Source organism: Ziziphus jujuba, chromosome 2, assembly GCF_031755915.1.
Source record: "Ziziphus jujuba cultivar Dongzao chromosome 2, ASM3175591v1".
NCBI classification, from domain to species: domain Eukaryota; kingdom Viridiplantae; phylum Streptophyta; class Magnoliopsida; order Rosales; family Rhamnaceae; genus Ziziphus; species Ziziphus jujuba.
The window spans coordinates 3,903,368-3,975,456 of record NC_083380.1 but is presented as its reverse complement, the minus strand read 5'-3'; the positions used below and the strand labels follow the sequence as shown (position 1 = coordinate 3,975,456).

The 72,089-nt window shown below is 33.1% G+C and overlaps 5 protein-coding genes and 1 long non-coding RNA gene across 10 annotated transcripts; all 6 read left to right on the top strand.

Annotated features, from left to right (window-relative positions):
* Positions 1–2,436: 2,436 nt before the first annotated feature.
* Positions 2,437–7,079, top strand: LOC132800595 (O-fucosyltransferase 1-like). Its single transcript, XM_060814666.1, has 9 exons — positions 2,437–2,655; positions 2,790–2,997; positions 3,563–3,641; positions 3,729–3,799; positions 3,899–3,987; positions 4,698–4,821; positions 4,905–5,188; positions 6,011–6,140; positions 6,355–7,079. Exons 1-9 carry the CDS (start codon positions 2,648–2,650, stop codon positions 6,931–6,933), a joined length of 1,572 nt encoding a protein of 523 aa, XP_060670649.1. The 5' UTR covers positions 2,437–2,647; the 3' UTR covers positions 6,934–7,079.
* Positions 7,080–20,401: 13,322 nt separating this feature from the next.
* LOC132799176 (aspartyl protease family protein At5g10770-like) lies at positions 20,402–21,571 on the top strand. The gene is made up of 2 exons (XM_016026587.3): positions 20,402–20,627; positions 20,724–21,571. The coding sequence occupies exons 1-2, from the start codon at positions 20,402–20,404 to the stop codon at positions 21,569–21,571; spliced, it is 1,074 nt and encodes a 357-aa protein (XP_015882073.3).
* Positions 21,572–25,366: 3,795 nt separating this feature from the next.
* On the top strand, positions 25,367–34,247 carry LOC132799215 (uncharacterized). Of its 2 annotated transcripts, XM_060814704.1 has the most exons (4): positions 25,367–25,398; positions 26,068–26,184; positions 33,119–33,473; positions 33,571–34,247. In XM_060814704.1, the coding sequence occupies exons 3-4, from the start codon at positions 33,276–33,278 to the stop codon at positions 33,883–33,885; spliced, it is 513 nt and encodes a 170-aa protein (XP_060670687.1). In that variant the 5' UTR covers positions 25,367–25,398; positions 26,068–26,184; positions 33,119–33,275; the 3' UTR covers positions 33,886–34,247. The 2 variants fall into 2 exon arrangements, with proteins under 2 accessions (XP_060670687.1, XP_060670686.1); XM_060814703.1 differs by lacking the exon at positions 25,367–25,398 and having other exon boundaries at positions 25,961–26,184.
* A 13,309-nt stretch (positions 34,248–47,556) lies between these two features.
* On the top strand, positions 47,557–50,966 carry LOC132800659 (disease resistance protein RGA2-like). The gene is made up of 2 exons (XM_060814866.1): positions 47,557–50,813; positions 50,912–50,966. Exons 1-2 carry the CDS (start codon positions 47,557–47,559, stop codon positions 50,964–50,966), a joined length of 3,312 nt encoding a protein of 1,103 aa, XP_060670849.1.
* LOC132800454 (disease resistance protein TAO1-like) lies at positions 50,872–51,952 on the top strand. The gene is made up of 2 exons (XM_060814128.1): positions 50,872–51,773; positions 51,908–51,952. Exons 1-2 carry the CDS (start codon positions 50,989–50,991, stop codon positions 51,936–51,938), a joined length of 816 nt encoding a protein of 271 aa, XP_060670111.1. The 5' UTR covers positions 50,872–50,988; the 3' UTR covers positions 51,939–51,952.
* Positions 51,953–52,614: 662 nt separating this feature from the next.
* On the top strand, positions 52,615–55,368 carry LOC132800829 (uncharacterized). Of its 4 annotated transcripts, none has more exons than XR_009635935.1 (5): positions 52,615–52,804; positions 52,901–53,100; positions 53,208–53,467; positions 54,036–54,590; positions 54,855–55,368. It is a non-coding gene; the product is annotated as an uncharacterized LOC132800829 (long non-coding RNA). The 4 variants fall into 4 exon arrangements; XR_009635934.1 differs by having other exon boundaries at positions 52,616–52,804; positions 53,246–53,467; positions 54,024–54,590; XR_009635933.1 differs by having other exon boundaries at positions 52,616–52,804; positions 54,024–54,594.
* The last annotated feature ends 16,721 nt before the right edge of the window (positions 55,369–72,089 follow it).

Below are 72,089 nucleotides of genomic sequence, written 5' to 3'. Positions count from 1 at the left end.
TGAAGAACAATAGAACGTTCTGCTACTTTATATCATTGCAATATTACTTTTAACTTTCACATCCATCGCTGTCGCCGCTTATCCCATAGGCTACATAGCTTGTATAAATAAATGGTTTATGTCATTGTCAAGATAGAAATCACTGTCTTAAGAGGATAAAGCGTTATTCTTTTTCTTTGATTTGATGTTTTGTCTGAAATTTAGTTGTCAAGGAAGAGTCAACTTAAATGTTTTTCTAATGTATCATAAGGTGAAATTCTTATCAAATTGTTAAAAAGCTTGTTACCGATAATGTTTAAGTTTGAGGATTTACAGTCCTTTATGATTTTTATAAGAAAATTCATAACAATTTCAAGCTGGAAAATCGATAGCATGTATGCAGCATGCATGAATCACAAAAGCAAGCCAATTTAGAAGACGATATTAACACACAATTACATGCCTACGTTTAAAAATCGACAAGAAGTTCAACTATAGTGAAATTACAAAATGTTAACCATGTTTAAACATCAGAATCTCTACTGTTCAACTGTCAGAAAATGGCTATGACTAAACGAATGAAATCAGAAGCATGGGCATGGCGTAGAATGCTCAAATTCGTATATTTATAACTCTAATCCAAAATAGAGATTCTGAAAAATTGGGAATAAAAAATTAATTATCTTATTGCTCGATTTCATCCAAGGTATTAAAAGAGACTATATGTTGTAGTCTATGTAGATTTGATTTGAAGTAATTAATAATAAAATAGATACAAATTATTAATGTAACTGGTAAAAATATATTTTAGGGTAGATGTACATAGATTATAGCACAGTTAATACATTGTAAAGCGTGGATAATATTGCCCCTTTATCAATGTTCATGCTTGGATATTTAAATTGACAATGGTTCAATACTTTGTGCTTCAAGACCAAATTTTTTTGCTTTGATGGCTACAATACAATAGCGTTAAATATTAAAAAGAGAAATTGATAGATATACTGCATCTATTATTTCACTTCTCTCTCTATTTTTCTCCCCCATGGATTTCTCTTCTAATATTCTCTCCCCTCTATCCTTCTCTCCTCTAACACCTCTATCGTGTCCGCTCCTCTCTCTCTACTCTCTCTTTTCTCTTCATCACCTTTCTATAACTCTTTTTTACGATCTCTCTCCACCCTCTTTTCTCTCGCTATTGTAACTCTCTGTCATCGTTATCGCCACTGTAACTCTCTCCTCTCTTTCTTTTCTCTTTTTCTTCTCTCTCATCCATAACTCTCTCTCCTTCTCTCCCTCTCTCTCTCTCTCTCTCTTATATATATTTATATATATATATATATATATATATATCCATATAAGACTATATGTATACGCATGAATAAAATATCTTAAATAATCTTAAATATTAAAAAAATTAATGGATGCACTACATGACCTATTATCTCGCTTCTCTCTCTACCTTTCTCCCCATGATTCTCTCTTCCTATGTTCTCTCCCCTCTTTCGCTCTCTCCTTTGTCCTCTCTATTGTGTCTCTCTCTACTCTCTTTCTCTTTCTCGCCTCTCTACAACTCTTTTTAACGATCTTTCTTCTCTTTCTCTTCCATAACTCTCTCTCATTTCTATCTCTCCAGTCTAAAACTATCTCTTTCTCTCCTCTCTCTCATGTCATCTTCTCTCTCGTATGTCCGTATAAGACTGGGTAGAATTTTTTTTCCTTCTTACAAAGTGCTGACAAACCATAAGAAAAAGTCTAATTTTTTTATTTCCATGTTTTTCTCTCCTCATTTTTCTTATAAAATTTTTTTTTTTTTTTTTGGGTCCCAGACAAAGCTTAAAACTATATCTAAATTGAAGGGAGGAACAAAAATTTGTTTAATGAGGAAAGGAAAAAAAGAAAGGAAAATATTTGTTAAGATTTATTGTTTGAATAAGTAATCAACGAAATAAAATGAAAAAATACGAAAGATAATAAATATTCTTATACAATAATAATATAAATAATTTTAAAATAATAAAGAATTTATTAAGAGTATTTTCCATTCTGTTCATTTTAAATAATTTCGGAAGAAAAAGATATATGATTGATATAAAAGAAGCAATTCCTTTTGTTTCCTTTTATTTTCTATCCTTTCCTCACCATAATTTATTTGTTATTATTTCAATCCAAATAAAATGTAAAAATATTTTTAAAAAATCATGAATTACTGTGTATATAAGTTTAATTATAAATTATTAAAGATAAAATAGATAAAGGTAAAAAAAAAAAAAATTAAAATGAGCGTGGAAAATATTGTGCAGCATATATTTGTAACGTGGATAAAATTACATTTTCAAAAAAAATAAAAAAAAAATTGATGAAATTACTAAAAAAATAATAAATCAATAAATATTTACATAAACGAAATATATATTCCGAAACTGTGTTATCAAACCAGCCTAAAACCTTGGGGTTTTACCATGAAAACAGAACCATCTGGTTGTGGCGATTACTAAAAATGTTGCTGAAAAAGCAATTACTGAATTTCGACTAATTTGGCAGAGACACACAGATTGGTAGAGAGAGAAAGAGAGAGCGAGAGAGAGAGAGACAGCTTGTTGCAGTTAAAGAAGACCTCCATAGCTGAAGTTGAAGCCCCATCGCTAACTCTTCATATTCCTAAACAATGGGGAGGTACCCTTTTCCACTCTTATCTGTTATCTTTTTCTCTCTCTGCCCTATTTTCCGTCAATTTATTTTCCTTCTATCCAAACATAATTTTCACTCATTTTTTTAATTGTTTATTGTATATAATTGTTGGTCGGCAGTAAATCGAAGCTCCATCGCCGGCCGCGGCACCACGACCGGCCGGGGCTCCATGACCAGGAGCATAGGAAGGTTGGACCAGCAACAGGAGGAGTGAAGGGATTGATAGGGTGCTTGTCCATCGCTGCTGTTGTCCTTTTGAGCTGCACGGCTACTTTGCTTCTTACGTCCACCAGCAATGGCGGTGCTCGATCTGCCGACCGTACCCTGGTTAGCCGGAAGATTTTTATTTAGATTTTAGAATTTCGATTGTAAAATCGCGGTTCTGTTTTTGGTTTCTGAGGAAATTTTGGAGAAGATGGATGGAATTTTGTTTGCGGTGAATAGAGGTTTCGTGGTTTTGAATCCTGGTACTGTTTTTAGTTTAATCTCTCTATTTGAGTTTTCGTTGTTTTATTAGTTTCCAGAAGTGCTTGCTGAATACATGAATGAATTTCTGAACTGGTAAATATCAAACGCTATTTTTATTTTGAGGCATCAAACTTTGATTCGTTTGTTCACTTTGATTCCCTAATATTCAAGATTTTGGATTTAGTGGCCTATATCGAATATGAAGTTAATAGTTTCAGAAAGCTTAAATGTTATTAACATCTTTATTCGGTGGAAATGACAAAATTGTAACAAAATGTTTACTTAATAAGAAAAAGGGAATGAAATAATATGGTTATGGTTGTTAATCGTCACTGAAAATTATATGCATCCCTTTAGATTCCATATTAAACTTTCCTTCAAAAGCTGTTATTGTTTCATTTATGTAATAACCATATAAAAGCAGCTCAATATAGAAGAATTTTGGAATAGTGCTGATTCTGGTGGTTGGATACCATTATCAGCTCCACGCTCTGAATGGCCTGGTAAGTTCTTATTTTCTCACAATATTATGCTACTACAAATAATGTGTGAAATTATTTATTTATTTATTTATATGTTTCATTGGGCAGCTCCACCTAGTGAGACTAGTGGTTATCTTCAAGTACGCTGTAATGGTGGTTTCAGTCAACAACGCATTGCAGTTTGTATCTTTTATTTTCAGCTATAAATTATAATTACTTTTTCATGCATATTTGTACCTGAAGATATTTTCCTCTAATTACTCTCTTGGAAGTTTTAGATATGTAATGCGGTTTTAGCTGCACGAATCATGAATGCCACCCTTGTGCTGCCAGAGTTGGATGCAAACTCCTTTTGGCATGATAATAGGTATATATTTTCCTACTTTTATTTATTTCATAATAACTTATTCTTTTTAACTTGTTGTGGTCGCTGTTGTAATTGCATAATTAATCTCTTTATTTAGACAAGCTTTTTTTTTCACGTGAAAACTGTCTGAAGTCCAGGAAGGAGTTGTTTAGCAAACTCAAAATATTTGGTTTGGGGTAAGAATTAGTTGCGTGTTTTTGTTAAATATTCAGAATTAGGTTTCAATACTGTGCATCCAAAGGAGACTAGGTGAATAACATTGCAATAAAAGAAAGTAAACTGGATAGATGTGCTCAAATATAATTTGTATGTGGACTGGTTTTGGCACTGGAAAACTTTACATCTCTTTTTTGACTTCTTTCTCAGGAACATAAAGTACTAATCCCTTGTTTGATATTGTTTAAAAAAGTGAACTCTTCTGAGTCATTTTTTAGCTGCATTTTCATGCATTCTTGATGTTGAGCATTTTAGTTCTCTCCCATGGACTGACCAAGTAGTGAGGCAAGGATTATTTTAAGTTTAAAACATAATCTGTCTCCTTGTTACATTTTTGAGCTTCTATCCCTGCACTACAATTACTTTTATTTGCTTGTAGGACTGTTGGTCATAATGATGCGTAATACACTGTTTGTTGGTTAATAAAATCTGGTCTTTATGAGCTCTTCTTTATTATCTGGTGGATTAAGTCATAATATCATTGCTCTGTGCAGTGGTTTCCACGGTATCTATGATGTTGAGCACTTTATCAAAGTGCTGAGGTATGATGTACATATTGTGGAAAGCCTACCAGAATTTCGCAAAAATGGAATGACTAAAAAGATAAAAGCTTTGCAGGTAGAGTGTTAGTTTCTCTTTTCTATTGCAATTATTTGATAATCGTGATTGTTACCTTATCTCCTGTTTTGTTTCCTTACCAGATTAATCCCCCTAGAGATGCTCCTGTTAGTTGGTATACTACTGTTGCTCTAGAGAAAATGATACAGCATGGTGCTATCTACCTCACTCCCTTTTCACATCATTTGTCAGAAGAAGTTGACAACCCTGAGTACCAAAGGCTAAGGTGCAGGGTTAATTATCATGCTTTAAGATTTAAGCCAGAGATTATGAGTTTAAGTCAATCAATAGTTGATAAGCTCCGTACACAAGGCCGCTTCATGTCTATACATCTTCGGTTTGAGATTGATATGCTGGCGTTTGCTGGGTATGTTCTTGTAAATTAATATATGCTTCTTATACAGACTTATGCCTGTATGTGCTTAAGCACAAGATGGTCAGAGAGAAATAATCAATTGGTTTATTTTATGTGATCAAAACTGTGCATGTCTTTCTATTTGCTTATGATACAAAAATATTGGTCGTAGGAGTGGAGTGGGCAGAACCAAGTATAGAAATTATTGATCTTTTTACGAAGATTAAGACTTTTAGATTCCCTTCTTCATTTTGGACCAGTTTTATCACTACTACCAATTGTAACTGCTTCGGGAGAATATATATATATATATATATATATATGTATATTTTTTGGTGAATGTGTTTTCCACAGTCTAATTATTTATTTAAGTTCAGCCAAAACCGTAGTATATTGGCTTTTGATGATGGATACTCTGTTTAGGTTTTGCATGTGAACTAGGGATGATTTTGGGGATTTTGATGAAAAATTAACATGTTGCTAAGTCATTCAATTTAGTTTAGTGCTTTTATTTTTGGTTTTGGAAAGGTGGATAAATCATCATTAGTTGGGATAAGTGTTGTTGATTTGTATGAACGAAGAAATGGGCATGGTATATGGTATTGTTATTATATATATGTGGATTGACATACAAAGTCTTTAAGTAAACCTTTGCATGCCTTGTACGCAGTAGATCACAATTTGGGCTTATTTATACATGGAGGATTCTCCTTTTTGAAGCTTAATCAGATGAGGATATGGTTTTTTTTTTCTATAGTGATTGAATTCACATTTTTACATGTTTGGACAAGATTATAGTTTGTAATAATATCTAATATTGGTTATTATCTGCAGGTGCTTCGACATTTTCACCCCTGCACAGCAAAAGATATTAAAGAAATATCAAGAAGAAAATTTTGAACCAAAAAAGCTAGTTTATAATGACAGGCGGGCCATTGGGAAATGTCCCTTAACTCCTGAAGAGGCAATTTTTTTACTTGCTTGTCAATCTCCTGATGAAACAAAGGATTAGTTTGAGTTGGAAAATTACACTTTTACTTATAATTTAGTATAAATTAAATTACTGTACACTGCCCATAAAGAGGTGAAGAAAATCACTTTATTTGTGTCTTTAGTGACTTTTTGTGTAGCACATGGGACGCTGCAATTAAAAGACTTTTTGACTGTTGTAACTGCAGGTTGGCCTTCTTTTACGTGCAATGGGGTTTGACAGTTCTGCCAGGATATACCTAGCAGCTGGTGAATTATTTGGTGGTGAGAAATTCATGAGACCATTTCGATCTCTGTTCCCATACGTTGAGAACCATAGCTCTGTGGATCCCTTTGAAGACCTTGCAGGAAACATCAGAGGATTGTTAGGACCCGCTGTGGATTACATGGTCTGTCTGCTCTCTGATATTTTTATGCCTACTTATGATGGCCCCAGCAACTTTGCCAATAATCTTCTTGGACACCGCTTGTACCACGGCTTCCTTACTACACTGAGACCTGACAGAAAGGGTCTTGCTCCAATCTTCATTGATCGGGAAAAAGGAAAGACGGCGGGTTTTGAAGAAGCTGTTAGGCAAGTCATGCGCAAAGCAGACTTTGGTGGACCTCACAGACGGATCTCACCTGAGTCATTCTATACAAATTCTTGGCCGGAGTGTTTCTGTCAACTGTCACCACAGAATCCTGCTGATAAATGTCCAGTTAATGTCTTAGAGATTTTGACTGGTGATCTAGATTCCTCAGACCCATCAGAACAGGATCTGTAACAGAAATATGAGAAATTTGGCCTCAGAATTAGGGTTATTGTTTTTACCAACATACTAGTGAACCATTATATGTCAGACTGATCAGACACATACTATGTTCCACATTGCTCTCTCTCTGTCTCTCTATTGGAATCCTGGCTTCTTTCCATTTAAGTCTTATATTATGTGTTTTATATTGTTTTAACCTATGTAGGTTGGGATGCTGGCATGTTTTCGCTATATTAAGTTGCTTCATCTTTCAAATGCATTATTTTGGAGATTATTGTTGCCCAGTAGGCTCACGATACTGTAGGATTTGTATACTACATATGGAGAAAATATCAGTTACTTTACACGGCTCTTCTGATCATGCACATACCAAATTATAAGGGTGTAGAAAAACCAATTAACTGGTCAAAATGACAATAATCCAATCTAATTTATTAGGATCGGTTATTTTATAGTATATGGATTTGATCTATTTAATTTTAAAAATTAATGGGGGTGTATTCAATTTAGAATTTGAAGGATTTTAAAAGTTTTTAAAAATTTAGAGGTATTCGATTTAGATTTTAAAGGAGTTCATATAAGTCTAATGACATTCAATTAAGATTTTGATGGATTTTATAAATGTTCATTAAAATCTAAGTGTATTCAATTAGAACTTTGTAGAATTCTTTTAAAATCTGGTGGTATTAAAAAAGTCATTGATTTTAAAAGACTTTAAAAAATGATGGATTTTAATGGATTTGAAAGGATTTTAACAATGAAATTGTGAAGGAAACTATCAATATGAAATCCAGCCTTAAACGTAGAGATTTCGTTTGATTCTTATAAAATTTTTATGGAATCTGTAGAATTCCATAACAATTCATCAAATTCTTTAAAGTCTATATCTTATTTTAAATCCATCAAACTCTAAATTGAATACATCCCCCTAAATTTTGATAATTGAATTATTTTGGATCAGTTAAAAAATAGAAAATAAAACTAATCCAAACTAAATCAACTATAATAGAAAATAAAACTAATCCAAACTAAATCAACTATAATATAATAATTAAAAAATATATATTCAAGAGAAATTAGTAAAATATTGTGTTTTTTATTTTATTTAATTTTTATATTGGTTTGCATTATTTAATTTTCAATTATAATTGATACATTATTTTAATCAATTTTGTTATTGTTTTATTTTAAAATAAATATTTTCATTTTTCAAAATGTTGAGAGATTTTAATAATTTTAGCTATCTTACACTAGTAAAAAATGATAAAATCCAAAGTTTTAACTTTTTAGTGACTAAAATTCTAAAATTCAAAATTTACAGATCTAAGTTTAAAATCTAATTTAAAACTAATCATCCAATTGAATCCAAACTTATTATTATTAAAATCGATTTAGATTGGATTGAAAATTACTAAACAAATTAGTAATTAGATTGGATTAATTATTGTGAAAATAGGTCAATCTCAAATAGAAGAAGACTATAAACCTATTTACTATATCTTTTTGAGTTCTGTGGCTTGACCAATGCATGTTGCAATATATTTATTTAAAATTGTATTAAAAAAAAATTTATTTGTGTCACACTTTCTTCTTGCATTTAATTTTCATATTATTTTAAATTCACCTTTTAAGCCTTTTTTTTTTTTTTGATATTGTCTTTATGTAATTGGAAAATTTTCAGCAGGTCTCTAAGTTATTTAAAATAGTTTATAATTAAAAGTTAAAAGTCTAAATAAAAATAATTAAAATGTACTAAAATTGAAAATTAATAAAATTTAAATAATAAAATTAAAATATATAAATAATTAAAATGATGTGAAATACCAAATAAACAGTTATATAATTATGCCAACAAAACAAAATTATGTAAAATAAATAAATAAATAAATAATTTAGTACACGACAGCTAGACATTGTCAGCTAATCGTCGTGTTTCCATTATAAATTCTAATAGTAAAAATCTTATACACACACACATTAAAATCATATAATTACTGTTTGTTTTGAAATTTATAAAAACAGAGAATAAATTATTTGAAATATAATAAAGTTAAAAAATTTAAATAAGAAATAATCAAAATATACGAATAACTAAAATTATATGAAATACCAAACAAACATTAATATAATTATGCCAACCAAAAAAATTTTATGAAATTTTTTTTTTTTTTTTGTAATTTTGGCTGTCGTGTTTGATGCTCGTATATCATGCCAAAGCCTTCACGTACCTAGCTGTTGCGTGCATTGGAGCATAATCAGCCACAGCTAGAATTCTACGCGACGAGTAGCTGCCGTGTAATATCTTTGCACTAAGCAGATTTCCTACTGGCTTTCATACATTGCAATTTTACTTGTTATTTTATTATTATTATTATTATTATTATTTTCCTAAGAGATCCTAGTTAGACCTAGCTAGACTTGCATTTTGGAAGTCACTCAAATTTGGGTGCCTAGTTCAATTTTGTATTTTGTATTTTTTTTTTCCTTATATTAATCCATATCATTAAAAAAAAAAAATCATAAATATTATATAGAAACTCTCAATTATGTCTTATTTCCTTCAATCATTCGAAGCATTAATTATGATTATGATTTGTTTTAGGCAAGCTAACCAATAATATAGGAAAATGAAAACGGGCCGCTGTACCTTCCTTTGCAAGCATCAGACAACATATTCAGGTGATTAATTTATTGCAGCATTTAATCAAGCCTGTGTTTTGCTTGTATTGTTAAGAAAATTCCCGCAAACTTAAGTTTTTAGATTCCCAATTTTGTGAACTTCAAAAATCTTCAAAAACTAATACAATTACAATTGTTTCCAAAAATATCAACCACCATGCGTGATGAGGTCACTTATTTTGCGATTTTTGATGAGGTCACTTATTTCCAATTTTCAAAGTTCAATTGTTTTCAAAAATATCAACCACACTTAGTCGAGTCAGATCTCTCTCCATTATATACAGAGTATGCGGATCCAAGAACAAGGAGCAACTTATAATATATTTAATATTAATTAGTGAGATTTTATAATAAAATTATCAAAAATTAATTGTCATGGCCCACCTCCCCTCTCATCAGCTATCAGCTTTGGGTTTAATAAAATCACCACGTGATAACATCTCGTATTAAGGGTAAAACAAATTATATTCGTAAATTTAATTAAAAATATTCATAAAAAAAATAACTAACCAAAATTTCCTAAAAGTAGTTTGTTGCCTTTCTTATTTGTCTCTCTCTTTTTTCTAGAAAAAAAAAAAGTTACAATAAGCGTATTTAGATTTTTCTTTTGATAACCAATATAAGATGATTTTATTTTTATATTAATATTGGTGATCCTCATGAATCAATCTCAATTTTTAATAAACACATCTTCTCTAATAGTTACGGGCATTTTATATCAAACGATGCATGTCAGAACCCGTCCAGAATACTTCCCCGGAACCCTAGACAAGCCCTGATCTCAGGGAAATACCACCGAACCTTCCAACGGAAAATCCGGCAGCACCTCCCCTAAGGATAGGACTAACCAAAAATTACCTGCACTGAAAACACACTTCTATAAACATCCCCTTATTCCTCCCACAATACTACAAATTGATTCCACAAATTTACAGCTCTTTAATGTGGAATTTATACAATGACAGATAAGAAGTAATACAGGATGGAGAGGAAAAAGGGAAGAAATACTTCTTGAACTTTCGGCAATGAGCTGAGATGTCGGGCTCGCCCCGGACGATCAACGTCTCCCAACCTGAACCTAGGGGAATGGAATTTAAGAGTGTGAGATGCTAATCATCTCAGTGAGTGACCCTATCTACTGTACACCTTTAATATTAATAGTATACCAAATAAAGGGATTTAATAAATCAATACCGAACAATTAAATAAATAAATAAATAAATAATTGAGATAACAATTTCTCTCAAAACCCTCACTATTCACTCCGTTGGAAATGTTCCCCTTTTAAAACATTTTCACAAAACTCGATATTCGTACTTCCCGAAAACCAAGGGACCAAATAATTTGTACTCTTTGGGGTTTGAAATTTCTATCCGAAAAAAATTTGTACTTGACGCACCACACCATATACCAGTGATGCCCTCCGATACCCAACGTCCTGAGCACCGACTGGCGGGGAGATTAAAGAGAGAAACTTGCAAACGGCACTTCGGCGTTCCAACAGTACCGCTGCTGAAACCATCATCCCGGCCAAGGAGGGGGGCGGCTGTGTGCACTATATAAGACTTGCCTGCCCACGGTCCAATGGCAACTACGGGAGAAATAATACTTGTGCGCTGAACCACATATACATATACCAGAACACCAATATTGTGTGAATGGGTCTAAAATAATTATTAAACCAACCGTACCGTTTTCCAAAATTACCGTGAGAAATATACCAAAATTTCTCACTTACCATCCCACATATTTTTATTTAACAAATCGGTACGAAAACGTCGATAACAAACAAACCATACCTTTTCTCGAAATACGAGATTCAACAATTGAAATACCGCGGACATAATTTATAAAATTAAACCACCAACTTAAACAAATATTTTCATAAAATATTTAACCCAATTATGCCTGAAAAATAACACTTAAAACCACGTACGATTATTACTGAAATATACTTTGCTCATGCACAATAAATAAATTAAACCACAATAAAATAATACTCGGGAAATTCTTAGTAACCCAAAATTCCGTTTAGTATCAATGGGTAAAATATATATAAAATAATATTTTTTCTCGACTATATTTAAATTCCACCACATGAGCATAATTTCAGATACCAATTTAACAGCAATTAAATATAATTAATTATCCCAAAATATTTATTAAAGGTGGGTCACTCACCTGGAGCACGCAATTAAACCATGATTCACCATGGGATCAATTCTACTACTCACCGGTGCTCCTAGAACAAAATCCACAGACAGTCAAATAAATTAATATTTTATTCTGGTAGATAATACCCGGTACCCAGGGGGTCAAACACAAACGTTATCCAAAATTGACAAATAATATACCGAATCGAAGCTTGAGCAACGAAGATTACAAATCCAGTCTCCATCATATCTCGCAAACCGGAGGTGGCCGGAATTTGGCCGGAAAGCTTCGGCCGGTTTTCAATTCATCGTATCTCGCAAACCGCTTTGAAGTTTTGAGATTGGAGGCCATATTTGAACTCAGAAGGGTCGAAAATGGTGGAATAGAGGTATAGGTCGGGCTGGGTTGGTCGGAAACGGCGAGAATCGCCGGAAAATTTCAAGTCGCCGCCGCGGACTTCACCGGCCCGATCTGGGCACGTCCGGCGGCGACTGGCCGGAAATTTGGAGGCTGAGGTCGCGGAGAGCTGGGCTTCACCGGTGGCCGGCGCATGTGGCTTTCTGGCGACTGAAATCCGGCCAAACGGTCGGTCAAACAGGGAGAGGGAGAGAGTCAAAGGAGAGAGAGAGAGAAAAATTTCTACGTTTTGTTTTGTCTCTGTCGGGCTCAGGGAAGAAGAAGGCAAGAAAAGGAAAGGAAAGGAGAAGGTGTTTTCCCACGTGGGGAAAAGAAAAGAAAAGGAAAAAAGAAAAGAAAAAGAAATAATTTAAAATTAATTAAATAATATTAATAATAATATTATTATTTAAAATAATAATAAAATAATATGATATTACACGTGGTTGACATGTGGCTTCTCAACATGGTGACATATGGTCACCTTCATTTAGTCATACGTGGCACATCATTACGCGTTTAAAAATAATATTAAAATAATACGGTGTTTGAAAAACTTTACAGGTCCATAACTTCCAAACCACATGTTTAAATCGGACGTGTCGCTAGTCTATGGACTCATATCGATGAGCACTTCACAACCATGCATGAGTCAAAGCTCAACCTTACATGAATAAAAAGTCAACTTCGGCACCCCTTGGACAGTTTGGACATCAACTTGTTTTGCTTATAACTTTCAAACCGTTGCTTCGTTTTCAACGTCCTACTAGTCTACGAACTCGTGCCAACGTGTACTTCGTAACGGTACCTCAGTCAACCTAGAATTCCAATCGGGTCAAAAAGTCAACTTTTGACCTCTTCGGTCAACGATCAACAGTCAACCTCGGTCAACGTGCAAAAATTCCGACATGGTTCGGGACGGGGTGTTACAATGCATTAATGAGTAAAACCATATAATTAAAAGGATCTCATAATTCTTGGCTGAGTTTAATGGACAATTTTGAATTTTTAATGCAATATATAGTCGATTACGGCTTGTTTGGTAAAAAAAAAGAGTAACCAAAGATAACTGATTTTTAGAATTTAGTTTCTTGAGAATTTATTTATTTATTTATTTTTTTGGTAAGTAAAAGGAAAATTGGAACATATAAGTAATTAAATTTAATATTATATAATAAATTAAAGATTAATATATATTTTAAAAAAAATTTAAAACTATTTTTTTTAGAATTTTCAAAATGATATTTATATAGATGAGAATAACTTTCTCACATATTTTTTTATATTGGTGGAAATCTAATTTCTTGGATCCGTATTTTTTCATTTCAAAATAAATATCCAAACAAAAAATAAAATCATCACTTTTCCGAAAAAATTAATGGATAAAATTAATTTTCCACTAATTTTCCCTTTACTTAAACATGCCGTTAAAGTTAATTTGTCTTTTTATTTTATTATATATTTTTTTTTACTATTTTTCTACCAAGGTGATCCTAATATGCTACTAGCATACTTGGGGAATTAACAGCAATTTTATATACATATACATATACATACATATATATATATATATATTTCCGGCCAAAAAATAAATAAATATATATATATATATTTTTTGAAAGGAGAAATATTTTTAATGTAAATCCTATTTTCAATTTATTATAACTTCATCATGAAGAAGTTATTTATTTATTTATATAATTTTCAAATTCACTTTCACCTTCCATATATCGTTACAATGCCGTCGTCTTTCATTTAGTTTATTTTCCTTTTGTCAACATTGATCTTTATAATGTAACAAAAGACTTTAAAGCCAAATAGTCCTTGAAATTTAAAAGGCACATTAAAAAGAAATACTCCAAAAAAAAAAAAACTAATAAATAATTTCAAAAAAAAAAAAAAAAAAGAGAAGAAGAAGAAGAAAACATAGGCATTGACAAGTTCGTTGGGGCCCTCACGAGAGGCTGACCGACCGTCAAATCCAATATCTGTGGAGATCAAGAAGAAAGTCAACGTGGATAATTGACTAGAAAATCCTGAAGCCGTACACCAAACACTATGTATAACAAACTAAGCCTTCACTCTGCCAACACGTCTACATTACTTTTACGAGTACTTCTCTGTTCTCTCTCTTTCTCTCTCTCTCCCTCTCGCCCTCTCGCAAGAAACACCAAAAACATCTGTCATCTTCTCCAAGAAACACACAGAACTCTTCAATGGTGAAATCTAGTTGCTTTTATCTACAGCAGTATGTGTTTTTCATCTTCTTGGGTGCCATCGTTTCTTATGCCAGACCACAAGTACCTCCTCGTCAAGGTAATAACTGTTTTATCTTCTCCATTCAACCTCAATTTTCTTCGTTGTTTTTCTCTGTTCTTTGATATGGCGATGAAAATTTCGCTCCAAATCTTCCCTGCATTGGAAAAATTCGGCTTAAATATATAAAATCCACATACAATTTCCATTTCTTTCTTTTCCATCTCAGAATAAAGTTTCAATAAAACAAATTAAAAAGCTTGTTCTTTTCTGTTCCAAACGAGCCCCACTGAACAAATTCTCGCACAGAGTTGAGTCATGTTAATTGTTTTCATTCAGTCACTTTCTTGGCAACCATTTGAATCTCTGTACAAAGCCAAGCAATCTGACAGCATTATACCCAGACTGGAATTTTTGTTTTTTTGTTTTTCTGTCTTTTTTTTGTATCATCGTAATCCAACAAAGAAAAAGCTTTTTCTGTTTTGTCTTAGACAAATTTCCAAGGAAACGATTTATTGGATTTAGTTGGCTTTTTTTTTTTTTTTCCCTCCCACCATTTTCATTGTTTTCCTTCGGGTTTTTTTCTTGCTAACCAAACAAGAAGAAAAGAAAAATCTAACATTCTCTAACATATTTATAATGCAGAGCCGAGCTACCTGAGGTTCGCGTTCAACGCCACGGACTTACCCTTGGAGGACTACTACGACTACATGGTCATCGAAGACGGCACCGCCAGTTGCCCATTGGCGGCCAGTCTCTCCCACACATTCCAAGTACTCTTGCATGAACGTGGTGGAATCGCACGCGGCAAGCCCAACCTCATGATCCAAGTGAGAAAGTTATTGTTGACTGATAAAGGAAAGTTGTTTTTTATTGAATAAGAAACTAATATTTATATACATGTACAGTTGGTGTAGATGACTACAAATGAGTAATGATAAAAACTATTTACAACAGATAAGGGAATCTTGAAGATAGACTCACATGAACTACTAATCTCTATCATGCCCCCTCAAGCTAAGTGTGGAAAGAACACTTAGCTTGGGTCGAAGAAACTGTAACCTTTGTTTGGACAGTGGCTTGGTGAGAGCATCAGCAATTTGCTCTTTGCTGGAAATGTGACACACAAGCAGATCACCTTGAGACACCTTTTCACGGACAAAGTGGAAGTCAACCTTGATATGTTTCATCTTAGAGTGAAGAATAGGGTTGGTACAAATGTACGTAGCACTCACATTATCACAATAGATGACTGGAACTTGAGGTATAGCTAATTTTAACTCAGATAACAAAGATCGAAGCCAGCATAATTCAGATGTAGTCGTAGCAACCGAGCGGTACTCTGCTTCAGTAGAGGAACGAGAGACCGTACGTTGCTTCTTGGACATCCAAGAAATTGGGTTGGAACCAAGATACATGACATATGCAGAGGTTGAAGTACTGTCATCCTTATTACCAGCCCAATCAGCATCGCAAAACGCATGAAGAGAGGTGTAAGAAATAAACCAAAGGAACTTGTACCTTTAAGATACCGAAGAAGTCTTTTGACAGCAGCCCAGTGAGTTTCAGTAGGCTTATGCATAAATTGAGACAATTTATTGACAGCAAACGAAATATCAGGACGAGTCAGAGATAGGTATTGAAGACTTCTAACAACCTGGCGATACTGAGTGGCATCGGTCAGATTAGTTCCATCCATGAGAGTTAGAGTAGCAGAGGTTGACATTGGCGTGGAAACTTCTTTTGCATCTAGATATGTGTCTTAGCCAAGAGATCATGAATGTATTTTCTTTGTGTCAGAAGTAGGCCATCTGTACGTGAAGTTACCTCAACTCCAAGAAAAAAATTCAAACCACCAAGATCTTTAAGAGAGAAGACATTCGAAAGAGCTTTAACAAAGGTAGAGAGGGCAGAAGAATTATTTCCAGTCAAAAGAATATCATCCACATATACCAGCAGATAAAGAATGATGTCTGAATGGTGAAAAATAAATAGAGAAGCATCAGATATAGAATTGACAAACCCATATGAGAGAAGGAAGGTCTTCAATTCTGTATACCATGCTCGGGGGGCTTGCTTTAACCCGTATATTGCTTTCTTGAGCTTGCAGACATGGGTCGGCCGAGTGGAATCAATGAACCCTTGAGGTTGCTTCATGTACACCTCTTTATTTAGATGGCCATGGAGAAAAGCATTGTTAATGTCAAGTTGCCTCAATGGCCAATTTTTAGTTAAAGCAATTGACAAAACAATTCGGATGGTTGCTGGCTTTATGACTGGACTAAATGTTTCTGAATAATCAATGCCTGGTCGCTGATGAAACCCCTTGGCAACTAAGCGAGCCTTATACCTGTTTATGGTACCATCTGAATTTCTCTTAATTCTGAACACCCACTTACTACCCACCAGATTATATTTGGAACTAGGAGGAACCAATTCCCACGTACCATTTTGAACTAATGCATTAAACTCATCAGACATTGCAACACGCCAATTTTCATCTTTGAGCACCTGGGAGACAGTTTGGGGCTCAATCTCTGAAAGCTGTGAGTGAGAGGTTGCCATATAGAAATCAGAGAAAAGCTTGGGCTTAAAAATATTATTAAGAAACCTGGTTCGCATGGCATGCGTGCGATCAGTGAATTTTTTTCTTTGTGAGCTCGGTGGGTTCAGAGGAAGATGTGATGACATGTGAGGAGATATACCATGAGAAAGACCTGCTGCTTCCTGTGGACCAAACAACGGAGGCACTGTTTGAGTGGCATGCTGTGACAGAGTAGGTGGAGATGGAGAAGGTGACTTAGAAGAAGGAATATCACGTGGGGATAGCTTTTGATAAGAACTAGTGGGAGTAGGTGAAGAAAGAGTATTTGATGTAGAAAAGGAAGCATCACGTGGGATTAGGTGGAGAAAGAGAAGTTGATTTAGAAAAGGAGTCATCATGTGGGGTTAGGTGGGGAGAAGAATTCCTAGTGGGAGTAGGTGGAGAAAGAGAGGTTGACTTAGAAAAGGAAGGTTCACATGGGAGTCGGTTGTGAGAAGATATAGAAGAGATAAAGGGAACTGTTGTGTGCGGGCCACACATATAAGGAATAGATAAATCCCAAGTATTAATATTTTTGGAATTATGGGGATAGACCGATTAAGAGTTATATGGGAATATGGATTCTACAAAGGTAACATGCCTAGAAATATAATATTTTTTTAGAGATAAATCATAGCATTTATAGGCACTTTGATTAGGTTGATATCCTAAGAACACACAGGGTGTGGATGTGGCTTCTAATTTGTGTCTGTTATATGGTTTGATCCAAGGATAATAAAGACAACCAAAAACCTTTAGATGATGATAATTGGGTGGTTTTTGAAAAAGAATTTCAAATGGGGATTTTAGATGAAGAGTAGGAGTAGATAACCTATTAATTAAATAGACTGCAGTTTGAAAACTATGAGACCAAAATTTTAATGGTAATCCAGCATGAGATAATATTGCTAAACCAGTTTCCCGAACATGTCTATGACATCTTTCTGCATAACCATTATGCTCTGGTGTATGGGGTGGGGATAAAAAATGAGTTATACCAGTTTGTTCAAAAAAAGATTTTAATTTGATGAATTCACCACCATTATCTGAGTAAAAAGATATAATATTCGTGTCAAAAAATTTTTCCACATTAGTTTTGAATTTTGCAAAAACAGAATAAACCTCAGACTTTTGTTTTAATGGATAAAACCAGATATACTTAGTGAAATGGTCAACAAAAATGACATAATATTTAAATCCATCAATTGAGGTTATAGATGCAGGACCCCATACATCAGAGTATAATAATTGTAAAGGTTTAGAACTGGTCATAGAAGAAATATGAAAAGGAAGCTTATGAGCTTTATTACATTTGCATGGATTACAAATAAATTTTTTAAGGATGAGACAAGCAAAGAAAATGAAGAAATTAAATGATTTAAAATTTTATTGGAGGGATGGCCCAAACGAAGATGCCAATCCTTGTAGGAAGTCTTGACACTAGAAAAAGAGATAAACGGTGGAGGAACAGTAGAATGGGGAGGAGAAGGCCACTCATAGATACCTCCTTTATTTGGTCCTTGAAGTAGAGTCATTCCCGTTGGTATATCCTTCACAATAAAACCAGTGGGTGAGAATTCAATTGTGGCATTGTTATTATGGCAAAATTTAGAAACAGACACCAGATTGCGAGTCATTTTTGGCACACAAAGAACATTTGACAGTAGAAAAGATATATTATGAGCAGGAATATGAGCTGTACCAATATGAGTAATATTTAAAGCATTACCATTGCGAACCATAATTGCATTTGTTCCATCATAGTCAGAATGGGCATTCAGATTGTGGAGATCATTAGTGACATGGTGAGAGGCACCTAAGTCAAGAAGCCAAGATGTTTGGGGTAGGTTCTGGATAGGAATTGAGTGATCCTGCTGACTGGAGTAATAGGCTTGCGGCATTTTGTGAATTCGAGGGGTGGGTAGAAAACCAGGCTGGGGATTATAAGTCCACTGTTGTTTCAATTGTGGACAAAATATGGCGGAATGACCCTGTTGACCACACAACTGACAGCGCCCTCGATAGCCTCCAAAGGTAGAAGAACGGGAAAAAGTACGAGTAGAATGAGATCTGGTACCAAACTTCTTTTGCGGATTGCGAGGGAAGGTGTTAGGACCATTATTTTTATTAGCAACATGAGCAATCATGGGAGAGTCTTCAGGAGTGGAAATATTGGACTTTTGAATGTAGGCTTCATATTATAGCAAACGTTTATGGAGATCTTCAAATGAGATCTCTGTATCCCTTGATCTCAAGGCAGCAGAGATTTCTTTTAGATCATGATTTAAGCCATTGAGTACATAAATTGTTATCTCTTCATCTTTGAGTGGTTCATTAAATAAGGCTAATTCATCTGCTGCGGCTTTGATTTCAAACATATAAGTTGTGATACTGCGTAATCCTTGTGGTCGAACAAGCTTTTCCCGAAGTCGAATGATGCGTGATCGAGATGGCTTGGCATAAGTGAGACATAGCTTGCTCCATAACTCACGGGATGTTTTAGATGAAGCCACCATTGATGCAAGGTCAGCAGACAGAGAGGCAAGGAGAGATCCAAAAAGAAGCTGATCTTGCTGAGTCCAAAATAAATATGGCTGGTTGGAGGATTGGGAAGGACAAGGTAGAGAGCCATCAACATAACCGGTAAGTGCTTAACCATAAAGGAGAGCATCCCACTTTGCTTTCCAAGTGAAGAAGTTAATTGGGGTGAGCCGAATTGGTGCTTGTGTAGCAACGTTAATGAAGACTAGCTTGGCAAAGTCATAGGTAGGAGTATCAGTTAGAGAAGAGTAAGAAGCAGAAGAGATGGGTGTGTGGTCAGCCATAACAAAGAAAAAAAAAAAAAAGGAAGGAAGAAAAAAAATGAAAAATTCGGCACAGATTGGATCGGAAAAAGAAACTCTGTTAGAGCTTTTAATGATCTGATACCATGAGAAAGTTATTGTTGACTGATAAAGGAAAGTTGTTTTTTATTGAATAAGAAACTAATATTTATATACATGTACAGTTGGTGTAGATGACTACAAATGAGTAATGATAAAAACTATTTACAACAGATAAGGGAATCTTGAAGATAGACTCATGTGAACTACTAATCTCTATCACCAAGATGATTTCTCATCCACCCTCGTGGAAGTCAACACCTTTGACTTTCCGGCCCATGCATTCACCTCCGAAGACGGCGTTTTGAATGCCAGCAGTCGCGTTATCAGTAGCAGCAGCGCCATTAACACCAGTTTCTACAGCCAAGCCAACATGGCCTTTTATAAGAATTTGGGGCTTAACTGGGATGTCAATATGGTCAACGAATCCTACTGGATCAAGTCCACCGTTACCGGAACACACGCCACCACCGCAGTCAGCAACGGTCAAACCAATTACTCTGATAGACATGCCACCACAGTGCCGTTGATGTCGGGTCTCAATATCGGCACATATAATTACATTGTCACCATCGGTCTTGGCACACCAAGCTTAAATTTTTCTTTGGAAATAGACACAGGCAGCGACATTACCTGGACACAGTGTCATCCCTGCGTCAATTGCTATGAACACCAGGAGCTTCTATTTGACCCTTCACGGTCAACATCACACTCCTACATCTCCTGTGGCTCCCACCAATGCTCTCTCCTGTCAGGTAAGATACAGATGTTATTTTCAGTAGCAAAATTACACAATATAATTATTACCATATATTTATTTAAAATTAATTAAATATTAATCAATGATTCAGATCACCAAAGGCAAAGTTGTAACGTTACATGCCAATACAAGGAGACATATGCTGATGGATCCCGAACAGCTGGATTTTTAAGCAAAGATAGGATAACGTTGCCGCCATCCCAAGATGCATTTGAGGGATTGATCTTCTGCTGTGGCATGGACAACCAAGGTCGTACACTAAATGGTTCTGTGGGCTTGCTGGGTTTGGGCCGGGGCATCCTATCATTTGTTGAACAAACGGCACACAAGTATAATTGTACGTTTTCGTACTGTTTGCCATCTACCTCCACCTCGTCTGGATTTTTAACATTTGGCAGAGACGAAGCTAGTGCTTCCGTCGGTGTGAGCTACACTCCATTGATAACAGTTCCCTACAGTGAATCATTGTACGGCGTATGGTTGGAGGATATTGCCATTAATGGCATTCCATTAGGAATACCATCCATTATTTTTTTATCCCCTGGCACCGTGATAGATTCTGGAACCCCTATAACTCTCTTGCCTCAAACAACATTCAATGAGCTACGTTACGAGTTTCGAAAGCAAATGATGTTCTATGGTCATAAACTTTTGCCATCAAACATTAGCAAAGGGGACACCTGTTATGACTTGACGGGTAAGAAACAAGTTTACATCCCCAAGGTAAGCCTTGTCTTCGTCGAAGGAATCACCATTGAATTGGACCCAACTGGAATTCTATATGTGTTTGAAGGTGAAGCACAGGGTTGCTTGGCGTTCAATGGTGTCCCTGACTATACCGCGCCTACAATACTGGGCAGTGTCCAGCAAAGAAAAATAGAGGTGATACACGATGTCGGGGGAGGCAGAATTGGCTTTAGGCCTTCTGCGTGTGTCTAGATATTTGGTAGCATACCATTGTTATTGTACCATGTTCCATATTGCTCCCTCTCTCTATTGGAATTTGGCTTCCATTGAAGTCTTATATAGTGTGTTTTAGGTTGGGATGCTCGCGTGTTTTTGTATTAAGAAAGAAAAATATATCAAATTTTATTTTTGTTATACTTTCTTGTTGCATTTAATTATCATATTTATTTTAAATTCACCTTTTATTTTTTTGGGTACAATGTGAAGCTTTTTTTATATTGTCTGTATGTAATTGGCAACATTTCAGCATGTCTATAAATTATTTAAAATAGTTTACAATTAAAAGTTAAATATTTAAAAAAATTCAAAATATACTTAAATTTAAAATTGAATAAAAATAACAAATTTTAAATAAAACAATAATCAAAATATAAATATAGAATTTCTCAACTATATCTCTTATTTCATAAAATCATCCAAATCATTATGACCTACATTAGGCATGTATGGAAGGAAAAAAAAAAGAAAAAAAAAGACATAATATATACGAAGAGGAAAACAAGAATCACGTAACGGTCCAAGTGATTAACGTATCGCAATATTAATCCTCAAACACCGTGTTTTTTGTTTCCCAAGTTTTTAAACTTCAAAAATCTTCAAAAACTATACAGCTACAACTGTGTCTCAATAAGATATTTTGGTGATGAGGTGACTTAGTCACCAGATCTCTCTCTATTATGCACAGCGTATGCACAGTCAAACATTATGCAGAGAGTATGCAAAGTTCAAGTATGCATAGAGTATGCATGTCAAAACATAATTGTCACAAATACCTAATGTAACAAAATGTCGTCACTGAAATGTTTAGTGACTCATTTAGTGTTTGACACTAGATGGTTATGTGACAAATGTTCTTTTTCACTTAAACATTCAGTGGCATGGTTGCAATTGGTAACTTAGTAGTAACTGCATCTGTCACTGTAACCAGCAGTGAGAACACTTTATGACTTCAAAATAATTGCGCTGACACACTTTACACGTCACTTAAAGCTTCGACGATGTATGTTGTCACAAAGCGCAACAGTAACAATCTATGAAGTTCGAAAATTCTATACATGACAATTAACATTTGTCACAATGGCCCTTTTTTTTTTTTTTTTTTTTGTGTAACCTCATATTACATTGCACTAGGGAGAATTTTATATACCTAGCAAAATTGAAATACCTGTTAGAACATTGATAAATATACAACTATGTCATCATCCTCTTTTAGGACAACTAATTAATTTATAGTAAATATGGAACTAAAGGCTAAAACAAACAAACTACATGCCATAGCGTCACACATCCTTTAGACCTATCTAAACCACAAGAATAAATAAGTTTAGAAAATATAGAGGAATGCATGTGCTCATGGGAATACAAAGGAGCAGGGGAAAGATTCTTCAATCTAATTGAGAAGATTCTAAATCATGAATCATGATTCACACCAAAGAATATACATATGCATCCAAGTAACGATATGCAGATCCTTAAAAAAAGAATACAACCTAGCTACTAAATATCTTTAAGTGATGGCGACTCTTTAAGGGGTGGTGATGTCAAAACAAGCACTTGGACTTGTCTCAACTTGCCAGTCTCTAAGTTTACCAAATACAAAACCCCCTAAACTTGCCAGTCTCCTAAAGTTTACCAAATACAGAACCTGTCCATGCCACAGATCAACATAAACTAGGGGATAATAAATTTTATAAACTCATAAGCCACATATTTCAAAAATCAAAAGTTCTATATGGAATTAGAAGCTACTTGAAAACAAAGTGATTATCCACATCAGACTTTTCGACATCTTAATCCATGACAACTCTATAAGAGGTAATGATATCAAATCAAGCACTTGGGCAGGCATAAATTCACTAGTCTCCAAATTTACACACAAATTATCATAAACTAGGAATATTACATTCTTGCAGCAAGATACATAAAAATAAATAAATAAGTGTGTTTTATTTGCCTAATAATCTAATAAAGTTTCATGAGATAAATAAACCACATAAGCCACGAATTTCAAAAATAAAAATTTCTATAAAAAATTAGACGCCACTGGAAAATCAGCAGTAATTATCAATATTAGAATTTTCCACATTATCTCTCATTTTTGCATAAATTACACAAGATTATCCGATTTAAGTGAAAATATTTGGATTGCAACCATCATTCAGCATCATGTAAAAAACCAGACAACAACAACAACAACAAATCTAGCAATTACTACTTCATAGGAAAAAATTAATTAAAAAAAAAATCTAAAAATCATCAAGATACATTAAACTCCAATGGCAGATTAAACCCATCATTCAACATCATCCAAAAAGCCAAAGAACAAGATGAAATCTAGTAACTACTGCACCTTAGAAAAAAAAAATGCAAGTTTAATGAAGCAACCTTTTTTTTTAATCTCAATTAGCAACAACATCAAAGGAACTCAAAAATGTTTTCTATTTTCGTGGAAGCTGTCCAATTAACTAACCGATGACTCCAGCTTCACATAATCAAAAATAATGTGAAATGACAGAAGTAAGTTGGAATTCCAGTTTCATTTATGGACTCCAACAGAGAAAATGTCCTCAAAAAAATTAAAAAAAAAAAATAACAGTCACATTGGCAACAAATCAAAGCTTACCATAAACATCAACATCACGTTCTTAAAAAGCACCAATCCATACAATATGCTCTAAATTCCAAATCAAACATTTAAAAAGAAAAAATCAAAATCAAAATCAAAATGAGAAATAAAAGGCATACCTTAGAGACCACGAGAAACGTATCGAGCAAAAGCTTCAAGCCTCTTTGGCAGAGGCAGCCTCCGATCTTTGTTTCAAAACGCTTTTCAAAGCCACAAGCGTGCCATCGAGCCCCTGAACTGCTCGATCTTCTCCATGAGTCCAAGCAATGGCGCGCGCATTGGCTCTGGAGATCGGATCGAAGAGTATCGAAGGGAATGAAGTTCGAAACTCGGAAGGATTCAAAATCGAAGCGGGGCCAGTGTTCTTGAACCAAAGCGAGTGGGCATCTAGCAGGTCAGAAAAGAGGTTCGTGGCCGATCCATTGGTAGCTTTCAAGTTTGCAGTGGCGGTCATCTTCTAGGAGTCGAAATCTTAGACTCCATTGGAATAGGAAGCGAAGGTCACAACACCAGAAATGGCATCCGAATCCGAATCGGAATTGTCCAGAGAAATCACAAGGGCGGCCGTCGTCGTGTTGATCATATATTGAAAGATTGAGTAAAACCCCTTTCACTTGTGGGATTCACCTCTAGGCTTTGGGAAGGAAATGAAGAGAGAGCTTCATACTTGAACAATCTCCCTCTGGTTTTGTAGCTCAGAGATCGATCGTGAGGGACAGGAAGAGGGAGATTTTGAATTTTTGGATATTTTATGGCATTTCTTTATCAGATTTTTTAGTTAATTTCAGTGGAGTGGATGAGTATGGTGGATAATTTTCGGCATTAAGGGGGTATTTTTTACATGGGACTGGCCAAGACCGGATAGGTTATAGTCCCAATCTGGTGTTTGGGAAGAAAAATGGAGGACGGGACACACTTATCCCGTTAACCAATTTATCTGCTTCGAAGGGGACAAAGCTGACCCACCAAAACACCTGGGTCACTTTTGTCCTGCCCTCTCTCGAAGCTTTCGTGAATAACCTTTCATCCTCTCACACGAAGTTGCTTCTGCCGGACCGTTCGCCGACTCTGTTCGAGATCTCGCCGGATCGTTGGCCGCTTCTTTTCGGTTTGAAACCCTTGGTGAGTTTGCTTCTTTGCTCTGTTTGTTTTCATGTTCTTCATATTTGATCTGGTCAGTTTACTTCTTCTTCTTCTTCGTCGATAATCTCTGCTTCTTCTTCTTCTTCTTCGTTTTCCTCTGCTTCTTTTTCTCCGTTTGATTTGTTTAGGGATTTGTTTAGGGCTTCCATTCTGCACCAATTAGGCCAACGATTTGCAAAATTAGGGCTTGGATTTGTGAAGAAAAGGCTTAAAATTGGGTGGCTACCTTATACGTTTACAAAGCAGAAGAACTTCTGGCTCTTAGGTTAGTTCTTCTTATATATATATATATATATTTATACCTTGTATCATCTCCTCTAATGGTATGACATATATATATAATCCTATTAGTTTAGCTTCTAATCTTACCTTTGTAACGTACTAACTAGATCTCTCTTGTATCCCATCTAATCAAATAAAATATGTGTCTGAATAATCAATTTTAGTAGTCTTGGAATGATTTTATTTTATTTTTTCCAAATTTATCCAAAACTTCATTAAGACCAGCAACATTTCTGGACCAAGAACGGGGCTTATCTAAGCTTTTTCTGAATTTCGATTCCGTTTAGATAAAATAAACGATGCCGTTTCTATTCAATTAAGAACATAGCGCGCCATCAACGGATTGAAAAACAGCAATAAAGTGTGTTAAAACACTGAAACTTTGATTTCTAAAAACGCTTTTGTAAAATTGATATAGGGAAAGAAGAAATTGTGGAATTCCTTGGAGTTGGAGGCTTTGAGTTGAGGAAGATTATATACTACTCCAGTCTCCAGTAGTAACTCTATCTCCATTGTTGAAGAAGCCCTAGTCAAGGTACTTTTTGTGTGTGTGTGTGTGTGTGTGTGATGGTATTCTTCTCATCAGATTCATGTATACCTTCTTTACCATGCCAATGGATATCTCTTATGTCGGTTATGTCAAAAGCCACCTTGCTATACACAACCCCTTTCAGTTAAATTCCATTACTTGTAGTTGCTGTGTACATTTAAAAAAAATAAAAAATATTTGTTAAGTTGGATTGGATTTCTTAAGTTCAAAGAAAAAATCGTCTCAGGAGATACGTGTTTATATATATATATATATTGCATTTGATTTTCTGTTACCTTTTTTATTTTTTATTTTCTATTTGACTTTCAATTTAAAACACCTTGAGCTATCTAATTTTTAAATCCATTTGAAAATTCCACATGCCTATCTTGTACCACCAGGACTGAATTCATATCAGTGTGCTAAGAAAAAAGCAAAAGGCTAAATGCAAGCTCAAAGCATCCATTTTTTTTTTCCCGGTAGATCAGTTCAAAGCATCCTAGTTGTAGAAAGATTAGACATTGTACAGAGATAAGAAAGGTCCTTGACCAATAAACTATTATCGTAATTATTAAGAACTTAATGTTGGTTAATATGCCCAACTGAATTTTGGTGATGAAGATCACAGAGGAAAGTATTTGTAGGAAAATAGAAGAATATATTGAAATCAGTTTTGAATAATGTGTAATACAAGCAATTAGGTTTGCCCCAACACTATTATAATGCTTAGCAGCATTTTATTATCTCAGTCAGATATTAATATGAAAATCCATATGCGTATTTTATTACAAATTTATATATATTTAAGAACACCACAATATGTATTATATTTATATTTCACATAACTGAATGAGAAACTATTATATTAGACGATAATAGCACTAATTAGCTTTTACCTTGAGTCGGTCAAACACAACCAAACATTTATCTTCATGGCCAATCATGGTGTAGCCATCCATCATGGTGTGATAAATGTCAATAGGTGCATCTATCCCTGCTTCTTCCATCTCCCTCACCAGTGCTTTAGCTCGATCCATATTGCATGCTTGGCTGCAATTTAAAGAAACGATAAACAAATGTGATACAGGAAAGAAACTCACCAGGCTTAAATAAGACATAAATACAACAAGAACAGATCGTGATAGAATATAGAAATGAAATAACTGATGGAAAACAGGGATATAGATTTAATAACTATTTTACTTTCAACTTTTAGCAAATACATCCAATAACCACAAAAAATTTATACATTATACATGCACACACACACATTTTGCACACACACACATATATATATATATATAGAGAGAGAGAGAGACCAATGAGAATATAGTGAAAGTGAATGGGTACAGGACCTAATAAACTTTGAATACTCACCAGTGAGCATATATTATACTTCCATAAGTGATTGCATTTAAAGTATCATGTCTCTCCTTAGCCTCCTTGAACCAGTGATCTGTAGCTCTTCCAAAGAAACATTAATAGATATCAGATTAAGGAGACACAACACTGCCTCTTGGGTAATTGACAGAATCAATTAAAGATCTCAACATAAACTCAAGACCCTGGCTTTCAATTATTAAATTTGCACCTAATTTGAGAGAGAAAGAAGGCACCGGCAAGGTGCAAATATTTGTTTTGCTTCATCCAATATGTAACAACAATTAAGGCATGAGTATTGGTGATAAAGCCACAATATATATGATTTCTTTGTTCAATTAGAAGATTATTGACATCCGAGAAAATGATTTTTTTTTATTTAGTTTTGATTTTTTTTTTTTTTTTTTTGGTTAATGATGATTATGAAAATGTTGACATCTTTCCTTTGATGTTTGAGATGAGTCCAGTAAGATTTTGAAGAGACCAAATGTTGAGGGTGAATAATGCATCAACTACAAATTATGTTACTTAACAATTTATTGATTTATTTTTGTTTATGTTATGGGATGATTTGAACTCAAAAGACTCAAAAAAATAACTATGCTTTTTAAACATATCATTACCTAAATTAGATTATTATGTAATTCTGGTACCAGATGCAAATATTTTGGGGTAATAAATGTTTCACAATACCGTTTCACACTTTGAAGTAAATGCACGTTTCTGAAGACGGGAGAAAGAATAGAGAAACACAAATACATTGATTTATGATATAATGATTTGTAATATAAAAATATTCTTTACATGAGACCAAAAAATATTCATGAAAAAATTAATCATATGTGTCGGTTTTAAATCTATGACCATCCTTCAACCATAACTAATATATTTTAAGGATACAATTATTCATTTGGCTCCATCATTAATAATAATAAAAAAAAATTGATGATATATATATATTGAGTTTGAAGAGTTTAAAAAAACTTAAATCCACTTTTTATTTTGACCTTCCAAATATATATAATGTTTATTGTGAATGCTAATATATAAATATATTATTTATGGAAGATTTTTGTTTGCTGTATATATTCAATTGTATTGGAAATAGCAGCTCAATTTATTGTATTTCTTATAATTTTTTTATTTGTTTTTTTTTTCTTTTTGTAGAGATGGATGGAAGAAAATTAGTTGTAATTCAATCTTTTTGTTGGCCTTTATGTTTATCTTCTTTATGTACATGTATGTAGCGTGGCAAAGGAGAAATGAGAGAGGTGTTAGGAATAGAATAACTAGGAATACCGAATTGCGTACATCTTTTATAAATAGTTTGTTGGACAATGATGTCACTTGTATTAGTCAATTGAGGATGGATAGGTGAACATTTGTTATTTTATGTCGGTTATTACGCCAGGTGGATATGTGAAAAGAGATGGTACTATTACATTGGAAAAGCAAGTGTGCATATTTTTGCACATAATTGCTCATCATACAAAAAACCGTACAATTATCAGTCGATTATATAGATCAGGGGAGATAATTAGTAGATATTTCAATTCAGTATTGAATGGGTTGTTGCGCTTACATTTCATTTTGTTGAGGCATCCTGAACCTGTGTCGGATAATTGCTCGAATGATAGATGGAAAATGTTTAAGGTACGTATGTGGACTAGTTTGGTTATTAATTTTATAGTTAGATGACTTGTAGCATTATCTGACGTTAGTAAAATTGTTTGTGTCGTAGAATTGTTTGGGAGCATTAGATGGAACTTACATTAAGGTGAAAGTACCTGAAATCGATAAGTCAAGATATCGAACAAGAAAGGATGAGATAGCAACAAATGCCTTAGGTGTATGTAACCCGAATATGGAATTTATATTTGTATTACCGGGTTGGGAAGGCTCTGCTTCAGATTCCAGAGTACTTTAAGATGCAATAAGTAGGCCAAATGGATTAAAAATACCAACCGGTAAGACCAATCCTTAAATATTTCATCGACTGGATTAACATTGCATAAACTAATAGGAGATATTTTTCTGTGTTAGGTTGTTATTACTTAGTGGATGCTGGTTACATATATGGTGAAGGATTTCTTGCACCATATAAGGGAACAAGATATCACCTTTCGGAATGGAGAGATATTTGTGCACCCATAAATCATCAAGAGTATCTCAACATGAAGCATGCATCAGCTAGGAATATCATAGAAAGATGCTTTGGGGTTCTTAAAATGCGATGGGCAATTTTAAGAAGTTCATCTTTCTACCCAATTGGAACACAAATCAAAACCATTACTGCATGTTGTCTGATACATAATCTTGTAACACCCCGTCCCAAATCACACCGGAATCCGTGCACATTGACCGTTGACCGAGTGGGTCAAAAGGTGACTTTTTGTCCCAGTTGGAATTTCTAGTTGACCAGGGTACCGTGGCGAAGTGCATGATGCCCTGAGTTCGTAGACTAGTAGCACGTCAAAAACGGAGCTACGGTTTCAAAGTTATGGGCAAAACAAGTCGAGGTGCAAACAGTCCAAAAGGTGCCCGGAGTTGACTTTTTCTTGTTGTGTAATTTTGCTTTGACTCCTATATGATTGTAAGTACTCGTCGATACGAGTTCATAGACTAGCGGCACGCTTAAATTGGACATCTGGTTAAAAAGTTATGGATGTTTGAAGTTCGCCGGATACCGTAATATTTTATTATATCTGGCTTAAGTGCACAGTAACGCCACATGTCATCACCTGATTAGTCCACGTGGATGAACAGTATCATCCATGGTGGCTTTTATTTGGCAAAAACGCCAGGGAGGAGAGAGAAAGAGATAAAGGAGAGAAAGAGAAAGATAGAGAAAGCCGACCGGCCGCCGGAATCGTCTAATTTTCCGGCCGACTCTTGCTACACGCGCCGGCCAGAAGGGAGCGTCTTCCCATTTTTGGCTAAACCCTAAAATTTCACGACCGACAGTCGCCGGACGCGCCCGGATCGAGGCGGCGAAGCCCAGCTGTGATTTTTCCCTCCACCGCCGGCCACCGCTCACCACCTAGTTTTCGGCCATTTTCAGGCCACACGTGCCAGCCACCCCTCACCACCTCCTCAATTTTGGCCTACCCACCAAATTTCACGGACATCGGACCTCCGACGCACCGGTATCGGAGTGTTTTTCGGCCAGGCGCCGAAAATCTTCAAACCCCGATTTCTCCTCCATTCGGCCTCCGTTTGCCTCACCGCCGATCCCGTTGGAATCCTCTCCCCTCGATCTACAAAATGCCAAAAATCTCAGCCAACGGGCACCTCATGCGCCGCCGCTGGTGACGGTTGCCGGTGACCGCGGCGGCTCGCCCGAAGTCACTGTTCCGGCGAGTACCCAGTTGCACCGCCGGTCCCTGTCCACTGATTCCAACCTCCCGAATCCAAATCCGGCATCCTTTTCCGCCAATTCGCGACGGTTCGGGAGAATTGAGGAGTCGAACCCCGAAAGCTTTTCGGTGAGATTCTGGCCACCTCGGGTCCGATCTCCGGGAAGTAAGACCGAATCCGTGATCCTCATCACTCAAGCTTCGATTCGGTATATCACTCGTAACTTTTAGTTGTCGTTTATGTTCGCTCCCTGGGTACCCATTTGGGAGTTACCCGATTAAAATATTAATATATTTGGTTGGTGTACTGTGAATGTTTTAGGTGCGCGTAGGAGTAGTGGAGTTGATCCTGCGGAGGATCTTAGCTGATATATGCACTTAAGGTGAGTGACCCACCTTTAAAAAATATTTTGGGGCAATTAGTTATGTTTAATTGGTGTTTAATTGGTATTTGAATTATGCTCATGTGGTATAATTTAGTTATTATTTGTGATTTAATTTTAATTATTATGCATGAGTAAGGTATTTTCAGTAATAAATTGTGCGTGGTTTTAAATATTATATTTTGGGCATAATTGGTTTAAATATTTTATAAAAATATTTGTTTAAAGTGGTGGTTTAACTTTTATAATTATGCCCACGATATTTTAATTGTTGAACCACGTATTACAAAAACAATTATGGTTTTATTGGTTATCGATGTTTTCGTACCGGATTTGTTAAATGGAAATATGTGGGATGGTAAATTTGAGAATTTGTATATTTTCCACGGTAATTTTGGAAAACGGTACGGTTAATTAAATAATTATTTTAGACGCATTCATATAGCATTGGTGTTCTGGTGTATGTATATGTGGTTTAGCGCGCAAGTATTATGTCTCCCGTGAGTTGCCATTGGACCGTGGGTAGGCAAGTTTGATATTGGCCACAGCCGCCCCCCTCCTTGGCCGGGATGACGGTTTCAGCAGCGGTACTGTCGGGACGCCGAAGTGCCGTTTGCAAGTTTCTCTCTTTAATCTCCTCGCCAGTCGGTGCTTAGGACGTTGGGTATCGGAGGGCATCACCGGTATATGGTGTGGTGCGTCAAGTGTAAATTTTCAAACAAAATTTCAAACCCCAAAAATGTTCAAAAATTATTTATTATTGTTTATTAAGTTGTTTGATCCCTTGGTTTTCAGAAAATATGAATATCGGATTTTGTGAAAATGTTTTAAAAAGGGAACATTTCCAACGAAGTGATTAGTGAGAGTTTTGAGGGAAATTATTATTTCCAACTGCTATTATTATTTACCTATTAATTGTTTGTATTAATTCAATTCCCTTATTTATTCTATTATTAGTATTACTATTGAAAGTGTTCAGTAGCTAGGGTCACTCATTGAGATGATTAGCATCTCACGTTTTTAAGTTCCGTTCCCTTAGGTGCAAGGGGTGGTAGACGTCCTTCCGGGGCAAACCAATTCTCTGCCGCTATCGTGTTTCGAGAAGTACTTTTGTACTCGTTCATTTCAATTGTATTATTCATTTCATCTTTGTTGTATTTTCTGTTGATTAACACTTCATGAAGCTCTGTATACTATTTGGACACTTATGTTTTATTTATGCACTGGGCTGCTGTTATTGTTGTGAAGTGCTGTAAATTTGTGGAAATCAATTTGTCGTTTTGCGGAAGGAATAAAGGGATGAATATAGAAGTGTGTTTTCAGTGCAGGTAATTTTTGGTAAGTCCTACCCTTAGGGGAGGTGCTGCTGGATTTTCCGTTGGAAGGTTCGGTGGTATTTCCCTGGGATCAAGGCTTGTCTAGGGTTCCGGGGAGGATTTCTGGGCGGGTCCTGACAATCTGATTAGAAGAGAAATGACACTCGATCCTGGAAAAGTTGAATATGATAGGATGGAAAATGTGGACATTAATGAAGAGGAGGACATTATAGGATCAATTGCTTCCTCGGATCGATGGATGGATTAGAGAGATGAGTTAGCTAAACAAATGTTTGGTGAGTGGAGAGGTCATCATGATTACTAGTTGATGGTTATATAAAAAATTATGCTCTAACTGCTTATTTAATATTGTTTGTTAAATCTTTTGGATAATATGTATGAAGACAAACTTATATTATATTAAGTGCATCATTTGAGATTTATTGTTATTTTGTTTGCATCTTATTTTGATAATGTTGGAATCATGAAATATTTACTTGAATAGCAATGGAAGCTGGAGGTAGCAGTAACGATAATAGGGGGGTGAATCTAGGCGTACATGGAGTAGAGGTGAGGAAGAAGCTTTGCTGGTTCTTTTAGATGAAGCTGTAGCTAGTGGGCAACGTTGTGACACGGGAGCATTTAAACCTGGTACACTTAATATGATTGAGCGGCAACTGGCTGAAATGTGTCCTAACTCGGGATTGCAAGCAACTTCACATATTGAATCGAAGCTAAAAAAGTGGAAGAAGCAATATGGTATCATATACGACATGCTGAACAAAAGTGGATTTGGATGGAATGACACTCTTAAATGTGTGGAGGTTGACAGTGACGATGCTTGGAAAGCATATGTGCAGGTTTTGAATTTGTTAGGAAAAATACCTTTATTGAATTTTGTGTTTCTTATCTTAAATCTATAATGTTTTTACTAAATGATGGCTTTTTTTATTTTAGAGTAATCCAAGTGCAAAAAGTTGGAGAGGTAAACCTTTTCCGATATATGAGAGGCTTGCTAATATTTTTGGGAAGGATCGGGCAACAGGACATGGAGCACAAACTCCAATTGATTTAGTTAATGATATAAATATGGAGCCTGACAATGACCAATTTGATGATGTGGGTTCTCCAATGTATATGAATCAAACACATAGTCAACTGCCCAAACAATCCCAATTAAGAGGTAAGAGGAAAGCTAAATCGAAGGATTTTGACATCGTTAGCGGGTTAAACAATGTAGCAGATAAGTTTATTGATAAATTGGCTACATAGTTAGACAAGTTGGAGAAGTCTGATATCAACTATCCACAATACTTAGCTATGGAGCTTGACAGGTTATGATTCCCTATTACTGACAATCTCAAAATCTCTAAGGCAATGAGATAGGATCCATCAAACGTTGAGGTTTTCAAGATTATTAAAACCGATGAGCAGAAGATTGAATTTGCTTGTGGATTTTTGGATAACTAAATTAGTATTGTTGTGGATTATATATTTATGGATATGTATGAGAGGATGACAACTATGAACATTTGGAATTGAAACTTATGGACATATATTGTAACGTATTGAATGTTGGTTTCTAATTATGCATGTACGGATAATTTTATTATTATGTGTTATGTTTTAGAATATTAACATGCACTTTATTGATTTGGTTAGTTGTTATTTTGTTTAATAATATTACTATATTATATTGTCATTTATTATTATATGCAGGAATATTGAATGGCAAAAAGAAGGGTTTATGTTGTGTTTAAAGGTAGACAACCAGGGATATATAATTCTTGGTTTGAATGTCTTCAACAAGTGCACGGATTTACAAATAATTTATATCAAGCCTATAATACAATTGAAGAAGCTGAAATTGCATATGTTGAGTTTGTAGAACAAACAATGAGGAATCGTAATGAAGCAAATCCAATACAAAATACCACCACCGTACATACACGTGCTCAATTTCACAACGAGTGGGGTAATGGTTTTGTATTAGGTTGTTTATTTGGCTTACTATCAATGGGTTTATTTACTTATTTCTTATATAATTAGATTATCCTCGTAAAATCCAATATATATATATATACGGATGCCATACTTGTTAAAAGTCCAACTACATGTGACATTTATTTATATATCTATATATCTATATGTATGAATTGAAGATGGATATTTTTATGCTATCAACAAGTTCTTAATTAAATATTATGTCAATTTTTTTTATTTGTATTTAATTGTTATTCATGATTAGTAATTTTATTTTAATTGGTTTTGAAAACAATATTTTAAGTAGTTTATGGGTGTTAAAAAAAAATTACAAATGTATTATAAATATCATTAAATTATTTTTATTATTAATTAATTGAACACATAAATATCTATACAAAAAATATTAAATATAAGTAATAATAAAACTTTAATTAAATATAATATTTAATTTTTTTGTAAATATAAATATAATTTTAAATCTTTTCATATTTAACAAAATAAAAACTATAATTATAAAATAGTCCAATCCAGTCCGATCCTGCACCAAACATGGGACAACTAGTCCAACATTTAGTCCAGAACTATGCCAAACACAGTATTGCACTATTCATCATGTCCGATCCGAACCTATCCTGTCCGATCCCGTCCGATCCGAACCTATCCTGCGTACCAAACGCCCCCTAAGGACTTGCTCAAGGCCAAGAGTCAACGCAGCGTTTTGATTAAAAAAAAAAGGCATAATGACAAATTTTTTTTATTTGGTTAACTGACGGATCTTACTGGTCAACATCTTTTTTTCGAGTGACAAAATCAAGGACAAAAATAAATAAATAAATGAATAGATTTTTCGGCATTTTGCGGTAAAAATATGTGACAAAACAAAGTTTGTCACTCCATGGTTAACTCAAAAACATCAAAATGTAGGAATGTCAATGGGATGGAGTGGAATCGATTTTTAAAATTCTATCTCTATTTTTGTGGAGAATTTTTCATTCCGTTTTCATGATTTTTTTCGTTTTTTAAAAGAGAAATGGTGACGGAAATTTTCCAATCGAAGACGGAACGAAACATTTTTTTTCTTTTATTTTATTTTTATAATCGATATAATTTTTTTGAAAAATTTATATAAATTTTTTTTTAAGAATAAAATGTAAATAAAATAGTTAAAATGTAATAAAAATACAATAAAATACATTAAGGTCTAAATTTACAATTATAATAAAATACATTTTTCAAAAATATAATAGTAAAAATAAATAAAATATAAAAATATAAATAAATATATACGGGATGGGTTCAGGTCGGATTCTTTATTTTCCGGTGCCATCCCATCCCCAATTCAGGCTTTAAGGATTTATACCTAGCCCACCCCGCAATTCCAACTTTTCGGGGGACAGGACGAGGTGGTTTTCTTCGTTTATTTTTTTTTATTATTGATATAATTTTTTTTGAGAAATTTATATAAAAATTTTTTTTTATGAATAAAATGTAAATAAAGTGACTAAAATATAATAAAAATATAATAAAATACTCAAAGGTTTAAATTTACAATTATAATAAAATATAATTTTAAAAAATACAATAATTCAAATATATAAAATATAAAAAAAAATAAGTAAAAATATACGGGACAGGTTCGGGCTTGATTCTTGATTCCTTGGTGCCGTCCCATCTCTAATTCGGATTTTAAGGATTTATCCCGAGCCTACATGCGGTTCCAACTTTTCAAAAAAAAACCATTCAATTAAGGATGATGCATTGCAGTTTTTTATATGTGCGAGATAAATTGACATTCCTATTAAAATATGATCATGGTTATTTTTTAAAAAATATTTTATTTAGATCATTGCGGATTTATATATTATTTATTTATTGCGGATTTTAAATAATTTTTATTTTCTTACATTTTTATTCATATTTTTTAAAATAATTTTATCTATTTTCTTATAAAGTATAAGTTATAATTTTTTAAAATTTTAAAAAATTAAATTAAAATTTATACAAATTTAAAAAGACTTAAATAAAATATTTATTTATTTTTATCACATTCAAACTTGTAGCTGTAGTCAGGATTTTTTTTCTTTTGTTTTTTTGGTAGTGATTTTGTTTTGGGAATATTTTAAATTTATCCAAATATTTAAAAAATCCTTTTTTTATTTTGTATTTGTTTATCAGACGTCACTTAGTCATCAGATCAGGATCTCTATGTTATATATATATATATATATATATATATATGTCGCCGGATCCTCTGTCCTCATTTTGGTGTCCCCAAGCCTATCCCCCAGTCAGTCAATGCTATCTCATTTTAAAAAATAACATTTATTTTTTATGGTCAGTTTATTATATTTTCTACTTTTTTTTTTTAACCCTAAAATACTCCTTCTTTTTGCCTTTGAATGTCGCACAGCCATACCGGTATTCATCAAACCGTAATACCTTCAATTACCAATAGATAGAAGAGAGAAAATGTATGTTTCGAAAGTGGGGTTTATTTGCTAGATGGTTGGGTTCGGATTTTCTTCAATTTTAAATATATATATATATATATATTTATATATATTATATATATATATATATATTTTGAGACTTGGGCATGGTTCAACAAATCTGAAGATATAAGTATGTATATTTTCGTTATCTGGTTTGATGGGATGAGAATTTTATGTAACAATCGTTTGAAGTTGCCTGAAAAATAGTGCTTTTGAGTCCTTTTGGATTGAGTTTACCATCATATACATTTTGATTGAACCCGCGAGTTTTGATTCTTTGACTTTAACAACAAAAGGGGAAAAAAAAAAAAAAGAAAAAGAGATTTATAAAGGATGTTTCAGATTTAAAAATAATAATGAAAATTATTATCAAACCAGATTACTAATACGTAACGCTAAATTTTGATGAAATTTTATAATTTAAAGATTTTCAATAATGCAAATAATTTTTTTTTTTTTTGGAAAATAAATGTTTTGTGGATTTGCTTAAATGAGCGATGTGAATTAGATTTTACTGAAAATTATCATCCAGTGATGAATATAAAATTTAAAAATTGGTGGAAACGATGTTGGTAATCAAAGCAATTAAAGTTTGATGAATGCCGGTATGGCTGCGTGACATTCAAAGGCAAAAAGAAGAAAGAGTATTTTAAGGTTAAAAATAAAAAAAATAAAAAATATAATAAACTGACGGTAAAAGATGAATGTTATTTTTTAAAATGAGGTGGCATTGATTGATTGGGAGGACAGGCTTGGGGACATCAAAATGGAGACAGAGGATCCAGCTCCATATATATATATATATAGGGTTAATTAGGTTAGAGGGAGAATATAATAAAATTATAAAAATTAATTATCATGGCCTTCCCCTTCATCGGCTATCTCCTATTTGGTTGGTTGTTATTTCTTAGCTTTCTTAGCATCACCGCTGCAGAGAGCCCCTTTAGCATGGACGCTGTAATCAACGCTGAAGCTCGCAGCCGCGCTGCAGCCCCTTCGCCATCTTTATCAAACCAGTCACGTTGATCCTTTTTACTCTCTATCTCCGACCACTATTTGCAGCGTCTCCACCAAAGGTTCGTATTTAACCACTCAATAATCACTTTTAATTAGCTATATATATATATATAAATAAATTTGTTCTATTTGAGATCCATATTTTGTGGTTGTTTTCCTTTTCTAATCAATATTTTTTCAAAATATTCTGCCAAAAAAAAATTATTAAGAATATATATAAAAAAATTTATTAAAAAGAAATACAGTAGGGTGGTGGAAAAAAAAAAATTAAAAGAAAGTCTGTCTATAGTCTTTTCTTTTTTTCTGTTATTTATTTATTCATTTTTTTTTTTTTGGGGTAAAATTTTGTTTTAATATACGTAATATATTTAAAATGTCTCTTTCCTTCAAATAGGAAAAGAGAGTTCCCTTTGTAATATATATTGATGAGCTGATCACATGAATTCATGTTTTTATGCTCTGATACTATTTTTTTTTTTTTAACCCAATTTTTTATTTTCCTTCCGGACTTAATTTCTCCATAACACCCAACATACGACGTTGGTCATGGCCACGTTTTATAACTTTATGAAATCGGATACCTGTTTATATTTAAGGGATATCTATTTATATTTTTATAATTTTAAAAAAATATTTATAATTAAAAAAAATTTTGAAAATATGAAGTGTAATATACTATAATATTTAAATATTATATTATTTTTTTATTTACTTATTTATAAATATATCAATTAATAATTTGATAATGATTTTGTTAAATATTTTGGTGCATATAATTAAGCATTGAATATCAACACATACGGAACCATTAAGCCACTAACAAAGGTTGAAAGACACCCATGCCACCACCATTGCGGCTTATCACGAACGGAGATTGAAATCCAATTGAGAAACCACCGTCGTTTCAACAAAAATGAAACAAAGGTTGAAAGGGGCCCTCCCACCTTTGCTGAAATTAGGGCTGCAATTATCCAGGAAAGGATTTTCCATCTCCCACCCCGTATCCCCATCCGAAGAAGACTGACGCCGTTTCGTCGTTCGAAAAGAAGATACTGAAAAATTCTCGAAAATCCTCAACCGTTATGGAGCAAAAGAGAGATTTAAATATATGGAAATTTTCTTTTTGATTCCCAATGATACTAGACTAACTTAAAAGATTCACTAATTACCTTAGTTAGCAATATACGGAAATTATTTTGAATTTTTGGAAATTTTAGGGCATGTCTTTATCAGATTGCCTAATTAATTTCAGTGTAGTGGAAAAGTATAGTGGACAATTTCGGCAATAAGGATTTTCTCGAGGGCAGGATTAAACTCAGCGTTTTGATTACAAGAAAACAAGCATAGTGAACAATTTTTTTATTTTTTTTTATTTATTTATTTTTATTGGTTAACTGATGGACTTTACTCGTCAACCTCCTTCTTTTCGAGTGATTATATCAGAGACAAAAAAACAAAATTAAAAAAAAAAAAAAGAAGCCATAGATTTTTGGGCATTTTGTGGTAAAAATATGTGACAAAACAAAGTTTGTCATTCAATAGTTCTTACTTTATAGAGCATAGGCCATTTTCAGTGACGTGTTGACACCAAGTTCCTTATTCGTGACTCTGTGTTCGTGATGGACATGAGCTTGCCGTCTGCAATGCATGCAAAATTTAGGTATTCAAATAGAAACAATTTATTGCGAGTGATCCATATACAGTAGATTTTAATCAAAACATGATTTGGGAGGTTTTCGTTGAGAAGACCCATTTTACATAAGCCTTATATTAAGACTCAAAAACACTAATATACGGCCATGGTCATTTTTAGAGAAACATTTCATTTAAATCCTTTCATATCTATATTAATTTTAATTTATTCTTTAAAATTTTAAAAATATCATTTATTTCTTTTTAAGTTGCAAATAATTTTCATTTCCCTTTTTATTATTTCATTTATACTTATCAAAATAATTTCATCTATGCATTTTATAAATATAATTATAATTTAAAAATTTTAAAGAATTAAATTAAAATTAATACAAATTTAAAAAGGTTTAAATAAAATATGTCTTTTATTTTTATCACATTCGAATTTGTATCTGTAGTCTTTTTTCTCTTTTTTTTTTTTTTTAGCTATTTGGTTTTGAGAATATTTGAAATCTATCCATATATTTAAAAATCCTTTTTTATTTTGTATTAAATCAACCACCGCGTAAGAGGATGACGTCACTTAGTCATCAGATCAGATCTCTCTGTTATGGAGTAATAGTATGCAAGTCCAAGAACAAGAGCTCGCAACACGTATAATTATAATTAATAAGAGATAGAGATTATAATAAAATTATCAAAAATTAATTAATTATGATGGCTCATCTCCTATTCGGTTGCTAGCTATCTATCGGCTTTCTTAATAATTACTTTTAATTTGCTATATACATATATATATATATATATATATATGCGTATGCTAGTCCAAGAACAAGAGCAAATTACAGTATAATTCATTAATTAGAGAGAGATTATAATAAAATTCATCAAAATATCTATATGTATATATATATACATATCATGATCCTCTCATTTACCAAAAGAAAAATATCATGACTCTCTCCGCTTTCATCAGCTGTCTCCTATTTGGTGGCAGTATTTATACAAGATGATGTTAAGATTTCAGCCTGATGTAGCATTGGAATGCCTTCAACAAAACATAGATGTTCATGCTTGGAATAATTGATTCATCAACTCTTGCGTGAGACCAAGTTTTTTGAAATGCTTTCAAAACGCGTTTGATGCTGCAAAGTTAGATAGCCTGCACTTACAATTGGTAAACAACATATTAGGCCTCGAAGTCGGAGAAAAAACTTATGCATCAACTTTATACGTGGCTAGTAGATCAACAAGGACATTTATACATATATAGATGTTCACACAATCTAATCAATTGCAGAGTCAAACAGATATTGCCTGCAACTGCAACTGCAACTGCAACTAGTAATAAAATATAATGCCACGCAGAGAAAATTCATGCATCATTCTTTATACGTGGCTGTTGATTAAATTGGCTAGTAGATCAACTAGTTTATCATATATGACTAACTTATTTTGAAATTTCGAAGGTGATATTTATTTATTGGGCTTGGATCTGTCTTTCCTCTTTATATATGCTGGTGGTAACACCCAAAGTTTTTTCCACAATGAAATCATTTGCTAAACTTACACATTTGAGCCTTCAAAGTAATTGAGCCACGCCCTTCCTCTGTATACTCTCACCGTCCAACTAATGGCAGAAGGCTCTTTAATCAGTGTTGCGTCCTGCTTGATTAATACGTGGCTGTTGATTAAATAGTCAGCGCATCAATAGCTTGATACTCAGGGACGTAGTTTATCATTTCAGGTCAATCGTGAATGCCAACTTCCTATTATTTGTTTTCCGACTCCCTATTAAAATGATTAGCTTATAAAATTCTCACATGCACATCCATTTTTTTATTTGATTTGGCTCGGCATTAAGGTAGCTTCTTCTTTCAGTCTCATATTCATCTTCTCGGACACAAAAACATAGCTAAACTTCCCCTGTAAAAACCTTTTGACAATATTCAACCACCGCCTGAAACTAATGCAGAAGGAGTTCTCTTCAATATTGTTACATCCATCTCTGGAAGATTGGCTTCAGCAGCTTTCAGAGAGATAGTACAGTTTTGGGACTTAAAAAGGAGATTAAGATGGCGAACAAAATGTCTGCACTGGAAGCTGTAATCCGAGATGCAGAGGCGAAACAGAGCCATAGCAATGAAGTCAGATATTGGCTTCAGAGGTTCGAAGATGCTGTTTTACGTTGTTGATAACTTGTTGGACGAAGTTGACACTGTGACAGCTTCGGGGCGTAGAGTAACATCCTCTGGCAAACACATGATGAAGAAAGTACGCATTTTCTTCTCAACCTCGAACCAGTTTGCTTTTCGAGTAAAGGTGCATCTTTAAGATCAAAGAGATTGGGGAGACACTTGATGATATTGAAGCAGACAGAACGTTTGGTTCTTTAGTACTTCTAGTCTCACAAGAGAACATGCAATATTTTTTGTTCTGGAAGAAGAAGTTATTGGGAGGGATGATGATAAAAGCAAAGTTATTAAACTTTTTTTGGGTTCTGATTCTCATCGTCAAGAGATTAATGGTAGCAAAGTAATTAATTAATTACTTTCAAATGGGCCATTTCAAAGGCCTTACGTGAAAGCACATTTTTATGAAAGCCCGTTTTTTTAAAGCCAAGTTTTGGTAGTCTAGAAATGTGAAGAGAAAAGAGCAATGACATATGGCATGCGATAATGATGTCATGCTGACATAATCTCAGTTATTTTATTTAATAAAAAAAAACCCAATTTTATTAAATGCTTTTATTTTTCTTCTTTGTTTTATTTATGTTATGTACACGAACACGAGAGTAAAACCTTTTACCTCTTGTTGGCCATAAATTTTATGAAAAAGCTGTGGAACAATATAAGTATGTTTCATATCATCTAATTAAATATTTTTGATATATACATAAATATATATGTATATATAATCTTTTTGTTTTCCACTAATGCCAATAAAAATAATAATAGTACCAGTCTTATTTTAATTTTCAATAAATTTATTTATCAAATAATTTGATAATATTTAAATATTAATTTTTATTCATTTATTTATAAATATGTCAACTAATAATTCATTAATAATATTTTTGATAAACTTTTTGGTGTTTATAATAGCATTATTGTTGTTTTTCACTTGAATTTAATTGACAATTTAAATGCCATGCAAAATGCAAATGAATATATATCAACAGAAAATAACTGAAGGTAGTCAAAAGCATGGACTCCAACTATACTCTACCAAAACGAAACCATTAAGCCACTAACAGAGGTTGAAAGTGACTGATGCCACCACCATTTCGGCTTGTCACTAACAGAGATTGAAATCCACTTGAGAAACCACCACTGTTTCAACCATGATGAAACAGAGGTTGAAAAAACAAAGATTGTTTCCCAATAATGCTAGACTTAAATATTCACCTATTACTTTTAATTATCTATACATATAAATTTCTTTCTTTGAGTTTGATATTTTTGTGTGTGTGTTTTTTTCTTTTTTCTTTTTAATCTATCTGTCAAAATTTTCTGCAAAAAAAATTATAAAGAAGATATATAGTCTGTTTGTGGGTGGAAAAAATGTAATTAAAAGGAAGTTAATGAATGTCCATAGCCTTTTCTTTCTTGGTGCTATTTTATTTTATTTTATTTTCTGATCACATGACTGAGTTTAATCTCTCTAGTTGAGTTTGGTTGTTTTATTAGTTTTCAAAAGTGCTCCCTGAATGTTTTATTAGTTTATTTTTTTTTGAGTTTTGTGTTTTCACGAAAACAAGTTGTAATATTTTTTGTAAGTTGCATTAAAAAAATATATATATCATCTTTTTGCATTTAATTTTCATATTTATTTAAATCCACGTTTTATTATTATTAATTTTTTTTCTTTTGTACAATGTGAGTCTAAGCTTTTTTTACTATTGTCTTTATGTCAACAAAATTTTCAAAAATTGGTAAAATTTCAGCGTGTCTTTTCAATAAGATCTCAACTATATTGAGAATTTTATATTATTGCCAAAACTGAGGGCAAAATTCTTGAATTCTTTTTTTCTTGTAGTGTACGGATAAAATAATCCATAACCCCCCTCTTCTGCTTCTTGAAGTAAAAACGTGCTTGATCAAGCTGGAGGATTACAACATCTATTAGTGGCTTATTATTAATGTTTTTGTCTTCGTAGAGAATTATTGAAATTACTTGGCAACTATCATTGAATTTAGTTGCAAGTATGGTCCATGCTCTCCACTAGTGAATAACAATAGAAAATCGTTGAAATTAATAGATAAACATTTTTTACTCAAAGAAATTAATAGATAAACATGGACCATACTTGTCTACTAGTTTCAATGATTCTCTACCAAGGAAAAAAAAAAAAAAATTAGTAATAAGCAACCAAAAAAGGTTGAAATCCTCCAGCTTGATCAAGCACGTGTTAACTTCAAGGAGCAGAAGATGGATGTCGTGGGTTATTCCAATAAGTCTAGTAATTTGGAGGAGGTAATTGCCTTGGAAATTGATGTTAATGAATGGAAAGGTCACTCTTCTGGGTAATATTCTGTGAAATTTTTTTTTTTTTCTTTTTAACATTGCTAAAGCTTGTTGTGTCTTTAAAGATTTTTTCAAGCTATCATATATAAAAGTTTTATGCTTTGTATTTGTTACGGAATTGGGAGAAAAACAAATGGCAACAGAAACAAAGAAATCGAAGAACAAACACACAATTAACGTGGAAACCCTTGACGGGAAAAACCACGGGCAGGGAGAAGCAAATCCAATATCGAAAGATTTGTACAAGGTGAGCCAAATTTCGAGATACCCTAAAAAACCCCCCAATTGACGGCCGAACAAAAAATACAGATATATATATAGTACAGAAGAAACCCTAAAATTGAACAGGTCCATACCGCGGGGGCGCTGCCCCCGCACCCCCGTCGGGCTCAGTGATGGGCTACGATCTCGGGCCTATCGGCCCGAGACCTCTACTTCCACCACAGAGCCCCAAATTTTTCTCCAAAATTTAGTTTCACCAAATGGGTCGCACCGCGAACTTTTCGGGTCAGGTCAACAAGAATTCGGATCACAAACTCTAACAGTATTATTCTATAGAATAAATTTGTGGGTGTGTATGTAATCATGTTCATGGGGTGAAGAAATCATGCATTTTTTTTTTTTTTAATCTAAACTTCGATTTCTGTTTGGGTGGGGCTCGGTGCCAAAAGTAGATGAACTTTCTTCTTAGTGATGTAGCTGATACTACAAGTAAAGCATCAATTTTCTTAAAAGTTCTATTAGCTTATGGTTCCCTGGATATTTAGAAAGGAAACATCATTTGAGGGGGAAAAAAAAAAATCTTTTTGTCGTTATGTTTATTCCTAGTCTTTATAGAACCTTAATATCTATACCTCATGTGTTTGTAGCACAAATGTTGTCTTTTTGTTTCGTCTCTGTCTAGCTTCCTTATGTCTTTCTTGAATTTTTTAGTTTCTTTCTCATTTTGAAATGTTCCTCTCACAGTGTATCATTGTACCATGATATTATTATCGTTTGCATGGAAATTAATGATACTAGGTGATGCGTCTTGGGTCATTAGGAATCCATAAACGTGTGGACGGTTAATATTCCAATCCAGAGACAGCCCCCTCAATGCTCTAGTTAACGTTGATTTTGATGCGAGCAAGGTAAATTAAAAATGCCTATTTCTTGTTTGTAGTTTTACTTTACTTTTACATGTATGTGTAACTCGGGTAAAATACCACCTCTTGCCCACATAACAGACATTGTGACTTAAATAAATAGCATGGTTCATGTTTACATTCCTCCTTTTCTATATTTTACCTTTCTGCTTGCTTGCCTTTATCATTGATGAAGATGCCAATTTTCGTTTTTATTTTTTTATTATTTTTTTTTATGTTTTCGTGATTAGGTAGTAGGTGGTAATTATATTTCTAAGTGTGTGCATTCTAATGATATAATGTTTTCATTCATATTTTGCTAGATTGTTGGTTTGGTTGGCACTTCAGACCGACAAATCAAGCTTAGTCATTGATGGAATAGATGCTGCGCAAGGAGATTTAGAACAGAACACGGGTGAAGTTGTTTCAAGCATTGTTTTGGAAGGCATAAGTTCAAGTTCTCAAAGCCCAAATGGTGTCATTGAAAGATTCAAAGGGAGAAGGCTTTCAGAAGATACCATAATTGATAGCATTTCCAGAAGTGCTCGACTGCAAATCCCTTGCTTCGCTGTTGGGATGAAGAAAGTTGCCACCATACACAAAAGTAGGTAGATCAGAGAGAGCTGAAATTCAACAAGTAATTCGGGTCAAACTGATAAACACCATAAGAAGATATGTATAATCATAATTGTTAGTTTGTTTCCGTTTAACACTTTAACTCATATATGCTATTTCTTTTTATCTTGTGCTATACTATTTCTGTTTATCTTGTGCTATGCGATTTCTTTTTATCTTGTGCTCTTTGATTTTCAAAAACCATTTTCGATCCCCTATTTATTTGGTGTATCTTCTATTTCCATATTAAAAGTACATCTTATTTGATTTGATTTTAATTTTAATTTATATATATATATATATATATATATCTTGTGCATTCTTACTTGGCTATTGGTTTATTTCGATTTCTAAGGGTTATAATATTTATGAGGAATAAAAAATAAGATCAGCAAGTTGCCAAGTTTGACCAGGATTGAACCCAAAAAAAATAAAAAAATAAAAAAATAAAAAAATAAAAAAATAAAAGAAAAAAGTTTTCAGAGGTGACCTTAAAACATTTTGGTTTCTTATTTTCTTTATAAGATTCTTTACCTATTCTGTTTTCCTATTTGATGGCAAAATTTCTTCATTTGGTGCCACCAACCATTTAGTTTTTTAATTTGAAAGACGATAGGCAAGGTTCAATGGTCCTAGTAAAAAGAATTTTCTAAAATTTATACAAGATGATGTTAAGCTTTCAGCCTGATGTAGGATTGGAATGTTTTGATTTAACAAAATGTAGATTTTCATGCTTGGAACAATTGATTCATCATCTCTTATGTGAACACCAAGTTGGTGAAATAGTTTCAAAACGCATTTGATATGCTGCAAAGTCAGATCATGAGTAAAAATTAAAAAAAAAAAAAAAAAAAACTTGCGATGTTGATATTCCACCAAAAACTTATTTTTCTATAACCCAATCGAAATAAAAGATTCAAAAACTTTAGCTAATTGTTTCATTTTAATATCTTTCCACGTCCTCCCTTGAGTTTTCCATGTCAGCTAGCATATTAAACGTTTATGCTGATATAGATGTTCACCAATTGAATCATTTGCAGAGCCAGACAGCTATGGCCTGCACTTGCAATTGGTAAATAAAATATTAGGCCTCGGCATCGGAGAGAAAAACTTATGCACCATTCTTTATAGGTGGCTGCTGGTTATTGGCTAGTAGATCAACTAGCATACCTAATATTTGTGCAGATCGCACAATCTAATCAATTACAAGGTCAGACAGATATGGCCTGCACTTGCAACTCGTAAATAAAATATTAGGCCTCCGAGAAAACTTATGCATCATTCTTTATACGTGACTGCTGATTAATTGGCTAGTAGATAAACTAGTTTATAGTCTCTGTTTAAATTATTTGGAAATTTGGAAGGTAGTAAGCTTAATTATTACTATTATTTATCTATTTTATGCGTTTGGCTCTGCCTTTATTCTTTCATATACTGGTAGTAACGCCCTCAAGGTTTTTTCCACAGTCAAACCATTTGCTAAACTTCACATTTGAACCTTCAAAGTAATTAAGCCACGCCCTTTCTCCGCATCTCTCACCGTCCAAGTAATGGCAGAAGGAGCTATAATCAGTGTTGTGGCCTCCATCATCAGACTGCTTGGTACTCCAACATTTAAAGAGCTCGGAAACTTTTGGGGTCATAAAAAGAAGTTTGAGAAGCTTGAGAAAACAATGAGCTTACTGGAAGCAGTAATCCATGACGCAGAGGCAAAGCAGGTCGATAGCCATCAAATCAAACACTGGCTTCAGAGGCTTGAAGATGCAGTTTATGATGTTGACAACTTGTTGGACGAGTTTCAGACTGAAGCTTTAAGGCGTCAAGTGATGTCTGGGAATGAAACCACCACAAAGGTACGCACTTTCTTCTCAAACTCAAACCCGATTGCTTTTCAAGTAAAGATGGGTCTTAAGTTAAGAAAGGTTAGGAAGACACTTAAAGTTATTAAGGATGATAGCATCTTTGGTACATTGATACAACAAGTCCACCTAGAGCCACATACTGAGCATGCCAATAACAGAGAGACTCACTCTTTTGTACGTGATGAAGAAGTAATTGGGAGGGATGACGATAAAAAGAAAATTATTGATCTTTTGTTGTGTTCTGATTCTCGAGATAAGGATAATCCTTCATTCCTTCCCATAGTTGGTATTGGTGGACTAGGAAAAACCACACTTGCTCAGTTTGTTTACAATGATAAGAATGTTGAGAAATATTTTCACCTCAGAATGTGGGTTTGCTTATTTGGTTCGTTTGAACTGAAAATAATTCTTGAGAAAATGATTAAATCGACAAAGAAAAGAGCTTCTGTTGAACAAGGCCTTGACCTGGATCAGTTGCATGGTTCTGTAGAACAAGGCCCTGACGTAGATCAGCTGCTGGTTTCTGTAAGACAAGGCCTTGACTTAGATCAGTTGCAAAACTCTCTTCGCCAAGCAATAAATGGAAAAAGATATCTTCTTGTATTAGATGATGTGTGGAATGAAGATAGGGAAAAATGGCTTAAACTAAGAACCTTGCTAATGGATGGTTCACGTGGTAGTGCAGTATTAATAACCACCCGCAACATGGACATTGCCCAAATGATGCAGACCATTAAGCCGCATGAGTTACAAGGTCTAGACCCAAACAAGTCTTGGTCTTTGTTTAGGAAAGTGGCATTCGAGAGAGGACAAGAACCTCATAACTCAAACATTGTAAGAATAGGAAAGGAGATTGTGGAAATGTGCAAAGGAGTTCCTATTGCCATAAGGACGATCGGAAGTATATTGTATGGCAATAATCTAGAGAGAGACTGGGAGTCCTTCAAGAATGATAAACTTGCAAAGTTATCTCAACACGAAAATGATCTTTTACCCACACTCCGATTAAGTTATGATTGTCTTGCCTCTCATTTGAAGCATTGTTTTGCTTATTGTAGATTGTTTCCAAAAAATCATGTCATTGATGTGCAAAAGCTGATAAAACTCTGGATGGCACAAGGTTTTGTTAAGTCCCCTAACCAAAACAAATGTCTAGAAGATACTGGTTATGGTTATTTTGTAGATTTACTTGGGAGATCTTTTTTTCAAGAGGTTGAGAAAGATGACTGGGGTACCATAAAGTATTGTAAAATGCATGAGCTTTTGCATGATCTTGCAATTTCAGTGGCAGGGGAACATAGCATCATAATAGACAAGTATCCAGAGAATGAAAATTTTCATGAGAAGATTCGTCATATATCTTTTAATATTATATCCAAGTGGAAGTCATCAAAAATCCCAGTGTCCTTTTTCGAAGAAAAGAAGCTGGTACGTACCTTTCTTCTAATAAGACAAGAACTACCAATGGCAGAAAATTTTAGTGAAAAGAGCTGTGAAGCAATTTTATCCAACTTAAAGCGTATGCGGGCATTGGGTTTGGAGGATATGTATATGGGGGTATTACCAAACAGTTTTGACCAAGTAAAACACTTGAGATACATTGATCTTTCATCTAATAGGATGAAGAAGCTACCAAATTCTATAACCGGACTGCATAATTTGCAAACATTGATTCTCACTAATTGTTCATACCTATTGAGCTTGCCTGGAGATTTGAAATATATGATCAACTTAAGGCATCTTTTGATAGATGGATGTAAGAAGTTGACTCATATGCCTAGTGGACTTGGTGAATTAACTTCTCTTATCACATTAGATCGTTTTGTCATAGCAGACAACAATTCAAAGTCGAAAGATGCTGCAGGGTTTGCTGAATTGAGACGCCTAAACAACTTGAGTGGACAATTAACCATTGAGAAGTTGAGCCATAATCTGCAGGGAGATGCAGCAAAATCAGAGGCTGCAAATTTAAAGGAGAAGCAACATCTTCAGTCCCTTCATTTACTGTGGAATGATGATGTACAAGATGGTGATTATGATGCTAGTGATAATGCACAGCATGATGATGCAGAAGGTGGTGATATCGCACAGCATGATGAAATCTTGCTGGGAGGCCTTCAGCCACATCCAAACCTAAAAGCATTCCGAGTGATGGGTTATATGGGAGTAAACTTTGCAAGTTGGCTTTCTTCACTCAATAATCTTGTGTATTTACATTTATCATCTTGTGAAAATCTCCAATACCTCCCATCCTTGAATCAGTCCATGAGTCATCTCAAGGAACTTAAACTTTTTGCATTGGCTGCTCTAGAGTATGTTAATTTAGAAAGAGAATATTCGTGGGCTCCAAGAGAGCCAGTCTTCCCTCGCCTAGAGATTCTTCAAATATGGCGTTGTCCAAATCTGAAGGGATGGTGGAAGAGGAGTGGGCCTATTGGTTTAACACCAACAGCATCCATCATACATCAAAACCAACCTTTTTTCCCTTGTGTTTCATCTCTTCAGATATTTGACTGCCCTAATTTAACTTCCATGCCGCTGTTTCCAAATGTCCAATATTTATATCTTTACAAAACTAGCTCTATACCATTACAACAAACTGCAATTTTGATGAAAGCAGTTGTATCATCTTCGTTTACCCCACCACTAGCATCTACTTCTTCGGATTCAATTTTCAATTCCTCCGCCCCAACCCCTCTCTCCAGATTGCAAGAGTTGCATCTTCTACATACAGACGCCAATGAAATTTTGCCCGAGATAGTCAACCTCTCATCCTCGTTGCAGAATCTCAGTGTTGGATACTACCCCCATTTGACATCTTTGCAAAAGGGAATAGGCAACCTCTCAACACTTGGTAGTCTAGAAATCTTCAGATGCCCCAATTTGGTGACACTTCCTCAAGAGATGGCCAATCTCTCATCTCTTACAAGTCTTCATATTGTAAGGTGTGATAAGTTGGAATCAATGCCAGAAAAGATGCATCGTCTCATCTCTTTAATCAAACTACACATTTCTGCATGTCCCAATTTAAAATCATTACCAGAGGGGATAAGCAATCTCTCATCTCTGGGAGATCTTTCTATCGTGGCATGTCATAAGTTGGTATCATTGCCACAAGGGATGCATGGCCTCACCTCTTTAAACCGTCTCTACATTAAAGAATGTTCCAATTTAAAATCATTGTCAGAAGGAATAAGCAATCTCTCATCACTTACACATCTTACTCTTGATGGATGTCATAAATTGGCATCATTACCGGAAGGGATAGGCAATCTCTCATCACTCGGACATCTAACTCTGAGAAGATGTGATGAGTTGAAAACATTGCCACGAGGGCTGCATGGTCTCACCTCTTTATATGAACTAGATATTGAACAATGCTCCAATATAGAATCATTATCAGAAGGGATAGCCAATCTCTCATCGCTTACAAAACTTGTTATTAAAAACTGTCATAAGTTGGCATCACTGCCACAAGGGATGCACGGTCTCACCTCTTTAAGCGAGCTAGATGTTGGAGGATGTCCGAGTTTGAAATCATTGCCAGAAGGGATAGGCAATCTCTCATCTCTTGAATATCTTTATCTTTCTGGAACATCACTCCCACAATGGCTGCATGGTCTCACCTCTTTAAAGAAACTATCCATTGATGGATGTTCCAGTTTAGAATCATTGCCAGAAGAGATAGCCCAACTCTCAACACTTGAATGGTTTACTCTTTCAAGATGTGATAAGTTGGCAACACTCCCACAAGACCTGCATCTTCTCACCTCCTTATACTATCTATCCATCCGCGAATGCCCTCTCCTATCACAAACAATCAAGAAAAATCGATACGGCCTCTGCTCTAAGCTTGCTCGTATCCCCACAGCTTATCTAGATGGGAAACGCATTCATGCACACTGGTATCCAACTTGTATTATATAAGTTCATTAATTTATATATCTTTCTTTCTTTGTTTCTTTTCTTTGTCCTTTAATTTTGCGGTTAAGTTCTTGGAGATGAAGCTCACTTCGTCTTTTTTTAATTATTTTTGTAGGCATTTGCAAATCTTAACCGGTTGCATCTAGTAGCTAATTAACTATCCAAATTCTGAGGAGTGGTAAGCACTTCTTTCCCTTCAAATTATTTCGTTAACTATAAAGATATTATGTCTTTTTTTTTTTTTTTTTTTTCCCCCTCTCCTTGTATATTATGTTCTTATTTATTTTATGTGTTTGTCAATATCTCATTAATTAACTTTATATACCAAATGTATTTTTTTATATATTTTATATGCCAAATATTATCAGAATATGATTCGTTAGTCTAAACCATAACCATTTGCATTTTCCATTAATCTATAGAAATTGTCTATTAATTTATTTTCTTATATTCAAATTTACGTTTAACCATTTGTTTTTATTGAGTATTATATATATATATATATATGATAAAATTTAATAAAATGGTAAAAAAAAATAAAAAAATTTAAGTAGATTATTTCTGAGAAGAAAAAAAAATCGAATCATTAAAACTCTATATCGAAAATTATTTAATATTAAATGAGTTAAGAAATGTAAAAAACAGTAAAACGCGATATATTTGAGTAACTGAATATAGTTTATCCGAATGAGAAGTAAAGGAAATTTAAATTTCATAAGTTTAATATTCCAATTAAAAAAAAAAAAAAGATTCTTTTGTCCACTTTATCGAAAATAACAATAATAATAATAATAGTAAAAATAAATAACCCTTATTGATTTTCTCAGCTCAAAGCAGAAAGCCAAGTTTGCCCATTTCCCCTGTTCCCATTTGGTTCCTCTCCTCGGCGGCGATGGACCAAACTCAGAATCTCAGACCACGGTTCACTCCCTGGATCACGATATCCTCTGCGTCATCTTTTCCTTGCTCGACCTCTTTGACCTGTCCGATGCTTTGTCATCTGCAAATCCTGGTATTCTTTATTCTCTCTCCTTCTGCTTATACTTTTTTTTTTTTTTTTTCAAATGGAGTGAATGATAAAGATGGGTTTGTTCTTATTTTCGTGAAGGAATGCGATTATGAATAATTCTAAGTTGCTGCAACTGTTCTACTACAAGCAGTAGCAGACGGGTCTCGCGGGTGTTTGTTTCCAATAAGTCTAGTGATTCGGAGGAATCGTTGAACTAATATTTGGATGGACTTCGTAGATTGGCTTTGCAAGAGGGTGTTATTGATACTGATTATTGATCAAGGGAGAGACTTCGCTGGGTAATGTCCTCTTATTGAGTTTTACCTTCTTCCTCCCCTCCCTGCACACCAAAAAAAAAAAGGATAGACTAATAAATCTGCGGGTGCATATACTCTGTTCTATGCAGGGAAGATATCACTTTTATGTAAACTTGATTTCTTTTAGGGTGGATCATTGCCGAATGAAGATGGGCTTACTTCTTACCTGTGTAGGTGAGAAGGTGTTTTCCTCCTGATTTTTTTCTTTCATCCTTGTCTGGCTTCCTTCCATCTTTCACTCAATTTGCCCTGATTCTCATTTTGAGGTGATTGTTTCAAAATACCGTTGCACCATCATATTCCAATCCTGAGACAACCCCAATTGTCAGACTTATTCATGAGAGCAAAGGTAAACTTGAACAAGCAAATTTCTTGTTTGTAGTTTTATATGTATGTGTAACTTTCCGCAGTATGGTCTCTCTCTTCTTTTGAAATACATGGCATGATCATTTTAACATTCTATTTCTTCCATCACCTTTTTCTTAATTTGGATTTATTACGGCTGAAGATGAAATGCAAGTTTATTTTTTTCTCTAATGTTTGTCGTGATTAGTTAATAATTGGTGTTATTAAGGTTGAAAATTTCTTATGTATCATTTAAAGGGTATATGTTTTCATTTACATTCTTGTAGATTGTTGGTTGGCGCTCATATATGTATATGGATGTGAAATGGAACAAACAGTAGTTTCCCCTGAGGGAAGCCACCTTTTCAAAGGGTTTATATATGTGATTCGTTGCTAAATGTTCTTATTAAATTGATGGTCTTATATTTGCTAAGTTATTTACAGAGAATCCTGTGTGCAGCATAAGATATATTGATTAAATTGTTTATCTGCTTTTGTGAAATATATATATTTTAAGAATAGGAGTATGTTGTATTCATGAGAGATCCATTTGTTTTCAGCTTTCCCTGCAGGCATTAGGACTTTGCCTTTCAACATAAGTTCGCACTAAATATTTGCTGGGTCAACCTCTGGACATACTTCTTGTTGGGACCTTAGGCATGCAATTATGAGCTCTCTGCTATTTTGACGGTAAGTTCCAGAGTAAATTAACTATTAGGTTTGCATTCTGGTCAGGCCCCAGTTAGGTCTTACTAAGTATGAAACTTGCAATTGAGCGACCATGTTCTGTTATGTTATTTCGAGGACAAGGAGAAGATCATGGGAGACAAGGGTCAGTCTCAATGTCATATATTCTGTACAACTACTTCAGAATGATAAATCAACTATGCTTGTTTGGTTGGTGGAATAGATGTGGTGCGTTATGCATTTTGAACCAGAACGCAGGTGAAAATTGTCTCTAGCATTGTCTTGGAAGGCAACAGATCAAATTTTCAACACCCACATGGTGCCCTTGAAAGATTTAAAGGAAGAAGGATTAAGAAGATACTTGCATTAACAGCATTCCAAGAAGTGTACCAGTATCTTGCTTGGCTGTCAGGATGAAGAAAGTTGCCACCACACAGAATGTAGGTAAAACTGAGTGTGGAAATTCAACAAGTAATTTAGAGCTCAATGTTCAATACAAGGAAATTGATCTTGTATCATTGCTATTGTTTCCTTTCATAGAAACTATTAAATATATCATATCCCGTTGATTTTCATATGCTATTTTGTGAATATATCCAGAGTAAACCAAACTCTTAGGTTTTCATTCCGATCAGGCACTACTTTGTCTTTACTAAATATGCAACTGGAAATTGAGCAGCCATGTTCCGTTACCTTATTTGCAGGACAATGAGAAGTTTTCAGAGACATGAGTCAGTCTGAACGTCTAATATTCTGTACACCTACTCCAGAATGATAAATCACTATGGTTGTTGGTGGAATAGATGGTGTGCTACGCATTTTGAACCAGAACCTAGGTGAAATTGTTTCTAGCATTATCTTGGAAGGCAATAGTTAAAGTTTTCAACACCGGCATGGTGCCATTGAAAGATTCAAATGAAGAAGGCTTAAGAAGATACTCTGGTTAACAGCATTCCAAGAAGTGCCCGACCACCACTATCTTGCTTGGCTGTCGAGATGAGGAAAGTGAAAGTTGCCACGACACGGATACGCAGGTACATCAGAGTGAGGAAATTCAAGGAGTAAGTTAGAGCACAATGTTAAATACTAGGAAATTGATCTTGTATAATTGTTATTGTTTCCTTTCATAGAAACTATTAAAATATCATATGCTGTTCGATTTTCCAGATCCAATTTCCACCCTTTTTTTATGCATCTTATATTTCCATATTACTTTTATTTTTTTCTTTTTTTTGTTATGTATATTTTGTTATTGATTTTTTAACTATTAATATATTTTCTCCAGAATTTACAACGGTGGTTGGTTGGCTAACAAATTTAATGCCTATAACATTACTCTTACCATTATATATGCCAAGTACTGCAACTCATGGAATCTCTGTAAATTTATTTATTTATATATTTATTCTTTTGAAAAGAGTATAGCTTAGCTGTGAACTAACTAAAATAAATAGATTAATCATTATCATACGAGCTAAATGAGTTTTCCTGCCACTAAATCGCCTAACTATACTATACTAGACCTCAAAAAGTTAAATATTGCTTAGTTTTCTAGAATAAACTAATTAGTCATCAACTTATTTTTAGTTCCATCAGAGAATACAGTGCGAAGTAGCCCATCAACTTCAAATGAGGCTCCCGTCCTCCTGCTGTTGGGCACCATTTGGGAAGTAGGATATGAAGTGGGATATGGTGGGATTAGAATTGAGATTGGGATTACATTGAATAAAAATTAATCCAGTTTTATATTTGGTGTGGGATGTGGTGGGATTAGAATTGAGATTGGGATTACATTGAATAAAAATTAATCCAGTTTTATATTTGGTGTCCAGATTAGACTATTTCTTTTATAGTAGTTAATAAAAATGAATATAAATTTGCAATACCTTATGAATGTTTAAATTAATCCAAGTGATTTAAATAAGACTAATTCTTTGTCTAATAATTTTTTAAAAAAATTATCTATCTAACTTATTATATTATTAACATTAATTATCCAAATTGTATATATTATTTTGAAAATCCAAAAAAAAAATCTTAAATATAATTGTTATATTGCTAAAAAAAATAAAATAAACTGAAACATGAGAGAAAGAAACAAAGTAAACAAAAATACATACGTACATATATATATATATATATACACAAAAAGAAAAAAGGAAAAAAAAAAAAAGAAAACCTCATGGAAGAAGAAATAAGATTAAAAAGAGATTAAAAAAAATGAAAGCCGAAGATAAAAAGCAAAGAAAAAAAACAGTGGAAGTACAAGATAAAAGATAAAAACAAAACAAAATTAGAAATAACAGAGAAAATAAAAACTAAAAGATAGAAAATAAAAATGACAATGTGAGATAAGTAAAATAGTAATAATAAAAAATTAAAAAAAATAAATAAATAAAACCTGTTGGTTGAGGGGTTGAAAAGGAAAAAATAAGAAAAATAGAAGGTAATCTTCTGATAGAGGGGGGTTCAAAAGGATAGATGTGGGATAATATTATCAAGAAATAGATGTGAGATAATTTTATCCTATTAAAGTGGGGACAGTTTTTTTTTTTTTTTTTCCTGTAGAAAACATAGAATTAGAGCTATTATCCAAATTTCAATTTTTTTTTCTTCTTTATCCTGCCAATAAGATGGGCTCTTGAAGGATTGCCTTGCCTGGTTAATACGTGGCTGTTGATTAAATAGTCAGTGCATCAACAGCTTGATACTCAGGGAAGTAGTTTATCATTTCAGGTCAATTTTTAATGCCAACTTTCTATTATATATTTTCGGACTCCCAATTAAAATGATTGGCTAATAAAATTCTCACTTGCACATCCATTTTTTTTTTTATTTGATTTGGCTTAACGTTACTACTACTACAGCTTTCAGTCTCATCTTCATCTTCTCCATAGCAAAAACAGAGCTAAACTTCCCCTGTAAAACCTTTTGACAATATTCAACCACCGCCCGAAACTAATGGAGAAGGAGTTCTCTTCAATATTGTTACTTCCATCACTGGAAGATTGGCTTCAGCAGCTTTCAGAGAGATGGTATAGTGTTGGGGACTCAAAAAGGAGATTCAGATCCTTTTAAATTTATCCAAATATTTAAAAAATCCTTTTTTATTTTGTATTTTATTTTTATCGATTAACCATCCACATAAGGTATAAGGTGATGACGTCACTTAGTCATCAGAACAGGATCTCTCTGTATTTTATATATATATATATATAGAGTCCGTTTATGGTGCGGACGGTTCTTATGAGGACCATAGTATTGATGACGGTTTTTCATAGTATTGGTGACGATTTTCTAAGAAACTGTCGTTAATACTATAAAAAATCGTCACTAATACTACGGTCCTTATGCGGACCATCTTCAGCATAGAATTTCTATGTATATATATATATATAGGGTTAATTAAGTTAGGAGAGAGATTATAATAAAATTATGAAAAATTAATTATCATGGCCTTCTCCTTCATAAGCTATCTCCTATTTGGTTGGTTGCTATCTCTCAGCTTTCTTAGCATCAACGCTGAAGCCCGCAGCCGCGCTGCAACCCTTGGCCATCTTTATCAAACCAGTCACGTTGTTCCTTTTTACTCTCTATCTCCGACAACTATTTGCCGCTTCTCCACTGAAGGTTCGTATTTAACCACCTGATAATCACTTTTAATCAGCTATATATATATATAAATAAATTTATTCTATTTGATATCATATTTTGTGGTTTTTTACTTTTTCTAATCAATATTTGTTCAACATATTAAGAAGATATATAAAATGATAAAGAGGATTAGTTCTGGTGGTTAAACATATTTATTTGTATCCACGAGAGTACATGTTCAAATCAACCATATTTATTTGTATCCACGAGAATACAGGTTCAAACTATAGAAAAAACGAAATTTTAAATAGTTTGTAATTTAGATAAATTGTTTCCAAAATATATATATATATATATATAAAATTTTATTAAAAAAAATACAGTAGAGTGGTAAAAATAAATAAATAAATAAATAAAAAGAAAGCCTGTCGATAGCCTTTTCTCTTTCTGTGTTATTTATTTATTCTTTTTTTTTTTTTTTTTGTAAAATTTTGTTTCAATATACCTAATATATTTAAAATGTCTTTCCTTCAAATAAGGAAAGAGAGTTCCCTTATATTCCCTTGTAATATATATTGATGAACTGATCACATGGATATGTCTTGTCTTTATACTCTGATACTATTTTTATTTTTTTTAAACCCAATTTTTTTTTTCGTTCGGGACTTAATTTCTCCAACAAAGTAACACCCAACATACGATTTTAATTATACTATTTTAATTACACTGGCGACGTTGGTCATGGCCATGTTTGATTGCACCCCGACAGCCCTTCGATTTCGATCATCCCAATTAACTGACTTACCATATCCGACGTTGCCCAACTAAATTTGTTGTATGATAATATTTAAATATTGTTTTATTTTTTTTATTTACTTAGTGTTGTTTTTCATTTGGATTTAATGGTCAATTTGAATGCTTTAGCATTGAATATCAACAGAAACGGAACCACCATTAAGCTACTAACAGGATAAAATCTTCAGTGCAATGGTGGTACCAGGTCAGCTGGTACCACTTCAAGTCAGTACATGACATCTGTTAAAATTCAATGTCAGTTTATCTTTCCAATTTATTATATTTATTATTATTTTTTTAATTTCTTTTTTAAGTTTTAAAACCTTTTACAGGAGAAAAGCGTGGAGGCCAGGCCCCTTATCGATGGGTTTATAATTTATTCTTTTGCCATCACCATTGTGATTAAGGGTTTAAATGAAAACGTAATAATTAAAACAAAGATAAATAAAAGCATCCTCCATGTCAAGCTACATAACTCTCCAAAACCTACATTCCAGAAGCATTAGAACTCTCCAAAATATTCATTCGGAAGCATTAGAGAGAGAAAGCTAGCCTTCAAAGGGAGCTCCAAAGCTCTTTCTTTTTTTTTCTTTTTATGTTTTTTGTATGTGTGTTAAAATCATCATGGAAATCTTAGATCCAAATCAAATGGGCACTGACGAATAGAGATAGAGAGGTATATTATTCTAATATACCCACTTATGCAAGATCTCATGTGTTACAATGCTCGAATGCATTGTCTATCCATCCAATATAAATCAAAAACAATTTAAAAATGAAGAAGTCCTGTGGATGGGTCAATTTAAAGAAAAAAAAAATTATGGCTTTGAGGATCTAAAATTACAGACAAAGAAAAGGACCGTTCATTTACACCATGGAAAGGAAAAAAAAGAATCTTTTGAAGAAGGAAAAACTGCCTGCAAAAGTTTTTATGTTTTCAAGAAAAAAAAATAAAATAATAAATTAAAATGGTGAAATGATGTGATATTTTTAACAGGTGTCAAATATGGACTTGAAGTGGTACAAGCTGATCTGATACCACCGTTGCACCGAAGATTTTCTCAGTTGAAAGACACCCATGCCACCACCATTGCGGCTTGTCACAAACAGAGATTGAAATCCAATTGAGAAACCACCATCCTTTCAACAAAAATGAAACAAAGGTTGAAAGGGGCCCTCCCACCTTTGCTAAAATAAAGGCTGAAATTATCAGGGAAAGGCTTTTCCATTACCGACGCCGTTTCGTCAATCGAAGAGAACTGATGCCGTGTCGTCGCTCGAAAAGAAGATACTGAAAAATTCTCGAAAATCCACAACCGTTATGGACCAGGCACACTCAAAAGAGAGATTCAAATATATGGAAATTTTCTTTTTGATTCCCAATGATACTACACTAACTTAAAATATTCACTAATTACTTTTAGTTAGCTATATATAAAAATTATTCCATGCTTAATATTTGAAACAAATTATAAATTGAAATTTTAATATTTTAAATTTAATTACGATGTTTGAGTAGAAAGATAGAAATCTAAATGGATTTTAACCATTTAGTTTTTTAACCATTGGTAAAATAACTATAATTTTGCAGCATATAAAATTATGATGCAAAACCACACCATATAACATTTTAAATAACTTTAAAAGAATTCAAAATTTAATTACGGTGTTTGAGTAGAAAGATAGAAACCTAAATGGATTTTACCCATTTAGTTTTTTAACCATTGGTAAAATAACTATAATTTTGCAGCATATAAAATTATGATACAAAACCACACCATATAACATTTTAAATAACTTTAAAAGAATTCAAAATTTAATTAAATTATCAAAACTTTAGTTCAAATGTGCATAGGTTATGTACAATAATTAGAAAATAAAGGGTATATATGAAAATTTTTAAAATTACAAAAGTATTTGTGTAACTGATCCTATAATATATATATATATATATATTTTATTATTATTATTATTATTATTATTATTTTGACCGAAACAGAATTTATATTATGAAAAACAATAGGACGTTCTGCTACTTTATGTCTTTGTAATATTGCTTTCTAACTTTCACAACCAATTCTATCGCCACTCATCCCATATACATCCACATAGCTTGTATAAATGGTTTATGTCATTTTTACAAAAGCTGCTGTCCTAAAAGGATAAATCTATATACGTTGTTCTTTTTCTTTGGTTTGATGTTTTGTCTGAATTTTAGTTGTCAAGGAAGAGTCAACTTTTCTCTTAAACATTTCTCTAATGTCTCGTAAGGTGAAATTCTTGCCAAATTGTTAAAAATACTTGTCACCGACTGTAACATCCCACATCGGTTGGAGAGGGGCACGAAGCGGTCTTTATAAAGCTGTGGATACCTCTCCCTTCAGGATGCATTTTGTGAGCAAAACCTTGAGGCCAGGGGGGAGAGAGGGTGTGAACCCTAAGCCAAAGAGGACAATATCCTGATGCGGGTGGTCTGGGCTATTACAGTGGTATCAGAGCCAGTACCCGGATCTGTGTGCCAGCGAGGACGCTGGGCCCCAAGGGAGGAGGATTGTAACATCCCACATCGGTTGGAGAGGGGCACGAAGCGGTCTTTATAAGGCTGTGGATACCTCTCCCTTCAGGACGCGTTTTGTGAGCAAAACCTTGAGGCCAGGGGGGAGAGAGAGTGTGAACCTTGGGCCAAAGAGGACAATATCCTGATGCGAGTGGTCTGGGCTGTTACACCGACAATGTTTAAGTTCAAAGATTTACAGCCCTTAATGATTTTTATAAGAAAATTCATAATAATTTCAAGGTAGAAAATAGATAGCATATATGCAGCATGCATGAATCACAAAAGCAGCATTTGATTTGTGAAGCTCCAACAGTTCTTATAGCAAATTTAGAAGACAATATTAACATACAATTACATGCACACACTTAAAATTCTACAAGAAGTTCAACTATAGTGAAATTACAAAATGTTATCCATATTCAAACATCAGAATCTCTATTATTCAACTATCAGAAAATGGCTATGACTAAACGAATGAAATTAGAAGCGTGGGCATGGCGTAGAATGCTCATATTCTTCTATTTATAACTCTTAACCCAAAATACAGATTTTGAAAAATTGGGGGTAAAAAATTATTTATCTTATTCTTTTATTTCATTAAGGGTATTAAGAGAAATTATAGATTGTAGTCTATGTAGGTTTGATTTGAAGTAATTAATAATAAAATAAATATAAATTGTTAATATAACTTGTAAAAATATATTTTAGAATTGATGTGTATAGATTATAATGCAGCTAGTCTATTGTAGATCGTGGATAGGATTGCCCTTTATCAAATGTTGATGTTCATGCTTAGATATAACGTATAATTACAGGGGTGTGTAGAAAAACCAATTAACTTATCAAAATGATATTAATCCAATCCGATTTATTAGATCGGTTACTTTATAGTATTTGGATTTTGTCGGTTCAATTTTTTAAAAAATTAAAAATTGATAATTTAATTAGTTTGGATGGGTTAAAAAATAAAAATTAAAACTGATCCAAACTAAATTAATAATAATATAATAATTAAAAATGCTGTGTTTTTTGTCTTATTTAATTTTTATATCGGTTTGCATTATTTAGTTAAAAAATTAATTATAATTGATACGTTATTTTAATCAATTTTGTTATATTTATTTTATTTTAAAATAAATATTTTCATTTTTCAAATATTTAAGAGATTTTAATAATTTTAGCTATGTTGCACAAGTGAAAAAAAAAAAATGTCAAAATCCAAAGTTTTAAAACTTTTAGTGTCTAAAATTCTAAAATCCAAAATTTACAAATCTGAGTTTAAAATTGAATTTAAAACCAACCATCCAATTCAATCCAAGTTAATTATTATTGAAATTGATTAAGATTTGCTTGAATATTACCAAACAGATTAGTAATTACATTGGATTGACTATTGTCAAAATAGGTCAATTTCAAATCAATGAACACTATAAACCTATTTATTATATCTTGTTGAAATTGGATTGATTATTATCAAAATAAATTGTTTCAAGTCGATGAACACTATAAACTTATTTACTATATCTTTTTAAGTTCTGTGGCTTGACCAAAGTATGCTGTAATACACTTTCTTCTTGCATTTTATTTTCATATTATTTTAATATTTTAATATTGTCTTTATGTCATAGAAAAAAATGTCAGCATGTCTCTAAATTATTTAAAATAGTTTATAACAAAAAGCTAAGAATCTAAATAAAAGTAATCAAAATGTACTAAAATTAATCAAATTATATAAATAATTAAAATGATATGAAATGCCAAATAAACAATAATATAATTATGCCAACCAAACAAAATTATGTAAAAATAAATAAATTAATAAAAATTTAATACACGACAGCTAGCCATTGTCAGCTAATCGTCGTGTTTCCATTATAAATTGAATTCTAATAGGAAAAATCTTATCTCTACACACACACACACACACACACACACATAAAAATTATATAATTACTATTCGTTTTGAAATTTATAAAAATAAAGAATATAATATAATAACGTTAAATTTTTAAATAAGAAATAATCATAATATACGAATAACTAAAATTATATGAAATATCAAACAAACATTAACATAATTATGCCAACTAAAAAAATTACATTTTTTGTAATTTTCGCTGTCGTGTCTATCTCGTATATCATGCCAAAGCCTCCACGTCCCTAGCTGTTGCGTGCATTGGTGCATAATCTGCCACAGCTAGAATTCTACGCGACGTGTAGCTGCCGTGTAATATCTTTGCACTGAGCAGATATCCCACTGGTTTTCATACATTGCAATTTTATTTGTTATTTTATTATTATTATTATTATTATTTTCCTAAGAGATCCTAGTTAGAGCTAGTTAGACTTGCGTTTTGCAAGTCGCTCAAATTTGGGGCCAAACTCAATCTTATATTTTATATTTTTTTCCTTATATTAATCCATATAATTAAAAAATTCATAAATATTATATAGGAATTCTCAACTATGTTTTATTTCCTACAATCATTCAAAGCATTAATTATGAATATGATTTACTTTAGGCAAGCTAACCAATAATATTGGAAAATTACAACGGGCTGCTGTATCTTTACAAGAATCACACAACATATTCAAGTGATTAATTTATTGTAGCATTAATCTAAGGCTATACTTATTCAATTCAACATAAATTTATTTTAATTTAAATAATAATTATTTAAACATTAAACATGTTTTAAAAAATAATATTTTATTCCAAAAATGGCATTTTTTTAAATACTTTGTAAAAATTTACAAATAAGGTATCAACGAAAAGCTAACGAGATAGAGAATTCATTACTAACCTCTATTGATCCAAATTTTATCGTATCCCCTAAACGACAGCGAATTGAGTGAAATGGACTTCAAAATTAAGGTCAGGAGGTCTAAAAATGATGGAAAGGGGTATCAATTCAGCAGGATGGTGGCCGAATTACTGGAAAACTTGCTTTGCCGTGGCCGACGATGGGAGCCTAATCTGGGCATGTCCGACAATGATTGGCCGTGATTTTTCGGCTGCCAGCTGGACTCTTCACCTCCCCATTCCGCACATGTAATGTATGGATGGTCTAAAATTTTCATTTTGACAGAAACATTAGAGGGAGGAAGAGAGAAGGAGAGAGAGAGAGAGTTACGTGCGAGAGAGAGAGAGAGAGAGGGAGAAAAGAAAGAAATTGTTTTGTTTTGGGCCCCGCGGGGGAGGGGGGAAGTAGACCTGGCAATTTGGATCATGACACGGCGACACGACTCGAAAACGACACGGAATAAATGGGTTTGGGTTTATTATAAATGGGTTCGGGTCATAATCGGGTCAACCCGTTTAACACGATTATTAATCGTGTCATTTTCGGGTTGACCTGTTTAACTCGAAATTGACCCGTTACGACCCATTTATTAAACGTGTCAGTTTCAACCCGACACGATTATATACCTATTACAACCCATTTAAATTTAATTTTAAATTAATATTTTATCACTAATATAATATTTAATAACTAAAAAATATTATAAAAATAATTTTCTATTACTAATTTTTTAAAAACAAAAAATACATCTTTAATAAAACAAAAACATAAAAATAAAAAAAAAATAAAATTTTTTTTGGGTTAATAGGTTAATTTTCGGGTTAACGGGTTAATAGGTTAGTTTTCGGGTTAATAGGTCAATTTCAGGTTAACGGGTTAATAGGTCAACACGACCCGTTAAAATAATCGTGTTAAACGGGTCATGTCGTGTTGACCTGTTTATAAACAGGTCGGGTTAGTGTTTTAGGTACCTGACACGATTAATAAATGGGTCGTGTTCGGGTTAGGCATTTTTGACACGATTATTAAACGGGTTGACACGAACACGACCCACCAACCCGAATTGCCAGGTATAGGGGGAAGAGTGTCATGTGGAGAGGGAAAAAGAAAAGAAAAAGAAAAAGAGAGATAAAATAATAATAAAATAAAATTTATTATTTTTTAATACTTTTATTATTAAATTATGGTGACACGTGGTACCTTTCTATTGTGACATATGACCCTCTTCCCTCATGACACATAGTACTTTCAAGTAATGACACATGGTACAATTTAAGAAGTCCCTCAATGATTTTACTACCCAATAAAATTCAGTTTTGGAAAACTCAGATATAAATTTACAAAACTCATAACTTTTTTAACCGAGATTATGAATTAAATATGCCACTAGTCTAAAATTCATTTCGGTGAGCACTTTCATATAACACATGGATCAACATCAAAATCTATGTAAATAAAAAGTCAACTCTAGACTCATTGACCTATCCGGATTGTATCTTATTTTGCTTATAACTTTTAAATCGTAGCTCCATTTTTTATGTGCTATTAGTCTATGAACTCAAGTCCACATATACTCCGCAGCAATACCTCGATTAATACAAAATTCAATCTAAAGAAAAAGTCAAAATTTGACCTCTCTTGGTCAACGGCGATCAAACCGCACCTTCTCCGACTGCTTGCCATCTTACGTCACCACATCTAGATTCTTAACCTTTGGCAGAGACGAAGCTACTTTGGTTGGTGCGAAGTACACCGCATTGATCACAATTTCCTACAGTAAATCATTGTACGGCATATTGTTGGAGGATATTACCTTTAATGGCATTCCATTGGGAATTCCAAGCATTGCTTTTTTCATCCCTGGCACTGTCAATGATTCTGGAACCCCTATAACTTAGTTGCCCCAAACAACCTACAATGTGCTAAGTTGCGAGTTTCGAAAACAAATGAGATTTTTTGGGTATTTGCTATTACCATCAAGCAGTAGTAAATGGGATACTTGCAATGACTTGATGGGTAAAACACAAATGTACATTCTGAGGATAAGTTTTGTGTTCATGGATTGAATCACATTAGAACTAGATCCCACTGGAATTCTTTATGTATTTGAAAATTCAACAACAAATTGTTTGGCTTTCAGTGGAGTCCCTGACAATACCGTGCTCACAATTTTGGGGAATTTCCAGCAAAGCAAGATGGAGGTCATCCACGATGTCGGTGGAAGGAGAATAGGGTTTAGGCCTTCTCCATGTGTCTAGTTTATCAAAAGAAATTTTCCATTGAAGAAAAATATAGAATCGCTTCATTGAAAAATTAATAGAGAATATATGTACCTGATATAACGAAAATAAAAACAACAAATGGAATGTAACTTTGAGGATAACTAATTAATTTATGGTAAATATGGAACTAAATGCTAAAAGAAACAAACTGCATGCCACAACTTCACATCCTTTAGACCTATCCAAACCACAAGAATAAACAAGTTTAGAAAACACAGCAGAATGAATGTGCTCATGGGAATGACAAAGGAGCAGGCTAAAGATTCTTCAATCTAATTGAGAAGATTCCAAATCATGCATGATTTTCGCCAAAGAATATACATATGCATCCAAGTAACGATGTGCAGATCCTTAAAAAGAGAATACAACCTAGCTACTAAACATCTTTAAGTCATGGCGACTCTGTAAGAGGTGATGATGTCAAAACAAGCACTTGGACTTGCCCAAACTTGTCAGTCTCTAAGTTTACCAAATACACAACCTCCTAAACTTGCCAGTCTCCTAAAGTTTACCAAATACAGAACCTATCCATGCCGCAGATCACCATAAACTAGGGGATAATAAAGTTTATAAACCATAAGCCACATATTTCAAAAGTAAAAAGTTCTATATAGAAATGATATTAATCATAAGCCACAACCAATTAACTGATCAAAATGATATTAATCCAATCCAATTTATTAGAATCGGTTATTTTATAGTATTGGATTTAATTGGTTTAATTTTAAAAATTAAAAATCAATAATTGAATTAGTTTGGATCGGTTAAAAAATAAAAAATAAAGCTGATCCAAACTAAATCAATTATAATATAATAATTAAAAAAATGTTGTGTTTTCTTGTTTTATTTAATTTTAGTATTTGTTTGCATTATTTAGTTAAAAAATTAATTAGAATTGATAATTATTTTAATCAATTATGTTATATTTATTTTATTTTAAAATAAATATTTTCATTTTTCAAAATGTTAAGAGATTTTAATAATTTTAGCTTTGTTACACAAGTAAAAAAATGTTAAAAATCCAAAGTGTTAACTTTTTAGTGTCTAAAATTCTAAAATCCAAAATTTACAAATCTAAGTTTAAAATTGAATTTAAAACCAGCTATCCAATTCAATCCAAACTATTTATTATTGAAATCAATTTAGATTGGATTGAAAATACCAAATAGATTAGCAATTAGATTGGATTGATTATTGTCAAAATAGATCAATTTCAAATCGATGAACATTATAAAATCAATGAACACTATAAACGTATTTACTAAATCTTATTGAAATTGGATTGATTATTATCAAAATAGATCAGTTCCAAATCGATGGACACTATAAATCTATTTACTATATCTTTTTAAGTTCTTGCCTTGACCAAAGCATGTTGTAATATTTTATAAGTTGCATTAAAAAAAAAATTTATTTGTGTTGCACTTTCTTCTTGCATTTAATTTTCATATTATTTTAAATTCCCCTTTTAAGCTTTTTTTAATATTGTCTTTATGCAATTGGAAAAATTTCCAGCATGTCTCTAGATTATTTAAAATAGTTTATAATTAAAAGTTAATAATCTAAATAAAAGTAATCAAAATGTACTAAAATTGAAATTAATAAATTTTGAATAAAAAATCAAATTATATAAATAGTTAAAATGATATGAAATACCAAATAAAAAACAAAATTATGTAAAAATAAATAAATATTTAGTACTCGATAGGTAGCCATTGTCAGCTAATCATCGTGTTTCCATATAAATTCTAATAGGAATTATCTTATCTATATACACACACACATATTAAAATCATATAATTACTATTTGTTTTGAAATTTATAAAAATAGAGAATAAATTATTTGAAATAGTTTATTATTATTTGAAATTAAAAATTAAAATTTTAAATAAGAAATGATCAAAATATACAAATAACTAAAATTATATGAAATACGAGACAAACATTAACATAATTATGCCTACTAAAAAAAATTACATTTTTTGGAATTTTAGTTGTCGTGTCTGATGCTCGTTTGTCATGCCAAAGCCTCCACGTACCTAGCTGTTGCGTGTAGTGGAGCATAATCAGCCACAGCTAGAATTTTGCGTGACAAGTAGCTGCCGTGTAATATCTTTGCAATAAGCAGATTTCCCACTGATTTTCATACATTGCAATTTTATTTGTTATTTTATTATTATTATTATTATTATTTTTCCCTAACAGATCCTACTCAGATTTGCATTTTACAAGTCACTCAAATTTGGAAGCCAAACTCAATTTTGTATTTTGTATTTTTGTTTTCCTCATATTAATCCAAATCATTAAAAAAAAAAATCATAAATACTATATAGAAACTCTCAACTATGTGTTATTTCCTACAATCATTCAAAGCATTAATTATGATTATGATATATTTTAGGCAAGCTAACCAATAATATTGAAAAATGAACACGGGCTGCCGTGTCTTTACAAGAATCACACAACATATTCAGGTGATTAATTTATTGTAGCATTAAATCAAGCCTGTGCTTTGCTTGTCTTCGGTAAGAAAATTCCCGCAGTCCTTTTAGATTCCCAATTTTGTGAACTTCAAAAATCTTCAAAAACTACACAATTACAATTGTTTCCAAAAATATCAACCACTATTAGGGATGTCAACGGGGCGGGACGGGGCCGGTTTTTAAAATCTCGTCCCCATCCCCGTATGGGATTTTTCATCCCATCCCCACAATTTTCCCTTTTTTTTTAGAAGCGGGGCGGGGACGGGAATTCCCCAATCGGTGGCGGTGCGGGGACGGTTTCCCCATTTGTTTTTTTTCATATAATTGATATAATTTCTTTTGATAAATTTATATTAAAAAAATTTCTTCTATAAGCAAAATATAAATAAAATGACCAAAAATATAATAAAAATACAATAAAAGATATCAAAGTTCAAATTTATAATTTTAATAACATACATTCTCAAAAAATACAATATAATATAATCCAAATACATAAACATAAAATTTATAAAAATACACATGCACACATAATAAAGTTTTACTTCTCATTTCCTTAAGTCTCCATGAAAGAATGTTCCGTAAGAGTTGATTGCTACAAAAATAGACAAAAATATTAAATAATATCAAAAAATTTTAAACAATTTAATATAAACATTTTTTGTAATAAATAAATTCAATTTACCTCCTCATCAATTTCTATGTCACTCATAGTAGAAGAACAAGCTCCAACATATGGTGAAGAAGATGAAGCTAACAAAAATGAGATTAATTAGTTAACAATAAATACAAAAATTATTTAACACAAAAAAATATAAAATTTAATTTTTCATACCATTAATTTCAGCCCATAACCAATCTTGTGCACACATCAAAGCTTCTAAAGTTTTAGGATGAAGTCTACTTCGATGTGGACTCACAAATCTTCCACTGGTACTGAATGCAGACTCAGATGCAACAGTTGATACTGGAATGGCTAAAATATCTCTTGCAATATTATGCAAAGTAGGATACTTCATTGCATTTACTTTCCACTATGCCAATATGTCAAAGTCATTAGATCTAGGCAAAACCGGCTCCTCCAAGTAACGATCAAGTTCAGATTTTACATTATCAAGATTAGTAGTGCTAGAAAAAAACAAATCAAATTTTGCCAAATGATCTTTTCTTCCAGATGGAGTCATATTGGATTGAGAAGATAAAACATTTGGAACATTTGCACTCAAATTGCGTTTTAATTGATACTCCTTCACTAAATCATAGCAAATTTGATGTATAATGGCTATCTTATGCACACCTTCATCCCCATAAATCAAAGGAAAATAATATTCTATCACTTTCATTTTATACCTTGGATCTAAAAGAGTTGCTACAGCCATTATTCCATGTGTTTCACTCCAATATTTTTCAAATTTAGATATCATACCCGCGGCCATCAATCTAATTTCCTCACAAGAAGATGTTAGCCAATCACAAATTGACATACTAATCTCACAAATGTGTGGGAAAAAAAGATTAGCTGTAGAATACTTTGTTCCTGAAAATATTTCAGTCACTTCATAAAACAACTCTAGCCTTTCACAAACCTCTTTGGCTAAATCCCAATCTTGATCACTAGGAAAACATTTATATAGTGACTCTCGTTGTTTCAAACGAGGAAAAACAGTCCTATATTTCAAAGCAGTAGCAAGCATCAAATATGTAGAATTTCACCTTGTTTTACAATCAAGAACCAACTTCTTATCACAAGAAATTTTCAATTGACGAACACATTCTAAGAATTTTTCCTCTCTTTTTGGTGTTGATGTCCAAAAATAAACACTTTCACGAATTTTTTCAATACTTTCACAAATTATTTCTAAACCATCTTTCACAATCAAATTCAATATATGTGCACCACACATCATATGAAAAAATTAACCTTTTAACAAAAATGAAGAATTAGGAAGCTTATCCAAAAGAAGATTGACCAAAGCATCATTTGTGCTACAATTGTCTAAGGTCAAAGTAGAAAGCTTACCATCTATATTCCAATCCAATATGCAATCCATAAAAACATTGCAAAGAACCTCAGAAGTATGTGGACAAGGCACATATACAAACCTACAAAAAATAATAATAATAAATAGTTATAATAAACTAAATACATAAAACAATCCAATAAATATGAAATTTAATATATAAACTTATAAAGTACCTTATAATTCGACTTTGAAGTATCCAACCATCATCAATGAAATGTGCCGTAATAGCCATGAATCCTCTATTTTGGTTAGATGTCCACATATCCGTAGTAATTGCAACTCTACCATAATTCTTCTCTAACAACTCCATTGTTTTGGATTTTTCGTAATCATATAATTTAAAAATATCATTTCTAATTGTATTACGAGAAACCGCTTTAAACAATGGTTGAACCGTACTTATAAACCTCCTAAACCCATAATGTTCAAGTATTGAAAGAGGGTATTCATGCAAAACAATCATGTTTGCAAGCTCTTTTCTGGCATTCTCTTGGTCAAACGTATATGTACCAACTTTAACTTTCCCACCGACATCTTTAGTAGGATTCAAAATTGCTTGTCTAATATCCTTTTGTGTTTGAAGAGGACACCTTTTAAAATGATCATGCAAATGTCTTGTTCCATTTCTACTCCCTCCTCCTAGTTTCTTACTACAGTAGTTACATACGGCCTTATCCACCCCATCTATCTTTACCATTTTAAAATGATTCCACAGAACCGAAATCAATTTTCTTTTTCCAATTACTTGACTACTATCCTCGTCACATACCTCTATCGAAGTTTGGTTTATATCTTCTTGACTAGGTATTTCTTGAGGAGTACTAATTGGAGTCGAATTGTCGCTAAAAGGTGTTGATGATGATTGATCCTTGTCATGTGGAGTGCTTCCAATTGTCGAACCACTAGCTTCAGCCATAATTTACCTTAAAAAAATAAAAAAAGTAAAAAAAAAAACAAAAATTGAAAGACAAGACAATTAGATTAATGTGTTGATACCATTAAAATATAAATATATATATATATATATATATATATATATGTATATAAATAAATAGAAACAGAAGATGGTGAGAGTTAATCCATGTTTTCAGCAATTAATATCTACACATAGGGGAATGCCTTTAAAATAAGACCTTCAAAGGATGGAAGCAGAAACAAAAATATGTTTTAGTTTAATCTAAAGAAAAACTTTCAGAAATTTTCCATCCACAATATTCAATTATGACTAAAGAGTAAAAATAAATTCACACCCAGCTAGGCTGATAAATATTTGAAAGATTACTTGCTATTTGACCAGAACAAGATGACGAGAACCGGAGTCCTCCCAATTGACAAAATTTTGGAAGAATAATTAACTAGGGAAGTATCAGATTTTCATCTTATCCAGTGGGGAGCAGTAT

What these genes read in the sequence shown, in the direction of transcription:
- LOC132799215 (XM_060814704.1), top strand. Translation starts at nt 33,276, where the DNA reads ATGATTGAGCGGCAACTGGCTGAAATGTGTCCTAACTCGGGATTGCAA. An exon ending in CTTGGAAAGCATATGTGCAG is followed by an intron (nt 33,474 to 33,570) that starts GTTTTGAATTTG and finishes TTTTTATTTTAG; the next exon opens with AGTAATCCAAGTGCAAAAAG.
- LOC132800595 (XM_060814666.1), top strand. An exon ending in TCAGTCAACAACGCATTGCA is followed by an intron (nt 3,800 to 3,898) that starts GTTTGTATCTTT and finishes TGGAAGTTTTAG; the next exon opens with ATATGTAATGCGGTTTTAGC. An exon ending in GTCCCTTAACTCCTGAAGAG is followed by an intron (nt 6,141 to 6,354) that starts GCAATTTTTTTA and finishes TTGTAACTGCAG; the next exon opens with GTTGGCCTTCTTTTACGTGC.
- LOC132800454 (XM_060814128.1), top strand. Translation starts at nt 50,989, where the DNA reads ATGCATGGCCTCACCTCTTTAAACCGTCTCTACATTAAAGAATGTTCC. An exon ending in AAACGCATTCATGCACACTG is followed by an intron (nt 51,774 to 51,907) that starts GTATCCAACTTG and finishes TTATTTTTGTAG; the next exon opens with GCATTTGCAAATCTTAACCG.
- LOC132800659 (XM_060814866.1), top strand. Translation starts at nt 47,557, where the DNA reads ATGGCAGAAGGAGCTATAATCAGTGTTGTGGCCTCCATCATCAGACTG. An exon ending in ACAAGTCTTCATATTGTAAG is followed by an intron (nt 50,814 to 50,911) that starts GTGTGATAAGTT and finishes AATCATTACCAG; the next exon opens with AGGGGATAAGCAATCTCTCA.
- LOC132799176 (XM_016026587.3), top strand. Translation starts at nt 20,402, where the DNA reads ATGTCGGGTCTCAATATCGGCACATATAATTACATTGTCACCATCGGT. An exon ending in CCAATGCTCTCTCCTGTCAG is followed by an intron (nt 20,628 to 20,723) that starts GTAAGATACAGA and finishes TCAATGATTCAG; the next exon opens with ATCACCAAAGGCAAAGTTGT.